Consider the following 67,104-nt stretch of genomic DNA (forward strand, 5'->3'; position numbering starts at 1 on the left):
AGACACAAGCCCTCCAGAGGGCTGCATGTGTTTGTGTTTGCTTCTGCCCCAGGTCCACTTTACTCCAGTCCTCTGAGATTCTGCAACCAGTCAGTCACACTGCAAGCAGCCGTCATAGGCAAACAAGTATGTGGGTGTAGCTAAGGCTAATCCAGAACTACATAGAAACACATAAAGGCAGCTAACGGACACCCTCTATGTTAGGGGTTACAGTCTGATGCCTACAGAAAATTAGGAGCAGATTCGCACCCACCTTAGAACCTGGCAGGATGGCCCTGTAGAGTTGGGGCTCCTGCCCACAATCATATGTGTATGAATGGGTCACAGCACTCATCTATGGCATGAACACAGTGGTCACAGAATGGCAGTCCTATGGAATCCCACCCTGCAGTGTTCTGTCCTTGCCAAGGAGCATGACAGAGCATAGCAGCTGTGCCATTCTGTGGTAAGGAGCTGGGCTCCACACCTACCTGCTTCATAGCCTCATCTCCCCTCCACCTCCTCCCTCTGGATCAGCCACAGAAAACTGTTTGCTACCCACTCCTGGAGGTCTTTGCACAAGCTTCCTGCCCTACCGGGGAAGCCTGTGCTTCTCACTAGCCTTGTACCCCTGGTCTTGGTCCACATCACCTGCCCCAGCTGAATTGGGTACACACTGACGGTGCTGGAAACTCCCCCTTCTTTCCCCTTACATTAAATTTCCTGTTGCATCTTCACCTTCTTCCCTAAGAAGGAGGCTGCTCTGCTTCTTGTGCCAGAGGCCAGCTCCAGGCAGCAAGAACCAGGTCCTGTAGCAGTCCTTAAACCAAGGACATGATGAAAAGAACTGTTGAACTGAGTCCATCATGACAATGATTGACAGGCAGTTTATTGGAGTGCAGATGGAGTACACCAACGCTCAGGTGAATGAGGAGCATACCATTTCCTGTTTGCCCAGAGCTCCCATGCTTGCATAATTCCTGTTCAACACTATCACTCCCCAAGCACTGTCACCTGATCTTAGCACTATTAACTTGTTCCCAAGGGCCCCCATCACATGGTACCACAGTTACTGACAGCACTTGCCTGTTCCCTTGTAAGTACCTGGAGCACCGCCATGAGGCTCCATTTCTTGACTCACTTCTGCTGCCTCAACATCCTGCTTGGTACTTGCCTTAATAACCAGTGTTGGTTGGATAGGGCAGGACTGGTGGCGTGGGGCATCTTCTCCAAATCAGGCCCCCTTGAAAAGATGCATGCTCACCTCTTTCTCCTCTAATCCCAGGAACAGTCACCCCTGGAACACAGATGCCAAGGCCAACCAAGGCACCAACCCCCAAAGACCCACAGACAAGTGAGAACACACAGGTGGGAAAAGAAACCCAGTACCACAGCAGGGAAGAACTCCATGGAGCAGAACCCCAGGGATAGGGTGCCATTACTCAGAGGATGCTGCAATAAAAGGGCCTATATAGGGCTGGCATTGTGGCTCAGCGGTAGAGTACTTGCCTAGCACATTCAAGGCCCTGGGTTTGAACCTCAGCACCACATAAAAATTAAATAAAATTATTGTATACAACTATTTACAAAAGGGTCTACATAAATCCAACCATACCAAGAAAAGTATTTAATGTGAGTGAATGCTACAATCAAACCAAAAGGTAGATGTCAAAATGAGAGACACAGATCACTTATAGGACCATTGTGTACACGATGTGTGTGACACTGGAATTACACCTAAGCATCCACAAAAAACATTAAGAGGGATCATTTTTAAAATATTATGAAATATGAGCCTCCTTACTCTCCCTCCATTCATGAAAACACCAAATAAATATCTACTCTTGTTTTGAGTCCCTCTTAAAGTTATAAAGGAATTAGAGGCATATATATTGAACAACTGAAAAAATGTGTACCATCAGATGAGTAGGAAGAATTGGAGTACACTTGGGCATTATCCTGCCTTCAGCAATGTGTCATATAACTGGTAACAATGCCCAAATCTAGTGTTAACCTGAATAAAAAAAGATTTATTGGGGTCATAAATATAGCATATTTAACTCTAAATTGTCTGTAGTTTGAATGCTAATTTGTCTGGTGCACACAGAGGAAGGAAGCAGATATACACTGGAGAAAAAACTGTGATTTTCTATGGCCATGTAAGATGTATGGGCTTTATTCCATGGGACCAGTGCACAGAGGAGTTGAATCTCCAGGATTTCCTCAAAGGAATTAGCCAGTGTTCTCTGTGAAGTGAAAACTGATGTTGCTAATATTTGAGCTTCTACCTTCTACTTGCCTAATTTAATAGGAATTCATGGGTTATTCAGCATTTAATATAAACCTATTAATACATTCCACTTTTTATGTGTCAGTTTCACATATTATATCTTTCAAGCAGTTGGTCCATTTGATCTATGGTATCAACTTTGTGGAATTAGGATTTTCATATTATATATTTTCATATTATGCATTACTTTGTAATCCATGGTTGCTATAGTGATGTCTCCTCTTTCACTTCTGATGAGAAATCTGTGTTATCTTCTTTCCCAATTAGCCTGGCTGGAAAATTATTAGTTTTATTAGTTTTTGGTTTCACTAGTTTTCCCAATTTCCTATTTTCAATTTACTTATTTTTGATTAAATTTGTTCTTTTAATTATTTCCTAAGACAGAATCTTAGACTGATTTTGGATCCTTCTTTAATATATGCTCACAGTGCTATAAACTTTCCTGTAGGCATCAATTTCACTTTACCCCACTAAATTTGATAAACTATATTTTGTTTTCATTTATCCCAAACTATTTTTGAATATTCAAATGCAGATTGGTCAAAATAACCCATGTTATTGAGAATTACCCTAATATTGTTAATCTACAGTATTTTAGAATTTTTTGTTTGTCATTTATTGCTTAATCTCTTTGCAGTCTGACACCATTTTTATCATTTATATATATTTTTTTTAATTAATTGTATTGTATGGCCCAAAATGTGATCCATAAATGTTTCATGTGAACTTGAAAATAATTAATATTACGCCATTTAGTGATGGATGTTAACTGCATATAGTTGATTGATGGTACCTTTGAACTCAATTATGTTCTTACACCACATAAAAATAAAATAAAGGTATTGTGTCCAACTGCAAATAAAAAAAAGTGTTAAAAAATACTTTGTACAACCCGAATTGTCAAAAATCTTACTCTTAAGCTGGTTGGATTGGTGCATGCCTGTAATCCAAGCAGCTCAGGAGAACTGTAATTTTGATTTCAGCCTCACCAATTCAGTGAGGATCCACACAACTTTGTAAGTTGTCCTTCTCAAAAATAAAAAGGTCTCTAGCTAGATGCAGTGGCACATGCCTGTAATCCCAGCAGTCCAGAGGCTGAGACAGGAGGATCATGAGGTCAAAGCCAGCCTCAGCAAAAATTAGGCACTAAACAACTCAGTGAGGTCTTGTCTCTAAATAAAATACAAAATGAGGCTGGGGATGTGGCTCAGTGGTCGAGTGCCTCTTAGTTCAATTCCTGGTATACCCAAAAATAAAAATAATAAAAAAATAATATATAATAAAAAGTGTTGTGAATGTGGCTTGGTGATAAATTGAGTTTAAACCCCAGTACTGAAACAAAACCTTCCTATTAGACAAATAATAAAGAAAAGCTGTAACCTATAAAAATTACTGGTGAGATAGGTAGGTAGGTATAAGCAAACTTGATGAACTCAAACTTATTTGAAGGTTCCCTTTGGAAGAAGTACTAGCATTACTGTTACTTTTAAAGCTGATACTTATTTCACAGGATAGAAATGTACAAAAATGTACTAACCCTCAAGCCCCAATTTCAACATTTGTTTACCCTGACATCTTAAAACAGCTAATTCAGACACACACACACACACACACACACACACACACACACTTTCTCTGTAACACACACACACACACACACACACACACACATACACCAAGAAAGCATTTTCTTCATAGCCCATGAGAACATGATAGAATACTATTAGGATTAAAAGGCTCAGAGAAAGGGGAAACTATTTCTAATAATTCAGTAATTACATTACAGGACAGTCCACATTTCCAGATTTAAAAGTTTGTTAAACAAACAAACAAACAAACAAACAAAACCCTGTATTTTGGTGTTTTATAAACAGCAAATATAAACAATAAACAACTATATTGAAGGACACTTACCACATACTTTGTTGAATGTTTTGAATATTTATATACCTTATGCATGTTATTTACTGCTTCAAAGTTTTCTAAAGTTTAAATGGTAATGGTAATGGCAGAACAATTACAAATATATTAATATAAACTTTCCAAAAGTAATTTTATATAGTGAAAATAATCAACAACAAGTACATTATTTAAAGGCTGTTTACACTTTTAGTCTTGAATCATAATTCAGAATAACAAAGTATTTAACATAGTACAAACCCCATTAGAGATCAGGGAAACCTCATCTTTAATAGAGAAAATTTCAAACAGTGAAAACTTTGTTGTATTCTTATTTAACAAGTTTTCAAACTAGTTAAAAGGAGTCTAAAGTGAGAGAAAATAGTAAATGAGGAAAAAGTATACACATGTAATTTTCTATTAAATAATAATATTAAAATAAGTAAACACAACATTATTTTTAGTAGTGAGTGCCAAGTTTTAAGAACTAGCTAGATAGACATAATTACTGAATGATTTCTTCAAAATAATGGAAATAAATGCTATGATGTCTGTTCCAAATGCCACTTATGCATTAAGCTTCATCATACCAGTGAACTGTTAAATTCTCCACATAAATGATACCAGTAATGATCAAATGTAACTCAGATAACAGAAAACTTTATGGTTACCGATAAAGCACACATAGACTCAAATCAGATTTTCCAATTAAGTGATTTATAGGAGTATTGATACTATCAGAAATGTTTACTTCTCCATTTAAACATTATCCCATTGCTAATAGAATTGTTAGAATATATCTCTAATAATTTGCACAAAGACTGAGTCTTTACTCTTGTGAAAACAGCACCATTGTGTATGACTGTGTGTGTGTGTGTGCATGTGTGTGTGTGTGTGTGTGTGTGTGTGTGTGTGGTGTGGGCTTGGTTCTCAAGACTCACTCCATCAGTCAGCAATTTGATGTTACATACTGATTTTGTTAGAACAAGGAATTTTACTAATACCTACTTACATACTGTCATAATATACAAATCTAAGAATAAACATTTTCCCCAATATATCATGTTCATATAGAATGCAAAATTTACAGAACCTGTCACAAGACAGCTCAATTCCAACTACTGAAACTGTGGAGACTTTTTCCCACCAAACTTGAGAATGGTCCCAGTCTGAAGTAAACTACTATCTAACTAAAGTCTTGATCACAGACAGGTATTTACACTCAAGGCAGTTTATATCTACAATGTATAAATGTCAGTGGAATATTTACCAAGTGTATACAAAAACAAAATATTTAGGGTCATGAAAACAAATTCCAGTTTTTTTTAAGAGAGAGAGAGAGAGAGAGAGAGAGAGAGAGAGAGAGAGAATTTTTTAATATTTATTTTTTAGTTTTTCAGCAGACACAACATCTACTTAACATCTACTGTATGATCCAATCACTGTACACCAACAAGGCAGCTTGCAGATCCAGAGAGCCCATTAGATTTTGGCTATAAAAACTCTCTCTTGCCAGGTCCTTGCTCTCTCCTTTTTCTCTCACGTTCCCTGTCTCTCATTCTCCCTTTTACTTTTTTCCTCTCTTTTATCTCTCTCTCTCTCTCTCTCTCTCTCTCTCTCTCTCTCTCTCTCTCTTGCACTTTCCTCTCTCTCTCTCTTTGTGTTAATCAGACACTGGCACAGTAAAGGTCTCTTGGTTGCTCTGAGTGTAGAGGTCACATTTTTTTTTAGATATAATGAAAATATAAAGTGAAATTAACAATAATAAAAACATATTTAGCTTGTATATAATTTTGAACCTTGGCTGAGTTATACATTATATTTTTATATGAGATCACAGTAATCTTTTCAATAAATTTATCTTTGAATATAACTTTAAATTAACTGAAATCTGACCCACTTTGAAGTTATTTTGACATGCTCTAAGGTAGGAGGCAGAGCCTTATCTCAGGTAAGGCAGGGCTCTTAGGTAAAGTGTTGTAGTTGTAAAGCTGACCTTTGTCTCCCTTTTAAATATCATTTTATAAAATTTACATATATTGTTTTTTGACTCTGTATGAATGTTAGTAGTACAATATGACATACATATGAAACATTAATTAAGGAAAGGCTGAGAGCCCTTAACATTTTTTTCAATGTGGAAAAGTGGCAAAATGTTTTTATTTTTTTTTAAAGAGAGAGTAAGAGAGAGAGAGAGGGGAGAGAGACAGAGAATTTTTTTAAAAATATTTATTTTTTAGTTTTCGGCAGACACAACATCTTTGTTTGTATGTGGTGCTGAGGATCGAACCCAGGCCGCACGCATGTCAGGCGAGTGCGCTACCACTTGAGCCACATCCCCAGCCCAATTTCAGTTTTTAAAATGGAAACTAAAACGACCCCTTTTTAATGTTATTTTCAAAATTAAGAATAAACCCAGAAATGTTTCCTGAGAATTAGTGTTACCAGAAAGCATTTTATTTAATAGCAGTACTGATATCTACTTTATAAAACATTCTCATATTTTCTAATCAACATTCATGGTACCCACTTTAATATCAATACTCTAACATATTCAAAATTTCACAAATTAGATTGTCATTCTTTTTCCAACTGTTTGAATGATTTGTGAAGCTAACCAAGTCAATAAAATTAAATCAAGATAAAGGTTTATTTAATATATTTAAGTATGCTATCTTTCTTCTGGTGCAGGGAGAAGGAGACCTTTGCTCAAGTTTTATTCATTATAATTAGTATTGGTAGATATTAGGAATTAATTCCATTACCTTTGAATTACACTAAATTGTTTCATCTAATATAAGAGTAACCATATATCATGACTTTGCTGAGACTTGTCTAATGGCTTAGAAATAACTTAGATCTAAAACAAAAGATCAGAACTAAAATTGTCACAGAAGAACAAGATTAACTGACACAGAAGAATTTAGTTTTTTTAAAATGATACATTCTACAAGATAAATTAGAAATGGGCAATATTAATTTTTAGAGCACCTTTCAATATATGTAACAAATTAACATTTGGTGCATTTTTCACCTCTGGCACTTTCTTTTTTTTAAAGAGAGAGAGAGAGAAAGAAAGAGAATTTTTTAGTATTTATTTTTTAGTTTTTGGTGGACACAACATCTTCATTTTTTATTTTTATGTGATGCTGAGGATTGAACCCAGCGCCCTGCACATGCCAGGTGAATGCGCTACCAGCTGAGCTACATCCCCAGCCCCACCTCTGGCACTTTCTATCATCTAATGTTTTCATGAGTATCCATGAAGTCCGTAAATTATTTAATATCTCCCCCTTCTTTATGTATGAAATAAAAATCTGGGATTTAAAAAGTACTAACTTCACACAAAGGAGGGCTATTTGATATCACTATTTCTGTTTTACTGCTACGGATTAACAATGAGAAACATTGAGATCAACAGTTTTACAATTCTCTGACCATCTCATTTACTAAGCATCAGAGACTAAACATAATTTCTTCAATAGAGTTTGTGTACATGCACATGAGTCCTATTGCTCTTTCAGGACTGTAAACAATATATAAAAAATTAAATCTTAAATTGCAAAAGAAGTTAAAAAAAATTCTACCTGATACGACAATTAGTAATAGGAAAATGTAATAATAATTCACAAAAGTAGTTTACCTATCATTTTTCCTAAGAGAATCATATATAGCTATTCTGTCACTTGAATTTAATAACTTCATAATTTTTTGGCAATTTTTTAAGCAAACTGGCACATCAGAATACAAAACAGAAAAAATATCAATCAATTTCAGCAAAGAAAAATTATAAGTCTTTTCTACAAAAGACTTATAAAGATCTAAATTCCTCTATTTGCAGAAACACATAATGGAATCTTTATAAATCTGCCATGTATATCAATATCTACATAAATATATACAGATATAGATATGGCACATTAATGGCAAATGATTTGAACAATGTGTGGGATCAGCAGAGCTTCATCAGACCATAGCATGATATGTACCCCTCATTTTTAAGAACTGAATGATGAAAGAAGATCCCCTAGCAACAATCTGAGGTGGAATGTGACTGAGTGAACAGTTCCCAATACTCATGATTGTAAGCTTGCTGCAGAGAGCCAGCTCAAAAGGAAGGCAATGTAGGTTAGGGTTGTCATTCAAATACAGTTCTTCAAGGTTTTCCAGTGTACCTGTTTTATTTTTTTAAATCAATAATTAAAAAAAAAAAAACATTAGTTGCTATACAAAGGTGCAAGTGGGAATTAATATATAATACATATTTCCCACTCTTCTCTCCATTTTAAAACACTTAGCACCATCAATCTCAAACTTCACTACATATATAACTTATCTGGGAAGATTTTCTAAAACCCTGATGACCAGGTCACACTCCATAACAATTTATTCAGAACTTCTTCTTTTATGCTTGGTTTTTAAGTTTAGTTTTTTGAAAATGCTCCAACACTATAGATCTTTTTGATAGAGTTTGGCATTCATGTGTGTGTCAGTATGTGTGTATGTTTGATATAGATCTTTCATGAAGAAAGTTACCACATATTTGATAGGTAAACCAAAATAAATTCATGAAGTCTTTCAAAAAGTTTCCTTACACTATTATTCTTATTTTACACATAAGAAGTTCCAGTCTTTGAGCAAGAGTTTGTGTAGATTATTCAAAGACATAAAACTAAGAAGTGAGAGATTCAGATTTTAAATTACTAACAATCTCCAAAACCACTGTGTTTTTTTTGTTGTTGAACCTTTGTTTTTTTATTTATTTATATGAGGTTCTGAGGATCAAACCCAGCACATGCTAGGCAAGTGCTCTGCCACTTAGCCACAATCCCAGCTCCCCAAAACTATTTTTAATTACTAATCCAATATTGTTTTAAGCACATTATAGATGGAAGGACAGTATACATAGAATTATTAATTTAAGAAGTCACAGTAATTTAGTATGTGACCTTAACTAACTCTGTGTAAACAGTATTACAACCTTCACTTATAAAATTAAAGGTGGTCATAATTATATGAGATAATGAATATAAAAATATTTGGCAAAATTTTAAAATGCACCCAAATATTAATATTAATCAAATATTATTATTGAGCCTTAATACCCACAATAATAATTTGTTTCAAGTCTGTGTGATTTTTCAAATTTAGGAAAACAGAAAATAATTCTTTTAAATTAAGATTTCAGAAAACTTATTGGAAATATAAATATACCATAGTATATTCAAAAATACAATATTAATCGTAATACCCCATGGGGAAACAATCAAAGCACCCACTAACATTAAGTATCAGTACTCCATAAAAAAACTCAGAATGCTAATATAACCTCAGATTACAAAAACAGATTTATCTGAAATACTGTGTGAAAATACAACGGTTAATTACTAGTAGAGTTAATAATACATAGAGTTCCTACCAATTTCCTTAGGAAGATGATTAAGCAGGTTATCTCCATGGCTTAGATGTGTGAGATTGGTAAGGTAACCAATGCTTCTGGGAAGAGTGGTCAACTGGTTGTTTGTCAAGACTAAATTCTAAAAAAAATAACAATAAAAGTTATATGCACATTTCATACAACTATATAAATTTAAAATAATACTTCCACAAAAGAATAAAATAACAGGGGAATTAAATCAGATGAGTCTTAATAAGTTACAGGATCTTCTTTCAAAAATTATCATTTGCTAGAAATTTAAAAGGAGATTATGTGAAATTAAAACTCAGACCTAATCCCTATAATATAAAAAATCTATCTGGTCCAAAAATTAAAAAATGGTGAAGAATTAGAAAGATGAGTTCCAAAAAAATCCAATCATATGCTTATAAAGCCCCTGACATGATTTATCTGTAAATCTTTAAGATAACCAATTTCATTTGGCAAGGATTCTAATTTGTTCTCCTCTATATCCAACTCTTTTAACTTCTTAAAGTTTCCCAGACCTTGGGGAAGCTTCTTTAGAAGATTGTTTGAAAATATTAGAACCTACAGAGAAATAATTTACAGTTTGATAAAACATGATATGGAATTTTACATATATGTATTTCATTTTTATATTGGCCATATATATGACAATTGTGAGGCTTAAAAATTTATAAGCAATGATAATTTTTCAAACAGTGAGTATTAGGATAGGTAACATTCAATTAAATTACATAAAATATTTAATTTAGTACTCTAAAAACTTTCAAACCCAGTAGAGTTATTGGAAATAATCTTATAATGTCTAAATTAAAGTAAAAATTTGACTAAAACTCAATGATAAAATAATTTAAAAACATTAATTTTTTCATGAATATCATATAGTTAGTTAATCTGATACTGAAAATTTGCAAATGTCTATGAAACCACTTGTTGTAAACAATCACTTAAGAAAGGTCACAACTGACAATCCATGGTATTTATAATTTATGGTATTTACTACATTTCAATCATTCTAAAAAAATAAAATTGGGGGAGGGGGGAAGATGGCCTTGTTTTCTAATAAATTATAAACTACCAGAGGAGTAGGAGTCAGTCATGCAATGGGGTTTTGAAACAAGCACTAAGAAGAAAGGTGTTCAGAGACTTCTAGCTAATTTTATATCTTCTTATTTCACCCATGCTTTCAATCACACAATACTATTTCATCTTCCCACATTAAATAAACAAGATTTTTAAAAAAAAACATGATATAGGAAAATTTTTTAAAAGTTGGAGTACTATTAGTAAGCTTTACTCATCAAAAAGATGAGAACTTTAGGGATTCAGGCAGAAGTGATTATCCCTGACTAAGAAGGTGAGAATAAGATGGATCATTATTCAGTGAATGAATTTTTAAAGAAAAAAAAAGGATGAGGAGTTAGATGAACAACTGGAATAAACATACAGACCTGGAAACACGCTAGATTTCCAACAAATAGCAGGTGAGTGATTTAGGATGGAAATTAGGTCAACATCATACAGTAAAAGGTTCTAAATGCCTGTCTCAGGTATCCATAATTATTAGGGTAAACAAGATATGGTTTTTAAAAAGAATTCATAAAAATGGCCTAAAGATGCTGAATTTTAATACCCCTTCCTTCAAAGTTATATTAGAGCATTCAAAACTACCACCTTTTAGTGGGCAATGGTAATATTGAACCTAGACTAACTCACATTCATTAGTATTAAATATTAATGATTAGTATTCAGTAGTATTGAGCCTAGAGTAATTGATCCAATACTGCACCATCCTAACAGGGTCATATGTTTAAGAGAGTTCTTATTATCATCACTTTTAATTGTGACCTTCAAAAAGAAATCGCTTATTTTATATAAGTAGATAATTGAGAAAGAGACTGAGAAGTTTTAAATGCTCACTAATACTCACTCACCTGAAGAGAAACAAGACCTGATAAATCCTCAGGGATCATTCTTAGCTGATTATTGGCTAAATTCAATTCTATCATGATGGTCCAAGTTCCAAAGTCCAATGGAAGTAATGTTAACTGAATGTCCTGGCAAAGACTAAATGCAGCATTTCATGTGGAACCATTAAAACAAAGCTCCATGTGTACAGTCTTTTGGAAAAAAATAATCTTAAACCTTAATCCTCTTCTGGATATCTAAATCAGGGATTTACAACCAGCAACAAAAGCATCGATTTTCCAAGATTTTTGCATAGTACCGAGCTTTTGCTTTGAAGTTAAAAAGGAAGTTTGTTTCCTATGTGAATATGATTAATGGAAATATAAAAATACTACACAGAGAAACAACTTCAGAGTTCAAAGATAATAGTCATAAATTTGATGCTTTATTTCACAATAATGTTTAGGAACCATTGGAGAAAATGTGACTGTTCAAATTGAGATATGAACACCATGAAAGAAGATACATGGCCGAAAGGAAACCCAGGTGAGCCCAGGAGTGGAAGAGATGCTGAGCAGAAAAAAAAGAGGAAAGGGATGGGGATATAGCTCAGATGGTAGATTGCTTGCCTCCCATGCACAAGCTCCTGGGTTTGATCCCTAGCACATACGACCCCCCCCAAAAAAAAAAAAGAGGAAGACAGAATACATTCATAACTAAATAATAAAAACATAATGGAGTACTATGATATTAATTAAGCATTTTAAATTACCTTTTTCCTGCTCTTACATGTTCACTTTTTTATATTTTGGATTGAATCCAAGGGCACTTAACTACTAATCCATGTCCCCAGCTATTTTTTTTTTTTTGAATTTTATTTAGAGACAGAATTCACTGCATTGCTTAGGGCCTCAGTAAGTTGTTCAATATTCCTATATCAGCCCCCCCAACCTGCTAGAATTACAGATGTGTGTTACCATGCCCATCAAATTCAACCCTAAATAAACTATTACAATGGTAATGGAAGAAAGAGGGTGATATCCCCCTTGTCCCAGTTGGGTATCAATGTGCCAATATGTTAACCAATTGGTCATGGATTCCTTTTACATTCTTTTTAAAAAATATTTTAGTTGTTAATGGACCTTTGTTATTTAATTTATTTATATGTGGTGCTGAGAACCAAACCCAGTGCCTCCCACATTAGGCAAGCACTCTAACACTGGGCCACAAACTCAGTCCCATCTTTTATGTTCTTTTTTTAGTGTATATTTCTATTTTTTTCTTCAACACTAATGGATCCTTGTGTCTTTTTACACAAAATCATCAATATAAGAAATCCCAATCAGTGAATATATATATTTAAAAATCCAGTTTATATTTTCTAAATTGAAATTTATTATTTATTAAAAATATTTAACATTATCTATCTATGCCCACACTACTGATAGGTACAGTATGATAAAGTATTTTCATTAAGAAATGTTTACTATAGGTGCTTATATGAGGAAGAATACAACAAGCTTCACTTTGATTTTTTTCAAAAGAAAGTTTTGTGTAACCTTTATCAAGTTTGAATAGAAATTTAGGAAAAGTGCTATAAAGTGTTTTGTTGTTTTAATAAAAACAACAATCCTTTCCAAGCTAACATAGTGTAATAATGTCAAATTCATAAAAGTGTATATTCAAATACAAAAAATAATTAATATTGGGACCACCATTTTCTAAATCTATTATTACAAAATGAATATACTGAATTAATGTTATTTACCACTACATTACTGTTATTGCATATATTAATTTTGTAACTATATTAAAAATTTTGTTTGTAATAGGATTTTGAATTTATACTACTTCAGTAATTATGTGCTTCCAAATTACCATAAAAGATAATACTATATTTATGACAAAGTATAGACAGAGTCAAGAAATTGTAAATTTAAATTATAAAGAACAATAATTGTGTGACTGGCTCATCAAAGACAAAAAGAAGTTGAATGATATAATATAAAGAACCCTCTACCTAAATTCAAAAAATCTAGGAAGCTGAATTCCTGCCTCAGCCATGAAATAGCTGTATGGCCAAATAGACTGTTTTCTCTGTGTAGAAAGTTTACTAAAAATTAAATCATTGGACTAGATAAATCACCATTTCTTCACCTCTTTCACAATAAACTATTACAAATGTGAGATCCTTTCTCTTTCACTGGACAGTATAGAGATAAAAAATAAAAAGAACTAGAGATCAGAATTACTTATGGGTGGTCTTTAAAGAGATACATTTTAGAAAACACTGAGTATATATGTACACATAAATACCTATGTATTTACTATATTTAATCATACTCCAAACAGCTTTAAACTGTATGTATTCACAGAATTTTTTATATTCTGTGACCTCCTAATTCTTAATAAACTAAAAATATTGTAACTGGTATGTAATATTCTTCTATATCTGAGCATCAATTTTGGTGGCTCTGCAGTATTCCACTTTAAAAATTTAAATCCCTAAGAGTAATAATAATTTGGTACCTTTAAAAGTGTTCTGCAATCAACATACCTACAAATATATTTTAATAAATCCTCATTATTAATTCTTGAGGACAAAAAACTGCCCCCACGGGGCTGGGGTTGTGGCTCAGTTGTAGAGTGCTTGCCTAGCATATGTGAGTCACTGAGTTTGATTATCAGCAATATATATATATATATATATATATATATATATATATATATATATATATATATATATCCCCTAAGTAGACTTCATCAACAAAATAAAATGACACAGATTCCACATCATTAGAGACAATAGAATATCAATGCATTAGTGATTCCTCCTTTCCTCCTGATACAAAAAGTTTACCTTCATATTTAGTTCCCTTAATGCTTTTGCTCTAGAGAATTTCCATATGGGATTTTATTGATTTGATTATATTCTATGTTGAGGGAACAGATTGTGAAAAACTGAGCTGGACCACCCACTGGATATGACTGGAAGTAATTTCTAGCCAAGTTCAAACTGTTCAGTTTCACAAGACTGCATAAAAGGATCTGTTAAAAAAAAAAAAAAAACAAGCATAAATCTAAATTAGAACTGAAAAAAAAAAAAAAAACTTCATTTGAATAGAACAGCAAATTCCAAACACAAATTCCTCAAGGCCTTACAGGTAAGGATCTACAGAAACAGGTTAGGCTGGTTCTGTGACACTTCCTCCAGATAGTCAATACTCAATTCCAGAAAGCTATTGTCTTGCCTCGTGGAAATTGTGAAGTCAGTGCACAAAGATTTTTCAGATTTCACAAGAAAACAGGATTTTTTTCCCTTTTTTTGAATTGTTTGGCTTTAGTTTATTTAAATCACTCTATAACACAAAGTACACATTGGTGATTGAGAAGTATCACAAGGTGGCTAGTTTGAGAGTGCTATGCCACTTACTGTAACAAATCCTATATAGGGTTTAGTTATATAAATATCTAAATTAGTATTAAGATTAACATTAGTATTAAGATTAAGCTGGAGTTGTAGCTCAGTAGTAGAATACTTGCCTTGCACACATGAGACCCTGAGTTTGATCCTCAGCAGCATGTAAAAATAAATAAATAAAAATAAATAGTAAAAAAAATAACATAATTCCTGTCACAGTATAAATCATTATTCAATAATTTAATGGTTCTTTAGGAATACAAAATTCAGAAGCTGATTATACTTCTTGATATAGTATAACACATTCCTTTTTATATGGTAAAATTTGAAGGAATACAAGTACCTATTAAGCAAGTACTTACTAAACACATAAACTCATATGTCCCTACTTTAGTTTCCCACCACATAAAGAAACTAAGTGTGTAAATATAAATAAATATCTGCCTTTAAGAACATTAAACATTTTTAGAGATATAAAGTTTTGAATCAATCTTGCCTTATCATTTAATAGCTTGTGATTTGGAGCAAACTATTTTTCTTTCTTCTTTTCTCTCTTTATTTTCTGGTACTGGGGATTGAACCCAGGGTTCCTCCACCTATGAGCTATACCCTTGGCATTTTTCTTTGCAATTATCTTAGAGTTTCACTAAGTTGCCTAGGCTAGCCTTGAACTTGTGATTCTACTTCAGCCTTCTAAGTAGCTGAGATTGCAGGTGGGCACCACTATTCCTGTTTGGGTAAACTGTTGTATTAATACTTGGTTTATTCACTTTTGAAAGGATAATGCCTACTTTATGGGTTGTAGTGAAGATACTGGAGACAAAATACACAAACAGTTTTACCATACCTAACATATAATAACTGCTAGAATTTTAAAACCCATATTTAATTCCAAAGTAAAGAAGAAATACTCGAATAACTAGAAATGGAGAAAATAGACTGCAATAAAATTTTGAAGGATCAAAAAAGAAATAATAATTCAGAACAGGAAAAAATCCCAATCTAGATTAAATAAAAATATAAGCAAAAAGAAACAATGCCTATTAAGAGTATGTGGGTTTAAAATACCATTCAAAATTCAGCTGTCTGTCCTCCATGAAGGTTTGGTACCTGAGATGTCAGTTATGGCAATATAAAAGGAAGGAAGAAAATAACTATAGAATTGAAAGTGAATTATCTATTTAGTAAATATTTGATTTTCACACTAAACATTAAAAAATCTATCCTTAGCATCTATTTTTGCACACAGACAAAATGTGAGCACAAGAACAGTGCTTAAGAAAACCTTACACAACATTTCAAGAAAAATGTCTTTAATCTGCTTTATCAGAAACAAGTTTTATTGAGATTCATTGCAAAAATGTTATTCTTAAAACTGACTTAAACTGCGAACTGATATTCTTCTATGACAAAATATTGATATTTGATTATACTAAGAGTACAAGAAGACTTCTCTTAAACACATTTTTTTTAAAAAAATTGTAGTTGTAAGTGGATAGAATGCCTTTATTTTATTTATTTTATTTTTATATGGTACTTAGGATTGAACCCAATGCTTCACACATGCTAGGAGGCAAGTGCTCTGCCACTGAGCTACAGCCCCAACCCTCTTCCATGCATTACTTATATCACACTGTGAAACATAGATGTTTATCTTTCCTTTACAGTCACATATATTTGGATTCCTATCTTAGGTCTTCTACTCATCAATTTTGCCAACTTTGGTAATTTGATTAGATAATATCTCTCCCATATTTTCAAAAAAAATGTTTATGGTAACAAATTTGACTAAAATAAAACCCTCTGTCTTTTCCCGCTATCTATTCAATAAGAATATTCCCAACAAATCGTAGGGAGATACTGAATATAAAATAATACATGTAGAGCTCCTAGCTTCATGTCTGAGCATATGTGCTTAAAGTTATAGTTCCATTTCCTTATGAGTATTTAATCTTGCTAAGTGAAATATGCCAGTCTCAAAAATTAAAGGGTCTAATGTTTTCTCTCTCATATGAAGAAGCTAACACAAAATAAGGAAATGAAGGAAGAGAAGATTGGTTTCATAAAATAAAGGAAAGATCAGTAGACTAGAAGGAGATTGAGAGGGAGACTGGAGGGAAGGGAGAGGGGGTATTTTAAAGCAATTTTAAAGTCATGCTATATACATACATAAACATAACATAGGCTATTTCAACTTTATGTATAAGTAGAAAGAACCACTCAAAATTGAACAAGTACATGAGCAAAAGGAAAATCACTATCATACAGGAAGGAAAATGGGGGAAGCGGCATTGGAAGTAAAGAGGAGGAGCCTGAACTAAAATCGAGTTCCATGCATGAATGAGTTTGTCAAAAGTAACCCAAATGCAGCGTATAATTGTAATGGGGTAATGCACACACACACACACACACACACACACACACACACACACACACACATATATATATATAAGCTTCCCCTCACTGACAATAAAACTGGGGCAATATATACACGCATATTTAAATTGAATTTCCACTTTTTGAATTTTGATATAGACCCAGTCTTTATACTTATGTATATGGATATATAGTAAAACCAGTCACTCTTAATTAAGCTCACAAACCACGTCCAAATATAATCTCAAAAAGAATTAGTCAATGTGCTAATTACTTACCCTCTTATGGATACAAGTCATTCATTAGCAAGAGGGGTGACATTAAATAAAAGAACCTCATACATTTTGATCATTTGTAAACTACTATGATCAAAGACAAAAACCCAGATATTCTGGTTCTCAGAGCTGTATCTGATATCTATGGATTTACTCCTTATCCCATTCAACCTGTTGCCAACAGAAGTACTCTTTTTTTCATAGGTAAGATCCTGTCATAGTAGTCTTAATGAACTGATAAGGAAATGAAGAACCTCTATTTAATTCCAAAGTAAAGAAGAAATACTAGAATAACTAGTCTAGAAACTGCAATGGTGGGAAACTCATTTCCTCTCCACCCACCGATACTACAGATTGAACCCAGGGGCACTCTTACCACTGAGCTAAAATCTCAGCCGTTTTTATTTTTTATTTTTTTAATTTTGAAATAAGGTATCATTAAATTGCCCATGCATGCAATCTTCCTCCCTCAGTCTCTGGAGTAGTTACAAACAAGCACCACTTTTCCTGGTTGAAATTGATCTTTCAACCCTGGCCAAGCTGTTTCATGAAAATTCAGATACACAAATTTACTGTGTGTGTGTGTGTGTATGTGCCTGTGTGTGTGTGTGTGTGTGTGTGTGTGTGTTTGTGTATCTACAGTTTTAATCATTAGGGAAGAAAAAAATTTGCAAAAGATCTATCAATCCTTAAGTTCACATTCCATTATTTTCTTAGAATATTATGCTTGAATAAACATAAGCAAACATTTATGGGTAAAATTCCCTTTCATTGTCAAGAAACACAGTTTAAAAGAGAGTTATATTTTACCCAATTACTACCAACACAAAATAAATTTTAAAAAATTAATATATACAACACAAGCCAAATTAAAAGTAACATTTATGTAACAAAATGAGATTAAACCTGTCTCCCTCTGTACAAAATGAAATTAAACCTCTCTCTCCTCCTCTGTACAAAACTCAAATCAAAGTGGATCAAAAACTTAGGCATTAGAAAAGAGACCCTCTGCTTACTAGAAGAAAAAGTAGGCCCTAGTCTTCATCATGTTGACCAAGGATCTGACTTCCTTAACAAGACCCCTAAAGTGCAAGAAGTAAAAGGAAGAATCAATAAATGGGATAAACTCAAACTAAAACATGTCTTCTCAGCAAAAGAAACAATTAATAATATAAGGAGAGAACCTAGAGATTGGGAGAATATATTTACTTCATGCACATACAATAAAGCATTAATGTCAAAAAACTTACACAAAAATAACCCAATCAATAAATGGTCTAAGGTACTGAACAGACACTTCTCAGAAGAAATACAATCGACAAATATATGACAAAATGTTCAACATCTCTAGCAATTATAGAAAGGCAAATCAAAACTACTCTAAGATTTCATCTCACTCCAGTCAGATTGACAATGATCAAGAATAAAGGCAAGAAGATATGGCAAAGAGATAGTGAAAAAGGAACACTCATACATTGCTTGTGTGACTGTAAATTGGTGAAACTACTATGGAAAGCAGATGGAGATTCCTAAGAAAACTTGAAATAGAACCACCATTTGACCCAGCTATCCTACTCCTTGTTTAATACTCAAAGGATTTGAAATTAGCATACTACAGTGACACAGCCATGTCAATATTTATAGCAGTTCAATTCACAATAGCTAAACTGTGGAACCAATCTAGGTATCTTTCAATAGATGAATGGCTAAATCAAATACACAATGGAATATTACTCAGCCCTAAAGAAGAATTAAATTATGGCATTTTCCAGTAAATGAATGGAGGTATAGAACATCATGATAAGCAAAATAAGCCAATCCCCATACACCAAAGGCCAAATTTTTCTCTGATATGTTGATGGTGATTCAAAATAAGTAGGGGCACTAGGAAAAATTACTTTAGATTACCTTAGATTAGGTAGATGTGAGTAAAGAGAGGGGAGGGGAGGGGTTAGGGAGATAGGAAGGATGGCACCAACATTATTGCCTTATGTACATATATGTCTGTATTACTAATGTGATTCTATAACATGTAAAATCAAGGCTTTGGCTGTAGCTCAGTGGCAGAGCACTTGCCTGGCACATGTGAGGCACTGGGTTCAATCCTCAGCACCACAGAAAATAAATAAATAAAAATAAAAGTATTGTGTCTGTCACATGGAAAATCAGAAAAATAAATTATACCTACCTATGTATATAAAAGTGCACAAATGCATTCTACTGTCATGGATAACTAATTTAAACTTTTTTCAAAAATTAAAAAGTAATGTTTAAAAATGAAAGATTTTGGTGATTCTGTTATAGTTCAAGCTTTGTCCCAGGGTTTCATAAACTGACTTCCAGACCACTCACGTATAATTGAATCAAGCCTTTATTGAAGCACACCGGTGGTGGCTGACCAGAACATAAAGCTGTTCCCCTGATCAGCTCCAAACAATTGCAAGGGCACTCCTTATAAGCCTGAAAACCGCAAAAGGGATGTTCAGGGAGTCTAGCCAATGCAAGCAAGCCAGGTTACAGAAGCGGGACAGTGCAGTCAAGCGGAGGGAAGCCTAACCAATCACAGTTAGCCCAGTCACCCCAGTTACAGAACCAGAGCCCTGTTACCTAGTTACAGAAACAATCCTCCATTAGGTAGTTCTGTGATCTTAAAGGTTTCTATAGCAAAAGGAAAAGAACATCTTGCTCCAGTCATGATTCTTCTACTTGGCATGGTTGTTTTACAGGATGAAGTCATAAAACAAAATGGAGTCACATTTGCTCCTACTATCACAATTCTAATATACTAAATACTTTTAATATTACTGCACTGATAAGGGTAATAATTTGTGTCACATTAGAGTTGCAGCTAACATTAATTTTAATAACAAGTATTATATTCTATCAAGGTAGTTCTTGCCATTTATCATCTTTCTACAGTACATTTTTATAAGGAACTGAGAAAGATAGATGAGATTTAAAACTAGCCATACAGATTTTTCTTAATATTTTTACTTCCATTGTCCAAAATGACATAAGAATGATTTAGACAGTGCTACAGGGAACTATAGCACACTAATTTTCCTTCTGATTTTTTTATATTAAAAAAGCTTTCCTGTATCCTTTCTTTCCTCTTTTGAATTCTATTTTAGTGGTATCTATATAGGATGCTTGTTATTTAAAAAATTTCAGTCACCAAATTATGTCCCCAGCTATAAACATTGGTTAGTTTTCCCTAAATTATCTTGAAGGTTTATTTCAATCCAGTCATATTTTCTGTCATACAATTCTTACCTCTGGTAAAGCAGAAATGTTATTGTTCTCCAAATTTAAGTCTTCAAGTGCACTGCATTTTGCTAGTGATCTGAGTATTGTTGATAGTCTATTGTATCTCAGACCAACTCGATATAAATGAGACAGGTTGCCTGAAAATAAAAAAAATGAACCTCTTTACTGTCACAGGATATCCACTGGATTACAATATTCTTATCTTCTAGAACCAAGGAATTTGTATAAGAAAAAATAATCAAATATGCAGCTATACTTTGTTAAATATCCTATTGAAAATTATTGTCATCTTTTAACAATTTAATCTTTAGAACCAACTTGTGACAAGAAGTTACACAGATTGGGCATCTCTAATGTGAAAATCTGAAGTGCTCCAAGATCAATAACTTTCTGAGAACCATACACAAATACATCTACATTAATGAAATCTAAGCAAATCCTGCTTAAGAACATATTAGCCACTAATGAGTACATTAAAAATAATGTTTTATTTTCCAGTCATGTTCTAGTTTTATTGTCAGTATGAGAATACACATGAGCTACACAGATGGATATAATGACATCTACTATCATAAAAGATTCAAATCAAATTAAACTTACCAAATAACATATATAAGAAAAAAGTTTCTTTGATATAACTGTTGCTATGACATTATTACATAGGATAGGTTAAAATGCGAGATGTTGCCTTTACTTTTAAATTTTCTTTTCCAATGTTAAAAGACATAGAAATGATTGTCTGGTCTCTAGGTCACACTTATGTTTTTAGTGAAAAATACTTGAGGGCTTTCAATTTTCAGAACCTTCTAGTATCTGTCCATTTCTTTCTTTTTGGTTTGATCATTTTTAAAAAAAAATGTTGTATGATAAACTTTCTTTTTGATGTTTATAATGCTTGCATAAATGGATGATAGCATACATTCAGTTGACAGCATAAGTTAAGCCTTGGAACTTAAGAGGACTGTCATTATGCTTCATAACCTTCTTTCACTCATTCATTGGTTTCTTTCCCACTTGCTGAAGAAAGTTATATGAAAATGATTAATTGGTACAGTTTTACTTTCTACATTTATAAAAATTAGTCATTGACAGTAAAAAAAATCTCATGTGTCTATACTATAAATCTAGTCAACTATAATGTAGAAAAGCAGCAATCATCTCAGTTCTTCCAACTATAACTATTGTTAGGCTCATGCACATCACTTTCCTTCAACAGGGTTTGTAAACTGAGCCAAAAAGTATTCTGATGCCAATTAAGCAATATTCCAACAGGCATAAAATAGTATATAAAATCAAGATTAAAAACTACCACTTAGGAAATATTAAGTGTGTTTTGTCTTTAATGTATCTTCTCAATTAACTAAGGAAATTCACTAGCATCTTTTTGATGACACTCTGTAAACTGCATCCATTTTGAAGGGGAGATAGGAAAGGAGGGCTTGGGTGCATTTTCAAAGCTCCAGAGAAGTTAGTGGTTAGTAATACAGGCAAAAATATTTACTATTGTGATCACTGCATTACGACACTGAGAAGAGTAAAATATGTGTTGGCCAAAAGTAAAACAATCTATGACTAAGCATGTTAAGTTGTATGTACATTAGCAAAAATGGAGACAATCTAAATGTTCAACAGAAAAAGAATGTTTAAATTGGAGGCATCACCATAGAATAGAAAAACCAAAGTGTACTTATGTGACAATGGGCAAGTTGTTAACTTTTCTGAACATGCTATATTGCTGAGCCACAACCCCACCTCATGGCAACATTCTTTAACCCAAGGAAAAAATATTATAGCAGCTGCTATTTGACTAGCATCAACTCTTCAAGACAGCAGTTGGGTATTTATTTTTTTTCATAATAAGTTACACTTTTGAAGTTCTAAGCTAGCAGCAAGGGTAAAGGAACAGAATCAAAAAATACATTTCTATTAAGTTTGTGAATACTGTTTCAGGTATATCAATCTTCTCCAAGAGATGACAGGGAGAATCTCAAAAGTCAATTAAGACTGAGACTGCTGAGATGTATAACAGATCATGATTCGAAGGTTCAAATTTGCACCAAAACTCAGGCTTCTGCTACATGATACAGGAGACAGGAATGATGAAAAAAAGAGAAAAAAAAATATTCCAATAAACACTGTAAAGAAGAAATAACTGTGATTCGTAAAATTTTGAAAACATAGTATTATTAACTTCCTTTACTCAAAATAAGAATGGTACTATATTCTCTGACCACTAGCAAATCATATAAAATAAGGGCAATATTATTCTTAGACTTTATTGATCTCTAAAATATTACCTGACCTTGAAGAAAACGTTATACATGAAGCCATGTGTTTTTGATATGTCGTCTGAATTACAAGATATTTATAATAAAGATAAATGTTTTCATATTCATAATATAAATTAAAATCAGAAGAATCATTTGTAATAAAAAAGAAACATGGAATGATTAAGGAAACCAAGACAGAGAAGGATACATAAAGAAGTTACTTTGTGTCAAAGGAAGTGAACCCAAAGGACCCTCATCCGACTTTCTGGGAGATTTTCCCATCTAGCCCCATCTACGCTCTCTCTGTGGGCCAAACCTTTCTTTTAGTGCTCTGATTGCATCACCCACGGGTTACTAGTCAATAAGGATACAAATACATGCTCAAAAATACAAAACAAGAAAATATTGTTAAAATGATAGAATGGATAGGGTCGATTGCTTACCAAGCCCCATGTATCCATTTGATGAACTGTATGAATAAGAAAATTATATAAATGTTTAGGAGAAAGGAGGCCTAACCAGAGATACAATAAATATAAAGACCCTGAGGCGAGAATTTGCTTGATAAGCTCAAGTACCAATGGTATATAGCATCCAAAATATTCCAAGAATTATACAGTTTCAAAAATTAGAAAATCCTAAAATTCCACTAAGAGATTGTTAGAGCTAACAAACAAATTTAACAAATTAGCAGGATACAAATCCAAAATACAAAGATCATTTGCTTTCCTATATACCAACAATGAATCCACAGAGAAAAAAAATCATAAAACAATCTCACTCACAATAGACTTTAAAACAAACAAACAAACAAAAAGCCACCAACTGACCAACTTAGGAAAAAATCTAACCTCTACAATGAAAATTATAGAATATTGAAGAAATTGAAGACCCCAGAAGATGGAAAGACCTCCTATGTTCATGGATAGACAAAATATTATTAAAATGATCCTACTCCAACAAGCAGAATATAGGTTCAATACAACCCCCATCAAAATAGCAATAACATTAATCATAGAACTAGAAAAAAATTACTAAAATAACCAGAATAGGTAAAGCAATGCTTAGCCAACAAAGCAATGCTTTAGGCATCATAATAAATGACTTCAAAATGTACTACAGCACTACAGTAACAAAAACTGCATTGTATTGTTATAAAAAGAGACATAGATCAATGGTACAGAATAGAAGACACAGAGACAAACCCACAGTCATCTGATACTTCAAAAAGGTGATAAAACATATATTAGAGAAAAGATAACCTTTTTAACACTTGGTTGTGGGAAGAATGAAACTAGACCCTTATGTCACACCCTGCCAAAAAACAACTCAAAATGGATCAAAATCCTAAGAATTAGACCAGAAACTGAAACTCGTAGAAGAAAATATAGGGTCAACACTCCAGCTTTTAGACACAGTCAATAACTTTCTCAATAGAACCCCAAAGCCTTAGGGAATAGTACAAAGAGTTAATAAATGGGACAATATCAAATTTAAAAGCTTCTGATCAGCAAAGGCAACAATTAGGAATGTAATGAGAGAAAGTACACACCTGAGAGAGAATCACTGCTGTTCTCCTGAAATAGTGTTCATAGCTAAAATAAGAACTCCAAAAACCTAACAAAATAACCCCAAATAACCCTCCTAATAGGTAAATAGATACTTCTCAAAAGAAGAAGTACAAATGGCTAACAAAGTGCATGAAAAAAATTTTGAACACCTTTAAAAACTAGGGAATGCAATACAAACTACACTGAGACTTGATTTCATGGCAGTCATGGGCAGGTACAGTATAGAATGCTTGTAACCCAACTGACTCCAGAGGCTGAGACAAGGAATTCACAAGTTCTTGGTCAGCCTCACTGATTTATTGAAACCCCACCTCAAAATATAAAAAGGATTGGGGTTACAGCCTCAGTGGTAAGTGCCCTTGGATTCAATTCCAAAAACAAATAAAAAACAAAAAACACCCAACAAGAACAAAAAATCAAAATACAAAAGTTAATAAATACTGGAGATGATGTCGAGAAAAGAAGAAACTTTTACATTGTTGGTGGGATTGCAGATTAGTACAACCACTATGGAAACCAGTATGATGGGGCCACAAAATCTAGGCATGGAAACACTGTATGACCCAATTGTACAATTCTCATCAGTACTTTTTCTCAAAGAATCAAAGTCATTAAAGCTTTAATATATGATCCATGTATACTCACATTTATAGGCAGCACAATTCATAATAGCCAAACTATGGAGTCAGCTGGCTGTTCATCAACAGGTAAATGGATAAATAAAATGTGGTATGTGTTCACAGAGGAGATTTATTCAGCCATATAGAAGAATAAAATGTATAATTTGCAGGAAAAAAAATAGATGGAATTAAGTAAGACCATTAGGTTAAGCAAAATAAGCCAAATTCAAAAGGTCCAAGGTTGAATGTTTTCTCTCATCTGTGGGAGCTAGAATAAAAAAGGAAAAAGGAAAAAAGAAAGAGTTAGGGAATGGGATCAATTAAAATCAAGACAATAGAGGAAAGGGACAAGGCTGTGGGAGGCCTGAGGAGCCGGGTAGTGATAACTGGCCAAATTATATTGTTATATCCTGTGCAAGAACAAATATGTTACAACAAATTCCATCATAATCTACAACTAAGATCCATCAATAAAAAATGAGGAAAGAGAAATAGAAATACACAGTGACTAAGCACCAATGAGAAGAACCTAACTTTTAAACATTTTGAGTATGTTAACTTTTGTTTATTGTGTCTAATCTGCATAAATAGTAATTAATTTTTTCTGTTTCTCTTTTGAAAACTAAACAAGATTTTGTATTTGATGATAAAAGTTATTTTCTGAAAATGGAATTCCACTGACGTTATCATGCTGAGATTCCACATTATTTTTCCCTTTACCATCCCAATTAGTTGGTTGTTCAAAGTAAACTTAAAGACATATATTTCAATGTAAGAACATAGAACAAATTAAAAATGTAATTCTGTATTCAAAAAGTATACTGAAATAAATATTGAATATACATGTTGAGTTGACCCATAGCATACCAGGGACATGAATCCTTGGGAAAAAACACTAGGAGATAAAATCTGGTTTTTGATTTTCAGAAATAAAGAATAATCTTTGAGTGGCCAGGCAAATAGATTAAATCATTTATAATGAAAAATACTGGACTGGCCTTGTAGTTTTGATCATTCAATCCCAAAGAACAGAAAAACTACCTCTTAGTTCTACTAAGATCCTCAAGAAAAGGAAGTCAAATGCAAAGACTTTATACACATTCAACCTGTTCAAGTAAAAAGGTCACAAACACAATAACAATAGACACACTACTGTTCCCATAAACTATGTTTGAAAAACTTCTACAAGGATTGACTTTAACTAAAGGAAAACTGACTAAAGCAACTGTGGTAACAGTCCTGCTGATGACCATTAAGACTGAAACAAAAATGAAGATTAGGGATTAGCACAGCAGTGTACGTTACCTGTCCAGACATTATAAAAATTACAAGAATAATAGACCCCAAAAGGCAGGAAGTAGAATAAATTCACTGATTGCCTCATCTGCACTACTGTTCATGACTGACATTTACAAAACACGTGACTCAAATGTAGAATATACATTCAATTGCATACAGAATATTTAACAAGATAGACCACATACTGCACCATAAATTTTGAATACATTAAAAATGATTCAAGTCATACAAAGTCATGCTTTTCCCCACATTGAATAAAATTATAAATCAATAACAGAAAGAAGGAACACATGGTATATAAAAATGTGTGAGGTGCTAACTAAAGCAAACCTTAAAGGGAATGTCATAGCACTATATATCTTTATAAAAAAGAAGGAAGGTCTAAATCAATGACCTCAAACTCCTACCATGAGAAACTAGAAATATAGCAAATAAAATTCAGAGTAAGCAGATGAAAGGGAATAATAAAGTTCAAAATGGAAATCAATGAACTAAACATCAGAGAAATAGGAAAAAATCAATAAAACCTTGAGATGAGCAATAAAAGTTACAGTTTTGATAAAGAATATTGGGGAGGGAGAGACAAGACAATTTACCAATATCAGATTCTGTAGTTATTAAATATAAGAAAATGTTATAATTTTATGTCTTTAATAACAACTCAAATGCAATTAACTTATTCCTTAAAAAAACACATGACCAAGTTTGCTCAAGAAGAAAATAATAACCTGAACAACCATATAACCTTTAAACACATTGGAAGTGCTCTAAAAAGCATTCATATAAAAGAAAACCCCTGCTCCAGACATCTTCAATGGAAAAACTTATCAATAGTAAAGGATAAAATAACGCAAATTTCATATGAATTGTTCCAAAAACAAAAGAGGAACTTACTATATGTTGGCCAGCAGTATACTTAGATCAAAACTAAACAAAGATGGGTTGTAAAATTTTATATGTGAATATATTATTTATTCCAATTAAGTCGATGAATATAATTTTTAAAACTAAAGTACCCTTTTTGATTACATTTTTTTCAGAAAGCAATTTTAGTCTTATCCTTATTATCTGGGTTTTTAATCAGGTTTAAGAAATCAGCATATTTTAAAATTATATTTTATAATTTTCTTCATTGGATTACACCAATATTCTCTTTCAAGTACTTCTAGCTTTATTTCTCATAATATAATTTTTCACAGGATTTACATACATTTCCTTCTTTCTGTTCTAGATGTAAAGGGAAATTCTACTTTATCCTATAGATCAATATTTTTGGTGTTTGTGTTCACTATAGTATATAGAATTTTCTATTGAGTTTGATTTGGGAAGCATATTTCTAAGACTTGTATTTTATTCATGTTTCCTTTTTTAATTAGTCTGATCATGTTTTATATACAATACATATTTTCTATGCTTTTTTTTTCTTCCAGGATCATTTCTCTTTGTTCATCATTGCCATTTCAGTAGATTTTATTTCTTTTAATTTTTTAAAGTTGTAGTTGGACACAATATCTTTATTTTATTTATTTAGTTTTATGTGGTGCTGAGGATCAAACCCAGTGCTTCACACATGCTAGATGAGCATTCTACTACTAAGCCAAAACTCCAGCCCCTTCAATAGATTTTAAAGAAAGAAAATTAAGAAATAGTTGTTCTTATTTCCTACTATATTGAACCATGAATATAAATCTCATATAGAAAATTTATATAAAATATTCACTATGGCTATAAGAACAATTAATTATGAGTTACAGATGATATTGCCTTTCAGAACAACATTTAGAAAATACTTTTAACCCATTACCACTTCAAATAAGAATATGACATAAAGACCCATGACAAGAATTCAGGAAAGCATATGTTCAATGGACAGTATATATAATTAAGTCTCAGCAAGCTTTTCTGAATAGAGTTGTGCCAAATAACTGGATTTTAAAATTCTTTAACAATTTCCTTGGGAGTTAATTCAAACCATATGCTTAAAAAACTCTAAAAACCATCTTGCAAAATAAAAATAAAGAACTAAATAATAGACCATAAATAATCAAAAGGCTGAAGAGTTTGAGAGCACTTCTCTAACCTGCAGCTCCAAGGCTGTCATTCTGGAAAGAGTCAAATCTAGGGCCTGAGTGGGACCAATCATGACTACAACCAATAATATAGGTGAATTAGAGATAAAACAGTCCTCTAAATAATCTGTTACACACTTTGTATTACCTAATAGACCATAAAAATATTCAGCTATGAACACAGATTGATTATAGTGGTTCCATTAGGTACCTGCCACAGGCAATCAAAAATCTTTCTAGAGAAAGATAAGACAAACCTACATCTCAAAAAATACAATAGCATCTCTGAAACATTTTTAATGAAATTATATGGATATTTTGCCACATAAATACTATAGTATTCTTATATTACACTAATAACTGAAAAGCATTATGTTTTTAAAATTACCTTTTGTGTTTGTAGAAATGTTTGGGCTTTTGGAAAAAATCTACATAAATATAGAACATTATCTTGGTAAGCTCAAACTTTTTGCAGTGTGTTGTATGAAGTCTTCAAAACATGTCTTTTCTTACTACTCCCTCAACACTACAAATAAGCAACCTTTAAACTATACTGGCCATGTTCATAAAACTAAACAGCAAAGGCTTTATTTTTAATATTGCCTACTTTAGCAAAGAAGGGACCTCCTTCATGTAATATGCTGAAATAATAATACCAAAAATCCATCATTTTATAATAAGCTATAAATAATAGAGTATATACACGAAACTTAACATTCTTTTAAACCGACTGAGTTAATTTCGTAAAATTTAATTTTATTTTCCTGAAATAGAAAAAGTTTTCAAACACTGTCTTAAAATTCTTATTACTTATATAGTACTTTGATAATTTCTTTAATTTGTGTTACCAAAATGGATCAAAAATAACCATTTAAATATCTAGGTTGCTATAAATAATCATCAATATCTTCTTTCTCCTCTCATACCTATAGTATCTGGGAGGTCTAGCAGTTCATTGTGCTGCAAGTCAAGGTTGGTTATGTGTGTGCAGTTTCCAATCTCCTTTGGAAGGTTTTCAAGTAGATTATGAGCTACATCCAGCATAATGAGGTTACATAATTCACCTGTAAATTGACCAAGATAGTGATTTAATAAGCATTATTAAATAATATTTCAGGTAATACTAGGATGCAAGGGAGTAATTTTTATGATTTTGAAACATAACTAGAAATGTAATATTATTATATAGGCAACATTTTTTTTTGAAAATGGAAACTCAATGAACATACTTGGATTTTAAGTACAAAATCTGGTTTTCTCCAACATATTTACATTCTTTCTGAAAATGTTAAAATTGAACTCAAAATTTGAATCTATTATTTCAAAATTACATCTAATAACATGAAAATATTGCTTGTAAAAGATTACTTTACTAATCTGTGTCATGTGGGGTTTTCTTCTTTTGTCCTGATGATTGAACTCAGGGTCTCACACCTACTAAGAACATATTTTAACACTAGCTACATCCAGGGCTCCATGTCATATATTCAAGTAGCAAATTTAACCACAAATGCTGGATGACATAGTCCAGATTTTAAAAGCTGACAAATTTAGCACAATTATATCAAATACAACTTGAGTTCAGATGGAGACATCCTTTACACCTCAAAATATACATGCTTAATACAGGCATATAATCTGATGTTACATAAATACATATTTTTTAATAAATAAAAATAACTTCTCAATTTAATAGAACTTTAAAATAATAGACAATGAAGACAAAGCTGGTATGGCTATAATTTCAGACAAAGCAAACTTCAAAGCAAGGAAAATCATCTGGAATACAGAAAACATTACATAATAATAAATGAACAGAATAATTCTAAGGCATAGCAATCCTTAGAGCATAAGTACTTCCTCATCTTCAATGTGTCTCTTTGGTGCTTAGTGCAAAGCATTATATTAATTGAAAGAATAAAGATAATTAAGGAAATTTTGGATAATTCTACTCTTATTTCAGAATAAAACTTAAGATCTGTCATCATTTTTTCAAAGACATAATACCTGAAGATGTTTCAATTCCATGATTTGTTTTTAGAATTAGAAATTTAGGAATAAAAGACAAAAATTAGGTAGCTGCAAATATGAATCATTTAATGGAATAAAATATGCCAATTTAAAAAGTTATGTTCAGGGGCTGGGATTGTGGCTCAGCGGTAGAGCTCTCGCCTAGCACGGGCTGGGTCCAGGTTCTATCCTCAGCACCACATAAAAATAAAGATATTGTGTGTGTCCATCTACACTTAAAAAAGAAATATTTAAAAAAATTAAAAAGTATGTTCAATTTTTAGTAAAAATGCTGCTTGTATACTCTTAAGAACAAAGTGAAGTTAAATTTAAAATCCTGTTAAATAATTCCTCATTCAACAATAGTATATTAATGTCTAGGTAATTTGATAGCAATGCTATAGAAAGAAACCCTTATAGAATGACTTGTGAATTTAAGTCAAACTTTATAGGACTAAGTGTAGCAGAAAAACAAAACAACAATAACAAAGAAAAGCAATAATATCTCACATTTCTATATAAAAATTCAGCAGTTGGCTGAGCATGGTGGCACATGCCTGTAATACCAGTATCTCAGGAGGCTGAGACCAGAGGACAAAGAGTTCAAAGCCAGCATCAGCAAGGGTGTGGCATTATGCAATTCAGTGAGACCCTGGGTCTAAACAAAATTCAAAATGTGGTGTGGGTGTATCTCACTGGTCATGTGTCCCTGAGTTCAATTCCTCAGAACAACAAAAAAATCAGTATTTGTTTTTCCAAGTCTATATTTCTATCCAACAATAAGCCGTAAATGCAGGTCAAATTTTGACAATATGATACTAACAGCAGTCATTCTACAATCTCATTTCTATGGGACCATATGTAATAAACCACTTCCACACAGAAATTCCTGGTAGTATTTTAATACCTCTTGAGCAAACTATACTTACTTCATACATACCGTGTATTACTTGAGAAAGTCTATAACGGATAGTCTTGAGTAATTTAAAGTTAAAATTAATATTTAAGTGTCTAGACTTAAATCTAATAAAACATGTTATCTAAAAGTTTAACTGCATTTTAAAACACAGAACATTATCTCCCTGAAAAGCTCCAGAGCCTAAAATCAGAAAATTTCCTTTATCACTAACAATATCTATACTGAATGCAAGAATGTATTTAATTCATCTTTGTGTATTTTGAATAAACCTTTTACAAAATAAAAGCTTCCCTTTAAAAAATAAAAATATACTTTGTATTTTGATTTTTAAAAACTCTTACAAAAACCACAAAACTGTAACTTTAGTTTCACATAATTGATGCCAATAAATTTCTATATTCAAAATATTTCAGAAGTTTTCCCATAATTAAAAATAAAGATAATTCATTTCTTTTTTACTGACTTTACACATCTATATTCATTACTTTTTTCTTACTACCATTCTCTTAAAACATTTCCTCTATTTCCTTACTATTCAGCTTACTATAAAAGACAAGAATGAGTGCTATAGAAATGCTAAGTGTTGGTTTACTACAGATTTCTCTTCTTCTACTTTTCTGTTCTGGATTTTTTTTGTTTGATGTTTTGATTTCATTTTTGATACAATATGTTGCCCAGGCATATCTGGAAATGTTGGGCTCAAGCCACCTTCCTTGCCACAGCCACCCAAGTAGCTGGGATTATAGGCATGTGGCACCCTGCATAGCTACTATGTTAGATTTTTTTCCTATTCTTTAATTGCATCATATTAGTGATACATTATGATTCATTCTGATGCAATTATAAATGCATGGAGTATGATTTGCTCCAATTAAGTATAAAATACTTGCCTTTATCCACCCCCTCAGATCCTTTTTCCTTTCCTTTATTGATCTTTCTGCTATTTAAGTACAGTAGGTTTTTTTTTTTTTTTCAATTAATGTCGTGTGGACGTACATGATAATGAGATTCACTCTAGTATAGTAATATTAGAGTTTTAAATAAAAGTGTAGGTACTGCCAAATTTTTTTTAAAAAAAGTTTTTCTATTTTCCTATGGCACTTCAGGTTCACAAAGGTATAATATGAAGATCTTTAGAAATACACTAAGTAGAAAGTGATGTGAATTTAAAGCCTTCAGATAAAAAAAAGGAAAGTTAGAGAATGGGCACGTAGAGCCTTAATATATCTAGTATAAATATATTGGTGCTTTGAAAACAGATGACAACTTAACAATTAATCAAACATCTTTCAAATTCAGTTTTCCAATCAAAATCAGAGCTGATTGTGTTTGTAATAAAAGTCTAATTATGTCTATATCCTATCTTACATATTAATCCTACAAAATAATCTCAAGTCATGTAGTATTAAGCAGATAACAGGGAAAATGGAACTTAGAAACAACTATTAGGAATTTTCTGATATGGAAAAGCACTCAAAAATTATTAAACATAAAAAATAGTAAAATCAATAGTAATAACCCAAAAGTTCTTACCAATTTCAGCAGGTAGCTGTTTTATTTTGTTCTCTCGAATGCTAAGCATTCTAAGTTTTGACAAGTTTTTTTTTTTTATCCTTTTCCACAGTAGTTATGTGATTAAAGCGAAGGTAGAGAGTGGTGAGAGAATCTAATGTATACTCCACTGAAGGAATTTCTCTCAGTTTATTATGCCGTAAATCAAGCAAATGCAGCTTCTTTATGTTATCAAGAGAGTCAGGCAAACTGATAAGTGAATTTTCACTTAGAGCCAGTATCATGAGATTTACTAGACAGCCCACCACTGCTGGGAGAGACTGCAGTTTGTTACTGTATATGTAAAGTTCTGTTAATTGAGTCAAGTGTTTGAGTGATGATGGCAATATGTTCATAGACCTCTTGGATAAGTCCAAACACACTGAATTCTCTTCCAGGCATTTATTGAGCTCTTTAGTTACTTCTGCATTACTGGATTTTTTTCCCAGTCCCACGTGCAGGACTTGGCCACTTGATCATATTGTCAACTAAAAAAGCCACCCCTGGTTGGGCAGCACTGGAGACCTTTTTTCCATCTTTGGCATCTTTCCCTTTGGTTTTAGGTTCTTTTTCATGGCTTTCTTTCTCCAAAACTCCAGAGGTCTTTGACATCTTTTCTCTTTCTTCGACTGATGGCACTTTCAGATCTTTCTCTTTAGAGTCTTTTTCTTTCCCAAACTACCACTCATGGTGACCAAGCTTGAAAAAATATACATTAACTTTTACTTTATTTTCTAGCAATTAAATTCAATGTTGAACAGAAAAAAAAACATCCTACACAATCAAACAGGTGTTGGCTTGAAAATGTAATCAGCATGGAGTAACACCCATCTGTCACATGTTGGATCTAAAAGTACTCTGTCCATTTCTGAAAACTCATTCCAACTGGTAAAATGGTGCTGGACAATCAATGATTCATTAGAATTCCTGAAATATAATATAGAGAATTAAATTACATTATGTTATAATTAATATGAAGCAAACAGCCTCAGAAAAACAGTCTTTCTGTGAACTTTGCTGTGAAGAGTGGTCACAGATTATGGGAGAACACTGTCTGGGACTGGGGTCTTGGATGACCCCATGGCTGAGGCATGCCTGGTAGACAAGAATGTTTCTTTGCAGAGGTGCAGAATGCCTACCTGCTGTTGTAATGCCCTCCATGTGGAGACTCTGTGCTAGAGTTTTATCAACCTCAAATCAAACACACAGCTTCTGGGAATAGAGGAAATCTCTTGCTAGAATACCACAGTGTTCCACCAGTTCCACCTCTCCTGAACCTGCCTACCTAACAGTAAGTTCAGACAATAAACTTTGAGAGCTACACAAAGCTCTTAATGTTCCACACTGCAACTGTGAATTGTGGAATAGTGCATGATGTTGCTAGCCCTATAAACATCTGAGTACAAAGAATAATGCTTCTAGAGGCTTTAACCTGAAAATGAGGCATATATAAATAAAGAATAGTGGCATAATTCATTAGATCTTCTTCTTCAGAGAACAGCACTGCACCAACCCCAGCTTTACCTTCAAAAACATCTGTCTGTATGTGAGTCTTTTTTTTCTTATCCCTCTTTGCCCCTCACCAGAACCTGCTAGTTTGGCCACACTGGTCACAGGATTTTGCCATCTTCCTATTACTTGATACAGTATTTGCTGAACTTTTTAGTATGTAAAATGAATTGAAAACTTAAAAAATTAATAAGGCAGGTCCTCCCTTCAAGGAATTTGGAATCTGATAGAGGTAAATGACTACAAATCACTCTGTTGTAAAACTTTATGGAAGTTAAAGTGAGAGAAATCACAACGGCAGCTAACATTTATTAAGTGCTAATAAAAACAATGAAGAATTTACAAATATTTATATATTTTAAATGGATATATATATAACAGCACTATGAGATGAACTATTATCCACATTTTCTACAAAGGGACACTGAAACACAAAAGTACTTTTAGATAACTAGCTTTGTTATCGTGGAAGTGAAAAACAGCCAAAATTTTAAATCAGCATATATCTACAGACTATATTCCTAACCAGCACCCTAAAACTGCTCTACCTGCAACTAATTATAGCTTTAGAAAACAGGAAGGGTTATAAAGTTGATAAAAGAATGGACCAGCAGTGTGGCAAAAGAACAAAAGGAACAAAATTATATAGATGGGAAAAAAATTAAAATAAGGGAAAACAGTATTAAACTGTGCACTTTAGTAAGCACTCTATTTGATTCTCATACAGGTTAATCAGAGGGATCACCCTTGAGAATCCATGACACAGCAATCTCTAATGATGTCTATATTCTTGGAAAAGTGAAAGATTAATAGCACAGGAAAAGTACAAAAATTCACTGCTGAAGAAATGGTATGGAAAACTTTTGTGGAAAGCATCAGTTCTCCCAAACATTTTTTAAATTTAAAATATACAATTCTTATTTTTAACTCTTGTTAGCTTTAACTGATGATACACATTGCATGGCATGAATTAGGACTCTGGGTTTGATCCCAAGAACAGGAAAAATTGGAGGCTATGGCCCTTCACCCACAAGTTTAGAGGTTAGACTGTCAGAACACTCAAGACAACTAAGTAACTGGGTAGTGTAGTATATTAATTCCTCATATGAGTGACACAAACTATAGAACGTTTGGGACAATCATTATCAGTGAAAACAGCTGAGATGAACTTACGCTAACTCGTCCGTTATTAATGGTGTAGAGTTCAAACAAGGAGAGGTGGGTGGTACATCAGGAAAGGGGAAATTTTGCCTAAAATAAGAATGAATGGGCTTAGTTTGCATATGATAGTGAAAAGGTAAGAATTTGATCAAACAGGAGACTTGCAATGATAAAAGAAGCTGGCTAGGGAATGAAGGATCTATAATTTGAAAATGCAAAATATGAACTTACACTGGTAAATACAATTAAATAAATGTGCTGTTATGTGCTAGCATACCAGGAAAGCTCTGGATCATGACATTCACCACTATGGCCCCTTCAAACCAATGAAGTGCTTTTACTTAAACAATAAAACAATTAATAATGGAAAATATGCTTCACTTCAGGGATACAGCATTGCTCACATGTCATCATAAGCCAGGCATGAAGTCACATGTCTGTAAATTCTAGTAGTTCCCCAGAGGTTGAGGTAAGAGCATCACAAGTTAAAAGCCAGCCTCAGCAAGTTAGTGAGGCCCTAAGCAACTTTGTAAGATTCTATCTCAAAATAAAAAAAAATAATAATAATATAAAAAGAGCCAGGGAGGTGGCTCAGTGGATAAGCACCCCTGAGTTCAATTTCTGGTACTAAAATCAAACAAACAAAAAGCATTGAAAGAAAGGCCATCATACTAAGTTTCTGAAAATTCCGTTTTTATTTAGATATACACACACAATTTAGAAGGAAAAATCCGATGTTCCTGTGTAAAAGTAAATAATATTTAAAAGTGCAAAGCTGAGGCTCCATCTCCAAGTACTCAATCAGAACCTTTATGGAAGAGAGTCCAGAAAATCTAAAACCTAAACCAAAGTGTCTACATAAAAGCTTATAGAGTTTGGGAAACATTTGATCTGACCAAATGTGGGATCTGAAAACCAGTAAATGTATTTCTCAAGTATCATTCTAAAATAATGAAGGTTGAAGGTCAAGGACAGTTCATGAAATAAGTACATTAATAAAAAAAAATTACTCATAATTTTACAGTCCTCTTGAAGTCTAAAGGAGTTCCCTTAGTTTATTAACATCATACACTATATTTGAAATTCAGACTACTAATACTTGTGCTATTTCAATGATTTTACTCTAGCTGTGATGGATTTGAGCTGAGTCACATACCCATCCTGCAGTTCCTGTACCTAATGATATTTGCTACTACATAGTTTACTCACAGTTCACCATGCTTTTATTCTTTAATTAAATAACCAGGCTGGACTAATAGCTAAAAAATTCACATCTAGTAAAAACATTTTGTTCAGGTGAACTGACTTCACAGTCCAAAAGTAAATTCTCAATCTATTTCTGAATCAATTGACACTGCCTGTGGTGAGCCGCTTCTGCCGTTTCTGCAGACTATGGTCGCCATTACGAGATGGCGCTGGCTCCGCTGTGGTATGTGACAAACAACTCCTTATCTGAGAGAGTTGGCACATGATTTTTCACCACCCTGTGAGAAAGTTCCACGCGGCAGCTTTGCATTGGGGCTTGGGATGCTTTATTAAGGCTGGGAGGGCATCCGGGAAAGAGAGAAGAAGAGAGAAGAAGAAAGAATAATAAATATCAAGGGACCTGAATAAACTACTGAGAGAAGATTCCGGAGTTGCGTCTTCCTTGCGGGCAAGGGGTCGCGACAACTGCCAAACTTTTTAAGAGAAAATGTACTCAGAGTAATCTTTGATGTTGCTTGAAAATAAGATATTCAAGAGTCTGTGCTTTATGCAATTACTTTAATTGTGTAATGTTTGGAGGGACAGCTACATTTACAAAAATTGAGAATTTTGTACTCATTCATGCAATAGAATAAATAGTACTCAGTCTTAATGCTTCAAATCCAGTTGAGGAAGAAATCCTAAAATTGTATCAATAATTAAACTGATGCCAGCAATGTGTTTTTATACTGAGATACTCACCACCTCTGGTAACTCTTATTTCCAACCATCTAATAACTACTGTATATAGAGCACTTTATATGGGATTTTAATCTATCTTATTTCATAGTCTCACAACCAGATCCTAAGGAAGATATTAAACAAATCCCATTCTTATGACCAAGTTAACTCTCTTAAATCCATTTTACTATTAATCCAAAATGGCATCAAACCAGAAAATGGCACTGATTTCCCCCTTGCAAAGGTCTAGGTTGAGGTAACTTTCATGAGCAAAAAAATATGTTACAAATTATGAAAACAATTTTGAATTTCTAAGTTGAAAAGTGACTCTATTCCCTACATATAAACAAGAACAATGACACATCTAATAAGTGGAAAAATTTTTTTTAAAGGGATGCCGATTTTAAATTATATGTATATCATTTGCCTTATAACATGCTCAATTACCAAGATAAGCATCCATATCATGATTGCATATGGATGTCTATTAATTTAGACTTCCAGTATCTTCTTAGTCAGGGATCTGTCAGGAAGCTTTCTGTTACTGTGACAAAGTATCAGATAAACAACTTTAAGGAAGTAAGGATTGTTTTGGTTCACATTACAGAGGCTTTGGGCTATGGTTGCTTGGCCCTGTTACCTTTGGGTCTATTGTGAGGCAGTACATCATGGCAGGCATCTCTCCCAGGAAAAGATGTGGGAGTTGAGATAATGAGGTGGTGGGGGGAGGGCATAGTGAGGGTATAAAGTTGAACAAAAAAAAACAAGCATCCCAGGTAGCAGCATTCCCATTTAACAGATAACCAAGGTCCAGTGAAATGATTTGCCAAATAGTATGATTTAAATCTGACAACAGTATTTGCAGCAGCAAAAATAATTATTGAGCAATTGGTAAGTGCCAAGCACTGTGCTAAGTGCTTTTATCAGTCAGTTCATTAAGTTGCTAAAATAATTCTGAGGCATATTAAGGCCCATTTATAGATAAGGAAATGCTGGCTTGAAGAAATTAAATGACCTATCCAAGAAGATATTTTTGACAGTCATGGGACTATCACCTATAATAATATATGCCTCTTGAATTTCAGAATACAATAAGTAAATATAAATAATCATGTAAATAATTTGAATTGGACATATGAACCAAGAAAAATATTTGACAGAAAAAGATTTCTAAAGGTAGGATTGCATTCTATGGTTTAAGGGAAAAATTGCCAACTGAATACAAAAAACTCAAATATCTATTTTTTTAGAAATTATTTTTCCCCTCAATTCAGTCCTGATCCTATGACCGCACTAGTAATTTACTGATCATTCTGGAACTTAAAAAATATCTTTCAATAATACACTTATATCAAATGCATAATTCATAAAGTCCAATTGTACTAAATATCTCTATGCAAAAAGTATGCCAAAATAGTTTTTTAAAATAAATTTTAATTCAAAATGTAGATATTAACTTTAGTCATTTAAGTGCACTTGTCTAATAATATTACATGATATAGATAAATCTTTCCATAACAAACCACTAGGAAGTGATGATGCAGCTCAATTCAGAAAAGAATTGAACTCACTTATCCTTGGCCCATTTCCCTTGTCTTAATACCTAGCCCTTATAATTTGCTTAGTAGTATAACCAGTAAGGATACATGCTTATTTTAAAACTAGTAATCTTATGTTGGGGTGGCAACAAAAGGTGGATGAGAGATAAAGAGAAGAGAAAAATAATTTAGATTATTGAAGACAGAACTGTGTGTCTAGTGGTTTACTTAGTTTCTCATTAAATATGACTCACCTCATATTATACAAACAACCTTTTACCTCAATTCTTTTGTTAAATGGAGATATCATTTAACTGATTTCCATCTCAGAAGGAATGTCCTCAAAAGAATAATACATAAATGAAAATGCAGTAAAAAGAAAAAAAAAGACAACAAAAGATCTGGAACTGGGGTTTTGGTTCTAAATCCCTTGATGAATTGCAATATGATTTGAGCCAAAAAATATATTTCTGGGCTTCAATTTTTATAAGAAAAGTCTTGAGGGTATACGAAATGATTTCATAGGTTCCTTAAAACACCAAAATTTCTACTAAGTCTTAATGGAATGTAGTTCCAAAAAAAAAAACAAAACTTTAATACATAATGTTGGAAACCAATTCTAATAAAATTCTTAGGATTTAGTTGGTGACAATAGAAGAGACCAACATTATTAATTGTTCTGAGTATATTTACACACTGAGATATTTTAATATTTAAAAGTATATTAGGTCCCCATGGCCTTAGGTAACAATGATTATCTCCAAACACATATTTATGAATATCCTATCAATATGTTAATCTGAAAATATTCTGTAATACATTCTCAACATCTCCCCAAAATGTATTTCAATATCCTCTAGTTTCAATGGTCAACCAGAGTTGGGATAAAATGTGTTTCTAACATCAATGTTGATTGGCTTTTTAGAATAAATTATTTGTGCTCTTTATATTTTTCATGGGTCATCATTACATTATACACAAAAGTTCACAAATTTATGAGGATAACAAAACATTTTCTCAGGAATACCTATTAATTTCATGATATTTTAAGCATTTACAGTTCCATTTACTAGCAAACATGGGTCATTTATCAAACAAACTATAACACTGATATTTATTTTTAAAACCATTAATATTTTGAGATTTTAAAAAGTATAAAGTTACCAGTAACTAGAATGATAAAGAGTTGAGATTAAAATTTCCAATAATCTACCAAATATTAAAATATTCTGTGACATTGTCAGATGTACTTTTTTTTTGTTTGTAAACCTGATGTCATTTTTAATGCCTTTATTTTCTTCATTTATTTACTTTTTATGTGCTGCTAAGGAATAAAACATGATGTCATTTTTAATATCTTTATTTCATTCATTTATTTACTTTTTATGTGGTGCTAAGGAATCAAACCCAGTGCCTTGCTCATGTTAGGCAAGCACTCTACCACTGAGCCACAACCACAACCCTGTCAGATGTACTTTTAATTTGGAACTAAGAAAGTAATCTTGTCATTGCCTAGGAAAAAATAAGGGGAAAAACACTGATCTCCCCCCAACTGCTATACTGCTCTTGCAAATCCAAAATGATAGGGAGAATGGAACTGAGTCAAATGAATATATCCAAATCAGAGAATATAAGGATTTTAAATATTTCTTTTAAAAGTATCATTAAGTGAGAAAAATAATTGGCATTTTCCTTTGAAAACAAAATGTCATTCAGAAAAAAATATATTGTATAACTACTGTTATTATATCAAGGTTCTTAAAGTAAAATTATTTGAGTGGCAGAATCTAAAACATCAAAGTTAAATTTTCAGATTCAGTTCAAAAAGGAATCAACAGTAAGACATACTAAAGAACTAATAACCAATCTAATAATAGTGCCTGACTATATTCTTTAGTATCATTCTTAATATTTTCTAATACAAGGCTTCATAATCACAAATTGATACAATCAAAATATTATAGTAGGGCTAAGTTTGTTACTCAGTAGTACTCACCTAACACACATGAAGCACTAAGTTCGATCCTCAACATCATATAAAAATGAAATAAAGATACTGTGTCCACCTACAGCTAAGAAAAAATAATTTTAAAAAACAATTAAATGCTAAAATGTGACTTTTTAAGTTAAACTTTTTAAATCTATAGCTAGGATGTAGATCAGTGCTAACATGCTTTCCTAGCAAGCATGGATAGAGGGGGGGATCTAGCACACCCTCTGTAAATAAAATGGTTTTAGCTCTCAGGAAACTACACTGACAGATAAGCATGTATTTTATTCTTTTAAAAAAATATTTTTCAGTTGTATTTGTACACAATAGCTTTATTTATTTATTTTGTGTGTGTGGTACTGAGGATCAAACCTAGCACCTTTCATGTACTAGGAAAGTGTTCTACTGCTAGCCACAACTCTAGCTCCAATATTTTATTTGTTATAGCAAAATTATTTTAATTTAAGAAAACAGGACCATCAGTTCTTAAGATTTCTAGTTTGAAAGTGGTAGAGGAAAGATGGCCTCCTCTAACTCTTGGAAAGTCTCAAAACAACCAGGAGAGAAAAATGAGAAACAGAAATATGAATACTATCTTCAAATAAACAGGAAACCACCATAGCCACATTATATAAGAAGAGTTGCCAAATGCAGTGAAGAAACTAATGAGAAATGGTGGAACATCTCAAGCAAGCATGAAAGATATAAGCTTCAAATCTAAAAACTATTATCCGTTCACTAAATTAGATAGCACAGCCAATCAAACCCTGGCTTGCATCACCTGAAACATTCACCCAATCCTTGGGCACCACTCAAAACAGAAGAATGAGAAGAAGTCATAGTTTGAAAGGACACACCTTTTCCTAAGAACAATAGGTAAAAACTAATCAAGATAAATGCTATTAAATTCACTATACTTGACAGATTTAAAAAGAGAATCCTTTGAGAATCTAGGCAAAAGCACTGCTATGTAAAAAGTAGAAGGAGGGAGTTATCAATGTTTTAAAAACTGTGGAAATATTCTCTGTATGTATATGTCAAAATACAGTCTACTGTCATGTACCACTAAAAAGAATAAAAATATTTAAAAATGAAAAAAAAATCAGTGAAGGAATACCTATAGAGTCCTCTGGAAAAAAACTATGCCTCAAAATACAAATGATAGAGTCACTGACAATGTTGTATAACCAACAAAAATTGAGGAAACAAATGGACTGAGTTATAAAACCGTTACAACTGTACTGCTTTACACCTTTAAGTAAACCTCCATTGTCATACATTCATTTATCTCAAACCATTAGCTCTAAAATATGAAAAACTAAGCATTATTCCATAATATAAATGCTATAAATATACCCACTGTAAGAAAAAGCCTCAAGTCAAAAAACAAAACATAATCACAATCCAGTCATTTCTCATTGCTGTACAAGTTTCTCAATGGGCTGCTGAAATCCCAAGCAATAGTGCAGAGAAGGTGTTAAAAATAATACTTGCCTATTAATCTCCCAAAAGGTTTGTAACACATACTCTCTTTGGCTACATGACAGACTGAACTCTACAATCTTTCATCAGGGATTTGATGCACAAGTCAAACAGTGGACAATTGTATACAAAGCACCACTGTTAGAATAGCTTTTATCACCAGGCATGGTGGTGCATGCCTATAATTCCAGCAGTTCAGAAGGCTGAGGCAGGAGAATTGAGAGTTCTAAGCCAGTGTCAGCAACAGTGAGAAACTAAGCAACTAAGTGAGACCATGTCTCTAAAGCAAATACAAAATAGACCTTGGGATGTGGCTTAGTGTTTGAGTGTCCCTGGGTTTATTTCCCAATAGCCTTCCCCCCAAAAGAGAGAGGACAGATTTTGTCAATAATTTAATAATAACCAAGATTCAAGAAACTATGAATATGGGGGGAAAAAGCCCTTGTACACTGTTGGTGAGAATGTAAGTTTAAAAAAGTCATTTTTGAAAATAGTGTAAACTCTGAACCATTTAAAACACAACTAACATATAAAATGGTTAAATTGATTCTGGGTGTAATTTCAAGGTATTAGAATGAGGAAGATAAAGAAACAACCGCATGCCAATTTTTATATAGCAGAATTGTCAGTAGTAAAAAAAAAAAAAAAGAAGAAGAAGAAGAAGAAGAAATAAAGTTTCTTCAAATGAAGTGTGTACCAGGAGATTCCTTGTAACTGCAGGGCATCTAACTACTCCCCTGTTAACCCTTACACCATATTTCAGACCACTTTCTCTTGCCAACAGAGGACACTGAGACTCAAATTAGCTAGACACTCCAAAGTATATAGACATGAGAGCTGCGGATAGCTCAGAAACGCCTGAGCCAAGAGAAAGTATGAAAGTGACATGAGGACACATCATCCTGTCAAGTCTACAATGGGGAATCCCCACTCAAAGACTTTCCCATAAGGTATCTGTATCTATGGAAAACAAAGAGGGGGCAGAAATGAGCATTGTTTTACAAAAAGAGCCAAGTGATCTTCTCTTTTTTTCCCTCTCATATAAAATACAACAGAGAAAATAATCCCATAAACAGTGCCATCTAGTGTTGGAGAAAAATAGTTACACAATACTGTGTCTGTCTGAAATATAATAGGAGAAACTGTTTATTATACTGTGGAGTAATAAAGTTAGCATTAGGAATGTGAACAAGAAGATGAAAATATAGGATATATTCTGAGATACAAATATAAAGCTAAAGATCAGTTCCAGCATTCTTAATTTGAGGTTCTGCTTCTCAGAAATTTCAGGAAGAAAAAAACAACTCAATCACCTATATACCAGCAAAACCTTATGCAAAGAAACAAAATCACACCTGGATTTGGGATTCTCTCCTAATAATCACAGCAATCATTAGCATAAAATCTGGGGAAATGCCAGGTTGCCAGAACAAAGCTATGCATATGGGATTCGGGCCATGATTGAAGATACCATGAATGGAGAGAACAGAATTTCCAAAAGTTCAGCTGCTTGTATATTTCCCACTTGATTTCCTAGAGGAAACTTAGAAATGAACTGCTCCATAGGAGGATTTATTTTGTCAGACCCTGGAGACTAACTGTAATGGGTCCACAATTTAGTGTTTTTTTTTTTTCTTTTTCATATGTAAGATCATTTTATTTAAATGATCCATAGAAACAGTCCAAACATTTCATTAAACTCCTTTTGTCCTCCCTCCCCCTCCCTTCCCCCCTCTCATGATCCTGGGGTTGAATCCTGGGCCTTATGCTTAGAAGGCAAGCACTGTACAAGCTGAGCTATACCTCCAGGCCCATTTGAGGGAAGGAAACAAGGGATTGAAATCAGGGGCACTCCACTATGCCTGACTTTTGTTTTTCATTTTTAATGTGAGTAGTAGAAACTTTAAAATTATACTTTTTGAGTCACTTTTTTTGAGGGGAGGAATATGGGAACATCGCTGACTCAGGGAATTGCTAATGAGTTTAAATATCAAGCTGTTTTTTATAAGACCAGAGAACAAAAAAGTTAAATAATTTTAATGTAACTGTGATATAATTTCCATAAATAAAATATATGCATATTAATTCACAAATTACTTTAACCATATATACAGTGAAAAGTGTCAATGCACTTCTCTCTGGGCTGAACTCTAGCAGCAGCTGGTCAATTTCCTTAAAGCCTCCGTCCTGCTGCCCTCATTTTCTTTTTTAAAAACATTTTGTTTTTTAATTTGTTGATAAAACTTTATATATATATATATATATATATATATATATATATTTTTTTTTTTTTTTTTTTTTTTGAGAAACAAACACAGTGCTTCACACATGCTGGGCAATTGCTCTTCAACTGAACCATCACTCAACACCTAATTGTTTTCTTAAGTGAATGAAATTTGACACAATCAACCAGTCCTTGTACTTTTTTTTAGCACATGTAATTTTATTTATTGCCCATTTATTTCATCTGGAATCTAAACTTGGTTTACCTGTTGATTTGTGTGATCAATTTCACAAGGCCTTAGTTGTCACTCCTGCTTTGTATGTAGTTCATTGTTGGAAACAACTCTTATTTGCACTAGTACATAGATCTCAGATCTTAGACTAGAGATAATAGATAGAAGATTTTGCTGAAACAAATAAAAAATTCATCTTCATCTTTCTCTTTCTGACATATAGGACATATATCAGCATGTGGGAAAATAACCTGCTACATTAAGACTGCAAGAGAAGATCCTCAAGTTTATATATATTTAACCACTGATCCACATGTTCAGATTTATTTATTTATTTGTTTATTTATTTATTTATTTATTTATTTATATTTTGACCCAGAGTCTATAAAAATTGCTTACAGCCTCAATAATTTGCTAAGTATAGCTTTGAATTTGCAATCTACCTGCCTCATCTCCCCATGCTTCTGGTATGACAGGCAAGCACCACCACACCTGGCTCATATCTATGTGTTTATAAAGAACAAACCTTGTCAGTTGTTTGAGAAGAGGTCACAGTGTATTAACTAATAGACATAATAAACCCAGAGAAATAAGAACATGGTCATAAAGAAGACCCCTGACACCATCTATGTGAGTATCACACAAATTTACCAACAACAAAGAACTATTTTAGAATCACATTAATACATAGCTGTCATCCTAGAAACTTGGGAAATTGAGTTCGGAGGATTGCAAATGAAAGACCAGCTGGGAAACTTCATTTTACTTTCAAATCTTGTCTCTTATGTAACTCTAGTTTACTACTCATATTTTTAATGCATTGTCTTCTGAGGAACTGTCTGCAGGAAATATAATCCTATTGCAATTTGCCTGGCCTCCTAGGACTTCTTTTGAAATATCTGTGGAAGAATCTAACACTCTAAATCCAGTATCTTGCAATCCTGCAGAGCAAGTACCATGTGTTTAACACCAAGATATGCTGCCCTCTCAAGCAGTAGATAAGTCTCTAGGTATCATGGCTTTAGTGGTCTCTGAGTGCTTAGGTGACTGAGCATTGTGAAACAACTCCCAAGGCTTCCCAACACAAAAAGGATAACCTAGGGTTCCTTCTCAAAAGAATTTTTACTTTTAATCACTACAGAGGGATTTAATACCTGGGAAGGGTGTGGTCAATCTACTGAGATGCCCTCAAGCCATCTTTCTTATTATTTCTGGGTAAGGTACTTAACAGTGTCTCTTTGGTAGCTATAAGGTTTTTAATGACCATCCATATTTTTTGAGAGACAGAGAGAGAGAGAGAGAGAGAGAGAGAGAGAGAGAGAGAGAGAGAATTTTTTAAATATTAATTTTTAGTTTTCTGCAGACAAAACATTTTATTTTTATGTGTTGTTGAGGATCAAACCCAGCACCGCACCCATGCCAGGCGAGCATGCTATCACTTGAGCCACATCCACAGCCCCATGACTACCCATATTTTTAGCCCCAGTTTCACTGTTTTCTGGCCAAACTCCAAGTTTTTAAAATCTTCCTGTTCTCCTTTCTGTTCATGATTATCACAATAATCTTAGCTAAAAGCTGATAGCAATACCCATGTCAACACCTGAATAAAATGCTGCCTTGAAATTTCTTCCACCAAATTAACAAATTCATCTCTTTAAATTCAGCCTCACAAAAATTGTCAGGAAATGGGCAAAATATTAAAAACTTCTTGGCCAGAATATAAAATGAATGACATTTAGTCCAATTTCCAAGAGTCTCCCTTCTTCTCTGAAACATCATAAAGGCCTTTTTTTTTTTTTACCATACTATTATTATTCTGGTCTTCTGAGCTCTGACTAGAATTGCCCATTAAGGTCCACATAAAACAATAACACCTTTTTTTTCAGTTTGCATCTCTAAACTTTTTTAAAATTCCTTGAACAAATCCCCCAAATTTCCTAAATCTTCTGAATTACATGGTCACATTGGTCACGACAATGACCCCACTTCTGGTACCAATTTCATTTTCAGTCATCTTTTGCACCATTGTGACCAAAGTACCTGATATGAACAATTTTAAAGGAAAACTACTATTTTCGGCCTCATAGTTTTAGAGGTCTTAGTTCAAAAATTACCCACTTAATTACTCAGATGAAATAGAAAACATGTCAGAAGAGTGTGATGGATGAAAGCAGCTCAGGAGAAGGAAACAGAAAGGAAAAAGAATTGAGAGGCAGGCAAACTTGGGATCCCCTAATAATGGGGAAAAATGTATATTTGGAAGGCATGCCTTTAAAGAACCACGTCTTCCAGCCTCATTCTACCTGCCTGTAGTTACCACTCAGTTAATCCTTATCAGGGGTTTAATGCATTGATTAAATTAAATTTCTCATAACTCAGTAATTTCACACATGAGCTTTTGGACGTCATTGCCTACCTAAATCACAACAGTATTTCTAAGGGAAGAGTTTACTTCTGTGAGTACCTACATAAAAACAACATGAAACAAACAAAATAGAGACATATCAAATAAACAATCTAAGGCTCTACGAAAGCAAGAACCAATAAAAAAAAAGAAAACAGCAGAAGAAAGGAAATAATATCAGGTCTGAAATTAATGAAGAGAATAAAAAAGCAATATAAATAATTAATGTGAAAAAGAGTTGATTGTTTGAAAAGATAAATGAGACTAATAAACACTTAGCCAAATTAACCAAAACGGAGACAAGATAAACACAATGTTTTTTAAAATTGGAGATGAAAAACCAAGTAACAGCACATATCACTGAAATGCAGAGGATCATTAGGGACTATTTTGAAAATATGTTTCAATAATTTGTAAAATCTTTAAAAAAGGATATATATCTATAAACATACAACCTACCAAAATCGAATCAAGAGCACATAGAAAATATAAACCAGATAAAAAGAAACGAAATTGAATTGGTAATAAAAGGTCTCCCAACAAAAAATCACCAGAGTGTCAGCTGAATTCTACCAGAATTTTAAGGAGATATTACTGATAGTTCTCAAATCACTCAATGAAATGGAAAAAGTGTGTGGAGCATAGACATTTCCAAATTCATCCTAGGAAGCTACTATAACCCAAATATCTAGGGACATATCAGGAAGATCAGGGTACTTAGACCAATACACTTTATGAGCATAGATAAAAAAAATATTTTTAAATAGGTTTTTAGTTGTAGATGGACACAATATCCTTATTTGATTTACTTATTTTTTTAATGTGGTTCTGAGGATCAAACCCAGTGCCTCACATGTGCTAAGCAAGCACTCTACCACTGAGCCACAACCCTAACTCCCACAAATTCATATTAAAATTTTAGCAAATCATTTAAAGAATAAATTAAGAAGATTGTACATCATGATCAAGTTGGTTTCGTACCATGAATGAAAGTATGGTTCAATATATTCAAATCAAAAATTGTAATTCACCACATAAACATTATTAAGATTTAAAAATCAAATGATTATCTCAATATGAACAGAAAGAGCTTTTGACAAAATCTAACACCCATTCATGATAAAACACTGAAGAATCTAGGTATAAAAGGAACTCACTTCAACATTATATTTGTATACAAAAATTAATAAAAACCATATCCTACTGGATAGAAAAGAACTGATAGTATTTTTCAATATCAGAAATAAAACAAGGATGTCTACTCTCATCATTTCTAATCAATGTAGTATTTGAAATTTTAGCCAGAACAATTAGCCAAGAAAAAGAAATATGAGATATACAATTAGTAAATTAACAAGTCAAATTATCACTTTTTGCAGATGATATGATTCTTTACCTAGAAATTTAAAAATTTCCAGCAGAAGAACTCAATGATCCATAAAAATAATTCAGCAAAGTAGCAAGATACAAAGTCTAAACACACCAATAATCAATCCACTGGGAAAAAAAAATCAAGAAACCATTCCATTTACAATGGAATTTTAAAAGTACCTGGAAATAAATCTAACCAAGAAGGTGAAATAAAATATGTCTTCAATAAAAATTATAGACTATTGAAGCAAGAATTTGAAAAAAAGGATAATAAAAGATGGAAAGACCTCCCATGTTCATGGATATGCCCAATTGATATTGCTAAATCATTTATGTATCAAAAGTGATTTACAAATCCAATGCAATCCCTATTAAAATAATATTGGTATTTTCCCCAGAACCTAGAAGAATAGTTCTAAAATTTGTATGGAAAAAATAAAATAACCAGAGTAGCCAAGATAATACTGGCAGAAAAAAAAAAAACAACAATGCTGTAGTCAACATGCTAACTGATTTCAATTTAAAATGAAGGATTATAAAATAGCATGGTACCAATATTAAAAACAGACTTGTAGATCAATGGAAAAGAAGACTCAGAGACAAACCTACAGATACAGTCATCTGATCTTTGACAAAAGTGCCAAAACATACATTGAAGAAATGACAGTCTTTCTAAGAAATGCTACTAGGAAAATTGGACATACGAAAGAATTATCTTAGATCAATCTTTATAACCCTGTACAAAAGTCAAAGTTAATCAACTCAAAGTCAATCAAATACCTACTAATGAGACCAGAAATTATGCAATCCATAGAAGAAAATACAGAAGTAAACTTCCAACATATATGTCAGAATGCCTATCAAGAATTTAAATAATAATAAATGCTGGTGAGAATCCTAGGGGACTGAAAATAATATAATATTGGCAACATTTTTAAATAAGTGCAATGTCTATGAAAGTCAATATGTAAGTTCTTTAAAAGACTAGGCATGGAGCCAGTGTATGATTAAGCTATACCACTCCTTATATGAAAGAATTCAAGTCCGCATACATTAGCAACACAAGCATACCTAATTCACAACTGCCAAGTTATGGAAACAACCTAGATATTGGCCAACAGACCAAACAGAAAATGTGGTATACAATGTAATTTTATTCTGCCCTAAAAAAACATATAATTCCCAGGAAAACAGATGGAGATGGAAAACATCATGTTAAGCAAAACAAGCCAGTCTCAGAAAACCAAGGATCCTATGTTTTCTCTTATATGTGGAAACTAGACAGAAGAAGAGAAAAATGGGGATCTCATTAAAATTTAATGTGAACTATAGGGTAGAGGAAAGCAATAACTGATAGGAAGCAAGGAAGGGAAAAGAGAGGAACTTGGGCATAAAATTGACCAACTTATACTATTGCATGTATAAATATGTTGAGGGCCACAAAGTCAAGATGGCACCTGGCAGTTTTCCAGGAGGAGTGGTCTGTGAAGTAACACCATCAAGCCATTAAGATTATGAGGATTCCTTAATGACTGACTGCTATATCTAGATTATGTTAATTAAGTTAAGCTGTGTGTAATTAGTTGGGTATATGTACCTCTGCTGTCCAGCAGAGAAGCAGCTCTTGCTACCTTGAGTGTCCACTCAGTTCCCGCTGAGTTTCCCTGAAATAAAGTAGTACCCGCTTCAAACTTCAGCTTGCTTGTCACCTTCCCGGTTATTGTGCTCAGCTGAACTGCGGCATAAATATGTCAAACAATAGATCCAACTATTATTTACAATTTTAATGTGGTATTAAAATAACTTTAAAAGGCACATAGTATAAATTATGTGATTAGATTATCTCAGACTTGTCATTATAGTAAGAATATATATATATATATATATATATATATATATATATATATATATATATATATATGATATTTGGTTTATTGCTGTTTACAATGAAGTGTATTTCTGAAAAATGAAAGGCAAAATAGGATTCTGAGATACATTGTTATAAAAGTGCATGTTATAGGAAAAGCAAGGCTAATATAAGTATTTTACCACAGCCATAAAATAATTAATAAATGTACATACTGCTTTTCTAAAAATAAAAACAGAGATGATGCTTTTTGTATATAACATGCAAGTCATTGTTAAGGTAGAAGAAGTACTTTATTCAATTTTCCATAACAGATAGTGTATGCATTAGGAATAGATAGCGTATGACTTTTAATATTTGAACATCATTCTGACATTTTTTGGCAAGTACAAAACTTCTCTTGAATTCTAAATCAGGGGAAATTTGTAAGGGGTGTTCTTTTATTAAAAACTATGTCACATTCTTTACATTTGTAGAGTTTAATCACTACTATAATATTCTTGGCATTTTTTAAATGTTGGGCTTTGATTAAAACTTTGCCACTTTTTTGGCAATTTAAACTATTCTTCCAAGTATGAATTTTCTAGTAATTATTAAGTCATGATATCACAATAAATGATATTTTACATTCTTTAGATTTGTAAAGATTCTCTCAAGTATGAATTCTCTCATGCTTGATAACCCTTGAATTGTACCTAAAAACCTTTACCACATTCTTTACAGTTGTATAACCTTTCCAGTATGAATTACCTGGTGTTGAGTACGGCCTACTCTTCAAATAAAAGCCTTGAAATTTTCTTTATATTTGCATGGGTGCTTTCCAGTATTAATTCTCTGGTGTCTGCTAAGGTGTGAACTTTGGTTAAAAGCTTTGTCACAGTCTTTACTTTTGTATTATTTTTCTCCAGTATGAATTCTCTGTTGTATACTAAGGTATGATATTTCATTAAAAGCTTTGTCACATTCTTTACAATTGTATGGTTTATCTCCATTTTGAATTCTATTGTGCAGAAAAAGACTTTGCCTAACACTAAAAGCTTTATTACATTCTTTATATTTGTATGGTTTCTCTCCAGTGTGAGTTCTCTTGTGCACAATAACCATGTGCCTAACATTAAAAGCTATGCCACATTCTTTATATTTGTATGGTTTCTCTCCAGTATGTTTTCTCTGGTGTTGAATAAAATGTGATATTTGATTAAAACCTTTGCCATATTTTTTACAATTGTATGGGTTCTCTCCAATATGAATTCTCTGATGTTTACTACGGCATGATCTGTGATTAAAAGCTTTGCCAAATTCTTTACATTTGTATCACTACTCTTCAGTATGAATTCGCTGATGTCGACAAAGATATTGTCTCTGAGTAAAAATTTTTCCAAAATATTTATATTTATATGGCTTTTCTCCAGGATGAATTCTCTGGTGAATTATATAGTTTGAGATTTGATTAAAATGTTTGCCAGATTCTTTACATTTGTATGGATTTTCTTCAGTGTTAGTTCTCTGTTGCACAACAAGGCTGTTCTGAACAGTGAATACTTTGCCACATTCTTTGCATTAGTATGATTTCTCTCCAGTGTGAATTCTCTGGTACCCAATAGGGGTTGGCATAACATTAAAAGCTTTGCCACATTCTTTACATTTCTCTGGGTCTTTCCACTATGAAATCTTTGGTGTTACGTAAGGTGAGAACTTTGATTAAAAGATTTGCCACAGTTTTTAAATTTGTATGGTTTCTCTCCAGTGTGAGTTCTCTGAGGCAAAATAAGGGTTTGCCTAACATTAAAAACTTTGCCACATTTTTTTTACATTTGTATGGTTTCTCTCACTTAATGTCTATTACAAACTTCTAGAGAACACCAGTTTGTTAAATGTGTACTTCATTTTGGTTATAGCTTGCATATTTTTTTACTAACTAATGTATACTTAGCATAGGAGGAGGAAATCCTGGTGAGTATGGCAAGATACTTACTCCCAAGTAGTATAACCCAATCTTAAGACAGGCTTGTAAACACATACACATGTAAACACATGTAGTACTCCCTAAGGATTCATGGTATTGAGAATATGGCAGGGACTTTGGAAACCTAACTTAGTCTAATCAATTGTGACACACTTACCTCTGAGGAGGTTACTTTCTTTGAATATTAAAGCCTGTGTAATATGATATCTACTTTGTAGTGTTCTTGTGAAGAGTAAGAAAGAATATGTGTGTGAGTGTGTGTTTATGTATGTATGCATGAATACATACAAGCATATATGTGTGTGTGTATATATATATATATATATATATATATATATATATATATATATATATATATCAGAGAGAGAGCATGAATACAACATGAACAGTACATATTCATAATTCTGGCATATGTATTATAGTTAACTGATTATAGTTCTATCTCTCATATGAACTAAAGTTACCTCAATGATGTGCAATATCTACTAATAACACTGTTTCTGGGACACCCAGCCCAATATCTTGCACATTCTACAGTATTCAGTAAGCATTTATCTAATGAATGAAGCCAGCAAGCACTCACAACAGGATGGTCAGGATAACTATCTGCCAGAGATAATGACATAGGAGCAAAGGAATGTTATGTTAACTCACCCTATATTATATTAGTGGTTATAGGAGAGATTTCCTATACTGTATGGCCTATGTGGAGTCCATAACATTTATACAATGTTTAAAATCTTTCTGATGTATTTCAGAGTGCAGTCTAATTTGGAAACAGTGCATTTACAATCACTCTTTCTACAATGTTTATGTAATTAGGAAATGGTAAATGCTTTAGCCTTAACAGCAATGGAAACAAATCTGTTCTGCAATAATGATGGAGAATAGTTAGTTGTGCATTGGTTCCAAACTTTCTTAAGTGGACTTAGTTAATTTCATTTTATCTTCTCATTCTCATTCATTCTCAGAAACTGAGTTGTTTTGAATTGTTCCTGGCACATATTAGATACTCAATAAGAATTTGTTGAATGAAGGAATGAATGAGTGGAGTCTGGTTTATCTTTTACCAAGATCTCCATGCTCTCAGCATTCCTGTTTACCAATGTCTGTGAGTGTTTTATATATGTGTATATGTGCTATGCATTTTATATATGTGTGTATGTATACATGTATAATTGCATGCCTTGAGTGTGTATGCACATGTGTGTGTTTATATACACATACATGTGTGCTTACCTAGGTATAGGTAAACATTTGCTGAAGTGTGTCACAGGCCACATACTCTGGAAGCACAGTCTGTGACTGTCTGTGTATAACCTGTTCATTGGGGATCTGCACTCATGAAAGGAAGAGAAAAGAATTTGTATTTGGCAGTAGAAGAAGTGAAATTTCAACGTAACCTGACAGAGCCTGTATAAGCCAGTAGAGAGTTCTGGAACAAGTATCACTAGTAAGTATTATCTTATTCAGATGGAAATGGCTGGACCAAAGTGGCCAGGCCATCATCTTCCTGCCTCCCTCACTGCTGGATGTGGGCTGCCCAGAAAAAGCATGATGCTGGGGGAAAAGCTCTCTACAACTGAGGCAGAGACTGATGGTGCTGACAACTAGAGGATGCCACCTGCACTCCCTAGTATTCTAGGCAGCAAATCTCCTTGAATGAGAAATCCAAAAGCTGCCTCTGCATGGCTACAATAACTGAGTAAAGGAAGCAGTTCTGTTGAATGCCCTCCCAAGCTACACTACCACGTGTCTGTGCCAGTCTGGAAACAATACACCTAAGCGGATTTTGTCTGGATCCAGATTAGTCTCCAGTGAACCCTGGAAAAGTAAATTCCTAGTTCTAGTTTGAGTAGGTATAATAAATTCAAAATGGCAACAATTTTTCCAATATATCTCTCATCACAAACTGGAGTATGGTGCTGGGGTTGTAGCTCAGTGGTAGAATGCTCACCTAGCATGTTCAAGGCCCATATAAAAATAAATAATGGTAATGTGTCCAATGACAACTAAAAACTAAATATTAAAGAAAAGAACTGGAGGATATATCCCTTTTAACTGAATGCATTGGCCTTTGAGTGATTTGGTCTCTGGGCTATATAAGAAGAAGCACTGTGCTAACTCTAGGTGTGACTTTAAGAGAACTTACTCTCTAGAAGCCTTGTGCTAACAAATATGTCCAACTGCACTCCTTGAGAGATCACACAGAGGAGATCCAAGAGTATGTGGAAATGGAGGAAGACCCATGTAACTCTCTTCTCCCTTTTTCTGTAGCCTTAGGGCTGGGCACATAACAGACAGGACCAATCAGAATCCTGATGGCACTGAAATGGACCTGGAAAGAAATACTTTCTGTTCTGATGGAAAAGTTGGAAAAATGTGTTCCAGGAGCAGCCTGTGAAGTGGATCTATCCTTTGCTTGGCTTTATAGATGAGAGAATGGGCAATAGAGAGAGGGTATCAGTGAAGAACCACTGGTCTGCTACTCTCATCCTCTGCTGCATAGAAACGTTTCTTTTAATAGTGGAGCAGGTACACCCTTGCACCCTTAGTACTATTTTCATAAGACAGTCTTATGATTGATAGTCCACAGGAAAAACACAGGATGGATGGCAAAGCTCTTCTTACCTCTCACACAAATGGTATGTACATTGAACTCCCTGGCTAGGAAGAACTCATGTATAGGAAGAGAGAAACAATCAGTATCAACTAAAAGTAGTGAGTTTTGGATGGAAACCAAGGCATCTGCTGGTGGGTAGTTATGCATTTTCCAACATTTTTATCAATTCCTGAGAATAGCTACTAATATAAAAAATCTAAACCATATTAAATCTGTTATGTTTTAAATCCCACATTCTATCCATATAAACTATCAGTTCATTACTTATAGACTTGGTGCCTCAATGATAAACAATCCCACAACAAATTATAATCACACTTACATCAGTTATTAAGGAGAAATCAATGGGAACATACTTTAAAGAAGGAATTTGTGAACATTTCTGTCAAAGGTTGAGAAACTGCTAGATATGTATCTTCTGAGCTGGTCTTAAAAACTGTCTCCAAGCACTGAATTGCAGCTTGCAAGAAATTTTAATAGTGAAAAAGATTAGCAACTTAAAGAAAGAAATGATGATAGCAATGCACTCTGCAGTAATCAGTATTTATAATCACACAATATAAGGAAAGCTATTTGGTTCAGCTGCATACAGATTTCTGTTTATAGACCAACTATTGAGGGGAAGAAAACTTGATTTGTTATGCCTCCCTAAAAGATAAATGTTATCTAGAATATAAATCTGAATATATGTAACACATTAAAACTTGTTGAAAGTGACCAGGAAAAAGAGCAAGTCATCAACAACTAGATATCTAATTAACCATTTTTGTGTTAATGCCTTTAACAAAAATATTATCAGTTTTTAATGTACAAGAAATAGAATTAGCAATCTGATTTAAAATTGTAAAGCAAATAGTTCCTGACACATCAAAAGAATTAAATATTAATCCTGGTACATGTACATGAAGATAGGTCAGTTTAAAATATCCATTCATATATGCTAATTTACCAAGTGCCTACTCTGTGTAAGATGCTATTCTAAGGTGACAGGGAAACTTAACAGAAGTAAACTTAACAGAAAACAAATCACTGTCCACATGATGAATAGTTTATACTTAATAGAAGTAGGTAGATAAACACAATAAGTAAAACGTATAGCCTATTGAACGGTGGAAGGTGCTTCATTTATTTTTGGTGTAGGACAAGAGAATTCGTTGGAACACATTGAGTGCTAAAACATTGTGAGAGATGATGTTAGAAAAGCAAAAGAATTTTGTTCATTCATGATAAGGAAGCTAATTTAGCAGAAAACAAATGAGAAACAGTAAGTGAACAATACATCAAAGAATTCCAAATTATATAGCTACTTTAAATAATGACTAAGTAACATGAGGAGTCATTGCAACATTGCAAGATTCTGAGTAAAGAAATGATCAAATCTGACATGTTTTTTGGATGGGGGATGTGTACCAGGGATTGAACTCAGGTACTGAACCACATACCTACCCCTTTTTATTTTTTATTTAAAAGGGTTTCTATACTAGCTTGCTTTGGACCTCACTAATTTGCTGAGGCTGGTTTCAGACTTGCAATACTCTTGCCTCAGTCTCCTGAGCCCCTGGGATTAGAGGCATGTTTTAGTCAATTTCTCACTACTGTAACTAAACAATCTGTCTAGAACAATTTTAGGGAATAAAAGGTTATTTAGTGGCTAACAGTTTCAGAGGTGTCAGTCCACAGATCGCAGGCTCCATTCCTTGGGATTCCAGTTAAGGCAGGACATCACAGCAGAACAGTGGGGAAGAGTGAACCAGCTCACATGATGAGAAATCAGCAGAGAGAGAGAAACTCCACTCTCCAGATACAAAATATAGACCCCACAGCCACGTCCTCAACAAACCACTTCCTCAACCCAAATCCCACCTACCTGCAGCCACCACTCAGATAATCCCATCAAGGAATAATTCACTGTTTAGGTTAACGCTGTAACCCAATTCTACAGCAACTACTGCCACTGAAGGCCCAAGCATCCAAGCTACTTGGCTACAATACACATGCTGACTTTGACCTTGAAATAAATACTGCCAAGAGTACAAGCTATGTGAAAACCTTTCTAGATCAGTTCTTATTATTTAAAAAATGGTTACATTGTTTCCATTTTTCCCCTGATATTTTGCCATATAATGTCAACTTAAAGTCTCAGAATCAAATACCTCTTTGAGGACATCCAGTTTTTTATTAGTTTAAGAGATTAATTGATCAGTTCTTATATTAGATAGTGTACTTATTCTAGGGGTTTCTCATAGTTTACATTACTATTACATTACTATTCTCCTTCATTCTGTCTTGCATTTTATTTGAAATGTTTATAGTGATTCCTCACATGACATCTAAACAGTGTTAACCCATTGCATTTATTCACTACCACTACATATTTAGTAGTATATAGAGTATTTATAACTTGGCTATTTATGAATTTGCATGAAATAAGCTGACATATATGACATAAATAGAAACAACATATATTTTAAAATGTAAACATTTTATGCTCCAGGAACCATTTGTCAATATACGAAAGTAATATAAAATAATATACATCAAAACTATTATATACATGCTATATTCACGTCCATTTTAAGTATTTTTTTTCATAAAGATTGTACAAATCATGGCTCTTAAATCCATGACATTTAGTCTCTGGGACTCTCTTACTTACCTATCCTCTCAGTCTTAGTGTCCCCATTCCAAGAATGAAATGATTATATTTTTCTCTTTATTTTCTCTTTCATCATGATGAAAATGTTTGAATCATTCAGACACAATATATTATTATTTTTGTTATTACATCTCTAATTAAAAAACCAAAGTATGATTTCTTTTATTCTCTCCTCACTAACCCCTTCAAACTTCATTCATCTTCATCCACATTCCAAAGTATTTCATCTTTGTTTTGAAATCCTTTTGTTTAAATTAATTAAGTTGGAGAATGATGTGTTAAAATCAGCCATATATAGGTTAAAATCCAAGAAATATGAATTATGTGTTCCACAAATTATATTTATTTTTATATAATTTATTAATTGGTGAGACATATATGAAATAATTACCTAGTAGATTACACCATATTGTGGTAGGATTGTAGAAAGAAATACGACAAGTCCTTGCTTCAATAGTCTTTCTACCTAGTAGACACAAGAGGGATGTGAGCAGGATATTGCCATATAGTTCATGTTATATAAGAGGTTGGTTCAGGAACTTAACATGTTTGTTGAGGTTTTTTTTTTTTTTTTTTTTAGTGGTGACTACATATGCTGAAATTTCTCCTTCACACATCTGAACAGCTTAATTCCTTTAACATTTTTTTCCCTCTAATTTTAAATTGGCTTATTTTCAAGTGAATTGTCCTGTTGCTGCCTGTGTTAGTTAGCTTTCTGTCCCTGTTACAAAATACCTGAGAAAAACAACTTAAGGAATGAAAGGTTTATACATTGTTTCTGGATCGGTGTTGAATAAGAGCATCATGGTGAAAGGTGGAGCAAAGCTGCTTACCTCATGGCAGCCAGAAAGAAAGGAAGGGAGGGTGGGGGGGGGGAGAGAAAATGAGCACATAAGATAACACATAAGAGGGAGGTGCTTGATACAAAATATATCATTCAAAAGCCTTCCCCAGTGAATTACTTCCTCCAATTAGGCCCCACTTCCTAAAGGTTGTACCACCTCCTTATAGGACCATAGGTTGGCAAACAAGTCTTTAGCACACGGCTTTTGCACAACATTTCATATCTAACTCTTAACAGGCCTAATCAAAATTATATTACTTTGTACCCTTTATGAGTGTCCTCCTTTTTATTCATGGCATTTTTCAGACTACTGCCTCCATCTCACAGTGTGGGGCAACCTCTAAATTCCCATATCCCTCGCAAACCCAAGCATACTTTTATCTTAATATGTGTAACAAATTGTGAAAAATGAATACAGAAGGACCAACTCATTTACCCAAAGAAAAAACAAGTATTTAACAGTTGAAAATAGTAAATAAAGCCTGATGCCCAGAAGTTTCTCCATCTAAAATGTAGAATTGCTATATCCAAATGTTCTCCTTTGTAGGAATGGGCAATGTGAAACTAAACTCATGGCTGTCAGATATGTTGAGCAATTTACAGATAATACTGACCACAGGTCACATCTGGTTTCTTTCCCTTGGCTTTCTTAACAGCTTAATCTCACTGAAGAATAATTGTGCACATGAGTTTAGTTTCACTATTACTTTGCTCCCTGGATTACATCCTCAAGTTAGAGTTCTTTGAGGTAAACATCACCTTTGTTGGTGCTCTAAGGGAGTCATGGTCAGGTTTTGATGGTGCTCAAGGAAAAAGGCAGAGTTGTTAATCACCCTAAGGAGTAAAATCCGCTGCTACTATAATAGAGCTTTCATTATTCTTTCCTTCTGATTTCTCATTTTTAGCACCTTGTTAACATATTGGCAATATGGAAGAACAGGCTTGCTCCAGAGAGCAGTAGACCACTAACTTTTCCAATTCCTTCACAGATGACTTAAGCCATAAATTAAAACCCTTGGGTGAGGTAGAAAGACAGTTTATTTTGAATTTGAAAAAAAAAAAAACATAATGTAAAGAAAGATGTTTTGAATATGATGGAAAAAATCAATGCCTGGGATCTACACTACTACATGACTCAGACAGAAGAACTCAAATACTCCAGAGACCAAGAGTCTCTCAAGGAGTACTTCCCCATCTAGGTGATCAATGAAGCCTTGCTGAACATCTACCAGGAATTGTGGTGACTTTCCTTTGAGCAAGTGACAAATGCTCATGTTTGGAATAAAATTTTACACTTTACACTGTGAAGGGTAAAGCTAATGGAGAAGTGTTGTGACAGTTCTGCTTGGACCTCTTTCCAAGTTTCTGAGGATCATATTGCTGGAAAGGACTTAAAGGATTGGATTCAGCTACTACACAGTTAAGACTTCTCCCTTCCACATTTCCCATGAGTGATTCTTAGTGGAGGTGTTAAAAATGCAGGCTCTGAATCCAGAATGTCCTGGTTTAATCATTTCTGGGCAAGTAGCTTATTTTTTTCCTGTGCTTCAGTGTTCTTAACTATATTATAGATCTGATAAAATGGAAATTCTTGTAGCATCTGCTTTCTAGGGTTATTGTAAAAATCAAGTTGACTACTTACCTCCAAAGCATTTAGAAGACATCCCAGCATATAACAAGAGGTTTTACATATATTGGGGACTGCCATCATCTATTGTGTGAACCACATTTGTTGAATATAAAATTGACCCCAAAGATGTTTATTATATGGATAATCTGTTTGCCAGTGCTCTTAAATCTATGAACACTCCCTGCAGTATACCTAGGAGGTGGCACAAAAATAGTTGGGATAGCAAAATATTTGTAGTCAATTAAACTTGAGTTTGAATGGTTGAATGACATAAACTTATTGACACTGTTTGCTTCTAGTAGAGAACTGATAATCCCTTTACAGAGTTGATTGAGCATTAAAGACACATATGCAAATTACCCAGCCCAGCTGTTAATCACTGGTTAGAATTTCTGTAACATGTGGCAAATGGACTCCATGATTTTTCATCTAAAATACAAAGGTTTTTGATCTCTTTCTCCCTAGTTGAATTTATAAAAAAAGCCAAACTGTCACAATTACTAATTCACTTTATTAAATAGACCAAAGGAAATTGTAGCATCTCTCTCATTCACTAACATGTAACTTTGTAGTCCACTGACTGAAAGGGGCTGGGTACATGAGCCATCCAGTTGTAAAGCACAGGTGTCCTTTTGCATCCAGATTATCCCACAGCTTTATGAATTAGGACTGAATAAAAAAGGTAGGAAGTGAAGTCCAGTTTAACTTAAAGGCTCCATTATGCTGGTGCTTAGAACAATAAAGTGTATGACAAAATAGCCACAATCACACTTAAGATTCTAGACTGCTGTTTAAATAATAAATACTGCTGCAGAGTTTAAGAAAGGCACATTATTTTTGTTTTTGTTTTCCCAAAGCAAACTAAATCTAGCTCCAGATCCTCATCCCCAGAGTTTTCAGTAAATGCCATATCACTGTTTACAAATCCACTTTTTAAATAAAATCTATACAAAGCTTGTAATTGAGCCAACAAGTGTGCCATATGCCATTTCTGTAGTCTGTATTGGAACATTTACAAGATGTCATGAAAATCTTTGTGCTCCAGGACCTAGATGTCTCCAGTATGGTAGCCACATGTGGGTGTTGAATCCTCAATATGAGATATGAGGCTGGTACAACTGAAGAACTGAATTGAATTATTTTATATATATATATATATATATATATATATATATATATATATATATATATATATATTTGAATTATACTAATATATTATATATTATATATAATTGAATCATACTAATATATATATATATATATATATATATATATATATATATATATATATATATTATAATTGAATTATACTAACATATATATAATTGAATTATACTAATATATTAGTATAATTCAGTTTCAAGCACCACGTATTAAAAAAATAAATAAAATAAAAATGTTAATCTACAATTAATAAAAAATATTCTTAAAAAACTGACTTCACTTTTTTTTTAAAGTTTTAAAAATGTAGTTAGTAGAAAATTAAAATTATATACATTTATCTCATATTTCTATTTGACAGTACTATCTTAGAGTTTATGAGAAGAAAACTTTACCTAACTTATTTCTTTCTGACTTAGGTCCAGGCTGATGTTAGATGATAGCCTGTGGACAACTAATAAGTCGCAAGTAATTTCTATGCATAACTAGAATGCAAACCAAAAAGTTTCAATTGTATGGCTCTGTAGGATATTATATAGTTTGCATCTAAATTTGTAGATATTATTCATGTTTTATTTTCCTAACAATTTAACTAAATTATCTGATGGTTTTACTAAGCAGAATTTTGTTATAAGTCAAAAGTTTGATTATTTATTCTCTTCCAGTTTTCTAGTTTATACTGGAAAGAATAATTAGTCCTACCCCAAGCATGGTGGCTCACACCTGTAATCCCAGTAATTTGGAAGACTGAGGCAGAAGAATCACAAATTTGAGGCCATTCTCAGCAATTTAGTGAGGCCCTATCTCAAAACAAAATATAAAAAGCACTGGGGATGTGGCTCAGTACAAAAAAATTAGTCCTACTGATCAAATTATACAATTAATGTAAACTGAAGTGTTACTCTGTGAACTATTTATGTGTGTATCTGGAAATAAATTTCATTGAATTGTCTTGCCTTGCTTCCCTAAAATCACAGTTTCAGGAACTGAAAGTACTGATGATGAGTAAAAACTGTTTTCTTTTTACATTATCTGCTCATGTGTTTATGTTAATAAAGGCAAAGGAACTGTAATATGTTTTAAAATTCCATCCCTAAAGAAAACTTTGCAAAGGTCCTCATACCAGTGCTGACCCCAGAATTGCCTTACTGTGGACAATGTGATATATTGTTTTCTCTAACACATTGTCTAAGGAAGAGTCTTGCATATTTTATTTGTGATATTTTATGAGCTAAAAAAAAAAAAAAATACCTGAAGCCATTTCACAGATGTGTTACTATTTCCAGGTATGAAGAATTCCACATTTGTAGCCTTCTGGAACATTTGCTTTGCTAACTCCCCCTCCCTTTTTTGTACAATACTGGGGATTGAACCTAGGGACCCTCAATAACTAAGTTATATCCCCAGTTCTTTTAATTTTTACTGTGAAACAAGGTCTTGCCAAGTTGTTGAGGCACTTGCAATTCTTCTGCCTCAGCCTCCTGATTTTGTATCTTGTATTAAATTCTAAATTCCATTTTAGCACACAACTATTTTGGCATCGTTGCCAATTAGAACATGAAGTAAGTTCAGGGTGTGTGTGTGTGTGTGTGTGCACGCATGCACACATGTATGCAGACTGGGATTAAACCCAGGGGCACTCGATAACAGAACAAACCTTTTATTTTTTAATGTGAGACAGGGACTTCTTAAGTCACAGAGGCTGAACTCAAACTTTTAGTCCTCCTGCCTCAGTCTCCCGAGTAACTGAATTTAATGTCATGTGCTTCCTGCCCAGCTAGGCATCTTTTGTAGGGGTGGGTACTGTTCTTTTCATTTTTTTATTCACTTGTCTAGAGAAATATTTAAGTGAATATTTACTTCATGATACATTTCCAATTATTCCAGTAATTATCTGAAGCATGGACTAGATTCAATACCAAATACTCCCATTTATTTAGAGGAAATGCATAATTTCAAAAATATTTTGGAGATATATTTAACAACAAACATATCTCCTCAAAAGGGACTTGCATACATTAAGCTGCTTCCCTGGGCTCAGCTGGCAACCCATGTCCCCCCAGAAGCATCTCACACTCGCCCAGTAGCACTAGCTTGGGTCTGGTATAGGCCTCCTGGGCATGCATATGCATGGGTCCATGGCTGTTACTCTATTTTGGGCCTCGGATAAGTCCATGAAGTACAGGATTGATGGGCAAATGAGTTGGGCCACTGCATGCTCCTGTTCATGGCAATTGATTGAAATTCCTGAGTGTGAAGAAGAGTTATAGCTCCATATTCCAGAACATGCATCACCTTCACAATGATCTATACCTGGACATTACTAATTGCCATCACTTTGCCATTTTCTACAGCAGACCAAAAAAGTACATCAAATAGACATTTTTTTCCTCATAGGCAATAAACTTGAACATGAGGACTTCTATGCAGATTTCAAACTATTCAATTCAGAAATGGTTTACAGATAACTTTGCAACAAAAATAAGAATTTCAACTGCATTACAAGAATAAAGAGGAGAATTATTCATTTTACTAGCTCTGATCAGAGAAAAGCTACTGCTGCTTTCTTTGTCATATGGGATATGGTTCTATATTTGAGAGAAGTCTGAAAATGCACATAAAATTAATATGTGCATTAATATGTGTAATTAATATGTGTAATTAATCTATGGAAATACATCCTCTAATCCTTTCAGAGTTGCTGCCTATGGAAGTTTCAACTTTTATATTACTTTCTTGACTGTTCTCATATAATGAAGAAAGCAACACATTATGGCTTCTTAAATTTCAACATATTTGACATTGATAAATACAAACACTATGAAATAGCAAAAAAATGGAGATTTAAAATGGAAAATATCAGACCACCTTCTGCAGAATTTATGCAAGATACACAACATTTTCCTGATAGTAAGACTCAGAATGTTACTATAGGAATTTTTCTGAGTAAAAGGATATATGTTGCTAAACTCTGTGATCACCATGGTTTTTTTCCTTGTGGATGATAGCACCCCAATATATACCATTGTAAAATAATTTCTGGGTATGTCTGAAAATGTGGAAGGTGCCATTTCCATGCACTGTAAAGTCTGCCTTGATCTAATGTCCACTCAAATAGGCCATATCATAAAGCAATATGAGAGGAGAGCAGGTGAGACTATTTCCTGGCTCCAAATCTGTAGACCCAGCTCAGAGATCAGGCCTCAGCCGAAGGTTTTGGTCATGAAACAAACCAGTGTCTAGCTGGATAGGGACCATATTCAGCAAAAGTTAGGGAGGCAGAAGAATGGACCACACTAAGCAGCATCAGTCTTCACCAGACTTCTCTTAGGTGGTATTTCAACAAGCAGTGTGGAAAATCAAGACAATCAGAAACCTGAACAAGGTAGTGATGGTGACATATTAAATGGAGTTCCACAAAGTGATAGGATTGGGGCCTTGAAAAGCTGAATACAATCAAAATCTAAGATTATATCACCCATAGTAATTCTTCATTACACACTTCACCATTTTAAACATTTGAATGTAACTTTATTAAAACAACCAAGTAATCTGCTTTAAGGAAAAGCAGTTTTAGCAGTCCCTCTTTAACAAGGACTAATATTGTTGCATGAAATAAAAAGTTGTGATCAGAACTGAAGAAAGAATCTGAGAATAGAAAACACTGACAAGATTTAGAAAAATTTCTTTCAGAACAAAACAAAATTTCAGATGCTTTAGTTGCTTTCCTCCTTAGAAATTTATCTGAACAAGAAAAGATCCACTAGAGTTTCAGTAACCCAGAGTCTGAGGTTTGAGCAGTGACATGAAGAGCCTGAATCACTTTTGTCTGAGTTAAACCACAAAAACACTGTTATCAACTTACTTTCAGGTGAAAATAGCACACATTTCACCATCCAGAGTGTTGCCCAGTCTGTGTGGTGCATTTTGTCCTTCTGCTGATAATCATGTTCACTGATGGCCCTCAGAAGTGTATCTAATGAGGGATTTTGATGTTCTTATTTTTTATTTACACTGTGACCCCAGCAGATGTTCCTGCCATGGATCTTTCCAAATAGGATACTATTCAATTCAACAATTCTGCCTTTTCTCTTTGAAATATTGTTGTGAATTTCACTATGTGAAGTACTCAAATGATTGCCTTTCAAAAAAGTCTGCTTTACAAGAGAGAACCTTTGAAAATGACATTTTAACACTGTTTCATATTGTAACACCAAGTAGTACATTGCTCAGGGTTGTTTTCCACTTAGTTTTTGTGCATACTAGTCTCAGTAGCATTCCCAGTGTTCCCATGAAGCCCTATTGTCTGCTTTGGGGGCTTGATGCAGACATGCAGGCCACACAGACTATAAATTTTCTGGAAGCCTTGTGCCAAGGAACTTTTTTTTTTATATTACTTAGGGACCAAAGTATCAGAAGGCTATGCATTACTGGGTATCCCAGTCAGTAAAATTAAAATTTTGTTTTCTTCCATGTATGAAAACACACACACACACACACACATACACACTCACACATACACTCTCACTGTTGGGCTTTGCCTCTGCAAAGAGCAATCCCACATTACGGTGGCTTTAAAAAGAAACAATATCAATAGTTTTCAGGGTCTTCCTGTACCAATTTGGATTTTTATTTCTGTGTAATCACACTGAGGACATTCCAGTGAAAGTCATTAATTTTGAGCTTCTGTTGTTGGCAGTGACAGCACTTAATTGTTGAGTGCCTTCTTCCTTAACCTTCCTGGAACACAGCCAGGTGTGTGATGCACAATGGTCACAGAAAGTGTTCATATGCTACTAAAAAAACTGGTTTTTGTAATTAAGGAATATTTTGCAACCACATTGGTTACTTCCCTAAGAAGTGAACACTATCCATCCATTGTAACCATGTTGTCCTCTCCTAGTCTGAATCCTGGACAGAGGTCCTTTTGGAAGGCAACGCCAGGCAATGCTTTTCTTCAAAGACAAGGTGAATGTGTGAGGAAGACTGAATGCACAGAGCTTCCTTTTTTCAATGTTGTAGCAAGACAGGATAAATTGTCCTTGGATTGAAACATGACATTAATGGGAACTAAGGCATAAGTCAGATGCCCATATTTTTATGGGCAATTCTTTCTGCAGTAAACTCTGAGAAGGCAGGGTCTTGCCAGTTTCTTAAACCTGGGGACTAGATCACAGGAAAGCAGTGAATTATTGTCCCTGAGGCAAAAAAAGGCTAAGAGCTGGGTGGAAGGAAGACCATTCCATGTGCTGTTTCATGCTGAGAAAGTGCTAAACACTTGAGCTGTGCCCAGGACTTAACTGCTGTGACTCAGGGTGAAACTTGTAAAGGCCAAGTCCTCCATAACTAATCTCAGGGGATGCCAATCCACATG

At 33.4% G+C, this 67,104-nt stretch overlaps 1 protein-coding gene across 1 annotated transcript; it reads right to left on the bottom strand.

Moving 5' to 3' along the window:
* Positions 1-8,134: 8,134 nt before the first annotated feature.
* On the bottom strand, positions 8,135-38,421 carry LOC139702409 (leucine-rich repeat protein SHOC-2-like). The gene is given in 12 exon segments (XM_071603497.1): positions 8,135-8,343; positions 9,588-9,705; positions 10,008-10,154; positions 11,525-11,647; positions 14,359-14,399; positions 14,402-14,546; positions 20,844-20,974; positions 29,593-29,730; positions 33,129-33,201; positions 33,203-33,592; positions 33,594-33,824; positions 38,383-38,421. Coding segments are annotated over 12 exon segments (1,785 nt in total).
* Between the last annotated feature and the right edge of the window lie 28,683 nt (positions 38,422-67,104).

The sequence above is a fragment of the Marmota flaviventris genome, chromosome 17, assembly GCF_047511675.1.
Source record: "Marmota flaviventris isolate mMarFla1 chromosome 17, mMarFla1.hap1, whole genome shotgun sequence".
NCBI lineage: Eukaryota > Metazoa > Chordata > Mammalia > Rodentia > Sciuridae > Marmota > Marmota flaviventris.